At 40.1% G+C, this 68,743-nt stretch overlaps 2 protein-coding genes, 1 long non-coding RNA gene and 1 pseudogene across 6 annotated transcripts; 1 reads left to right on the forward strand and 3 right to left on the reverse strand.

Annotated features, from left to right (window-relative positions):
* LOC107881359 (disease resistance protein RGA2-like) overlaps positions 1-883 on the reverse strand; it is a 1,820-nt pseudogene extending 937 nt beyond the window's left edge.
* A 6,334-nt stretch (positions 884-7,217) lies between these two features.
* Positions 7,218-12,583, reverse strand: LOC148916483 (uncharacterized). Its single transcript, XR_016128233.1, has 2 exons — positions 12,541-12,583; positions 7,218-7,542 (listed from the first exon to the last, which is right to left on the reverse strand). It is a non-coding gene; the product is annotated as an uncharacterized LOC148916483 (long non-coding RNA).
* A 14,592-nt stretch (positions 12,584-27,175) lies between these two features.
* LOC103335853 (putative F-box/FBD/LRR-repeat protein At1g78760) lies at positions 27,176-29,669 on the forward strand. 4 transcript variants are annotated; one of them, XM_089053784.1, is made up of 4 exons: positions 27,176-27,322; positions 27,406-28,471; positions 28,831-29,013; positions 29,156-29,669. In XM_089053784.1, exons 2-4 carry the CDS (start codon positions 27,419-27,421, stop codon positions 29,441-29,443), a joined length of 1,524 nt encoding a protein of 507 aa, XP_088909910.1. In that variant the 5' UTR covers positions 27,176-27,322; positions 27,406-27,418; the 3' UTR covers positions 29,444-29,669. The 4 variants fall into 4 exon arrangements, with proteins under 4 accessions (XP_088909910.1, XP_088909911.1, XP_008237110.2 ...); XM_089053785.1 differs by having other exon boundaries at positions 27,184-27,322; positions 27,417-28,471; XM_008238888.2 differs by lacking the exon at positions 27,176-27,322 and having other exon boundaries at positions 27,353-28,471.
* A 1,577-nt stretch (positions 29,670-31,246) lies between these two features.
* LOC103335818 (putative disease resistance protein RGA3) lies at positions 31,247-36,031 on the reverse strand. Its single transcript, XM_008238852.2, has 2 exons — positions 32,074-36,031; positions 31,247-31,763 (listed from the first exon to the last, which is right to left on the reverse strand). The coding sequence occupies exon 1, from the start codon at positions 35,900-35,902 to the stop codon at positions 32,117-32,119; it is 3,786 nt and encodes a 1,261-aa protein (XP_008237074.2). The 5' UTR covers positions 35,903-36,031; the 3' UTR covers positions 31,247-31,763; positions 32,074-32,116.
* Positions 36,032-68,743: the final 32,712 nt, after the last annotated feature.

Genomic DNA, 68,743 nt, shown 5'->3' on the forward strand with positions numbered 1-68,743 from the left:
TAGCAGTTTGACTAAATTCTCTTTGTCATCCTCTCTTCCATATATCTGTGACTTGATCAGAAATGAGCTAGTCTCCCTTATGGTGGATTGATGATTTATGACAGTAGGCCGTCTAAACTTAAAGAGTCCATCTTTTACAGTCTTCTCCAACACATGGAGCATCTTTCTAATCTTTTCAGCATCTGTACCTCTTCTAATTTGGGAAGGAAAATCACCATATACATGTTCTATACTCATTAAAGTTTCTCTAGAGGTATAGAAGTCAAGAAGGTCCTCAGCATCACAAGCTGCATTCTTTAGTTTTGACAACCAAAGTCTGACAGCTTTGTTGGTCAATTGTTGCTCTTCTGCATCTTCAAGAGTAGCTTGAACCAGCAGCAAACTTTTGCAGGACTGGAGATGCTAGTCTGTCGAAGATCACTTGCAAAGCCGGGGATAAAACTAGGTCAGCCATTTCAATAAACAAGGCTCAGATGAGATGAGAAAGGCTGGAAATGAAACTGGAAATGCAAATTCACTTGAAAGAAAATTGTTGCAAAGCACCAACCAGAAAGATAGAATTCCTTCTCTCTGGCCTTTAAGCTATTTTGTCGTTTTCTTCCCCAATATCTTGTTGTTTCCAAATAGGATTTTTCGCAGCTATGGTCCATCAACTATACTCGTAATTGCATTTGGGTCACTGAACTCAATTATTAGTTGCAGAGGTCACTCAACTATGTGTTTCGTTGCACCAGCAGTCCTTCCGTCAAGTCCGTTATTTTTTTTTGTTTAAAATGATGATATGGCAAGATCTATCCAATTATTGATGGGAAAATGTGACTTTTCAGTTATGATTATTTGTAGCAATGATCCCTCAACTATACTCGGAGTTACATTTTGATCACTTAACTCCAAAAAATAGTTATAAAAGTCACTCAATTAGGTGTTGTGTTGCACCATTAGTCCCTTCCGTTAGAGAGACTTGACGGTAAGGACTAACGGTGCAACGAAACACATAGTTGAGTGACCTCTACAACTAATAATTGAGTTCAGTGACCCAAATGCAATTACGGGTATAGTTGAGGGACCATAGCTGCGAAAAACCCTTCCAAATATGTTGTAAAATCCAAGGTAGGTGCTATAGTAACCTAAATTTGTCTTCTTTTTGCATGAGTTGTTAAAATTATTACAATCTGAACATGATCCCAAAAGGACTGAATAAGCCAACTACAAACAAGAAGAACAAGATAGCATACATATTTCAAAATTTGCATTTCATAAGGGCACGTCAAAACACAGATTCTTCACTTTCATGATCTGGTGCATTTTGTATCTGTCATTTTGCTACAGCTAAAATCTACAATTATATTTTTAGATTCTTTAAACCTCTGTAAAACTTTGTTTACATGGAATTATGCCTCATTGATCTATCTGATCACCCCTTGTTTCCTATGCAATCATATTGGTAAACACCAAAGCTCATGCTCCTCACCGTGAGAAATTTGTAACATCCCACATCGACCAACGGAGAGGAGGTGATGTGCCTTATATGTACATACCCGCCTCCATCTAGCACGATGCCTTTTGGGAGCTCACTGGCTTTAGAGTCATGGGAACTCCGAACTTAAGCAAGTTGGGGCTAGAGCAATCCCAAGATGGGTGACCCACTGGGAAGTTGCTCGTGAGTTCTCAGAAACAAAACTGTGAGGGCAGAGAGGGGGGCCCAAAGCGGACAATATCGTGCTGCAGAGCCGATCCCGGGATGTGACAAAATTTCTTTCTTGAACTCAATAATTTGGCAGTGTTTGGGCTAAGCCTCCAAATATGACTACACTAGTAATATAAACACACACCAATTTCTTGTTAACACTGCCGTTGGCATCACGTTAGCAACTATATCAAGCAATAATCTACAAGAACATGACTTAAACTTAATTAAAACTAACGTAAATAGAAGAAAATTTAAAATTCAGAAAGCAGACAATTGGACTGGTAATATTAATGAAAAACAGATTTTATCAAGATGATATAAGTACAAAACCAGAGGATCTCAAAGCAGCCAGTGTGCACACATAGGAATATAGAAATCTCAAATTACAATTTACAGAGGGAAATATTGAAACTTTGTGGACACTCCATCCATCTAAAAAAAAATATAAACAAAGCAAGAGGGCCACACAACACAAAACACCAAGACGGATGATGATTATTATGACAATAACACTCTTGAGGATGAAGACGAAATAAAAGTTCCGTACTGAACGGATGTTCCAGACTAAGAGTTGCCCGATGTGCTTGCCTCGCTGGATGGTCCAATATACTTATATGGGACATGGGCTATTTTCAACCAATCCTCACCACTACCTTGTTTGCACCTTTCCTCAAGCGCAGGACATTCTTGAATAGAGAGGTGCTGGAGTTTGTAAACTTTAATAGGTTTATATGCTCAGAACACATAACATACCTTGATCAGACATGGTGATAATTACTGCAGCAAGGAACTGGATTTCTTGCTCGAAGAAACCGAATTCTGCAGTAGGTTCTAGGTAGATTCACAGTAGGGTAGTTTCTCTATGCTATCCGGCTCTTGAATCTCTTCTTGATGGGGTAGAATATTATGAGAGTAATTTGCCGTTAGCATAGGGACCTCCCTTTTATAGGCATAGTTTAAGAATCCTCCTAATCATGGATTACTTAAACTCCTTTAACCAAAAGGATTAGGTATCTCAATCCATTTAAAATATGAAATCTTAAGCACTTGTATTTATCTGAAAAGTCATATATATCAAGCCTTAAAATAAATCGATCCATGTAATCCTAATTGACATTGGACTAGTTATCCTTAAGTGATTAGAAGACCATCTTTAGAGTTTGTATTAGAATGCAAATCTTACATTCTCCCACTTGGTCAAATAATCACTAAAGAACAATGTCAATCTGTAAGGCCTTTGTGGAATACAGTTCGATTTTGTTTCCTCATCAAGCCACTTGTCAACAGTGAAAATGATAATGAGTTATCAAGACTGAGCAAAGAAACTTCCATGAAGTCTTTACAACTACAATTATCAAATCCAATGTCACATAAGGCTACCATCAAGATTGAAATCATAGAACAATCACAAATGCAACCAAAATGACATAACTGCTATGATCATTCATTTAGTCCAACTTATAGGATTGTTCAAGATCCTTTCTTTTACTCTAGGTAAAAGACATCACTGTTATGAATGCAATACTTTAACAGTTAACCTTAAGCTAGCAACAAACCATTCACTGTAATTACATTCAACCAACAAAACAGTTTATGCAAAACAAATTGTTCAAACAAAGTAAGCAAAACAATTACTAAAATCAATACTTTCAACTCTTTAAATGTGTTTTTGAAAGGCTAAACGACCTCGGATGGCCAAAAACCATCATATGTCACAACAATGTAGTGAGTTTGATTCCTAGCTTCATTCCTTTTTCAAAAAGGTATGATGCACCTCAATCAGAGCTCAGACCACAAAACTGCAAATTCCCGCTACGTCCCTTTGCTCCCACTGTTTTTATGCATCAAAATCGGATAACAGTCCCATACTAGTTACATGCCTCTTGAAAACATTATTTGGTAGCCCTTTATTGAATGGATCTGCTAGATTAGACTCTGTACTTAATATGATCCATGGATATGATTCCTTCATTGATCTTTTCTTTCACTAATAAGAACTTTAGCGATAGAGGCTTCCCTCCGATTGACCTTTTGTTCCCTTTTGCAAACAATATAGCTGAGTTATTATCATTCCAAATCTGAATAGGCTTCTCAATTGTTCCCAAAACTTTCAGGCTAGTTAGAAAATTCTTCAGCCAAATAGCCTGACATATTGCTTCATAACAAGCTATGAACTCTGCCTGCATAGTTGAGGTAGTCACAATAGGCTGCTTAACACTTTTCCAAGAAATTGCAGCTCCTCCAAATAGAAAAACAAAACTTGAAGTAGACTTTAAGTCATCTATGCACCCTGCAAAATCAGCATCTACATAGCCAACCAATTCTAAGCTCTCATTCCTTTTGTAAACTATCTTAAAATCCTTTGTCCTCTGCAAGTATCTCATGATTTTCTTCCCTACTACCCAATGAGCCTGTCCTAGATTTGATTGAAACATCCCTAACACACTTAAAGGAAAGGCTAGATCGGGCCTTGTGCAGAACTTGAGCATACATCAAGCTGCCAACCAATGAAGCATAAGGCTTATCTGCCATCTCCAACTTCTCTTGATATGTTTTTGGCACTTGTTCACGACTGAACTTATCACCTTTGTTAATAGGCACATAACCCCTTGCACACTCCATCATATTGAACCTTTTGAGTATTTTCTCAATGTACCCCTTTTGTGAAAGTCCTAACAAGCCTCTTTTCCTATCTCGGCTAATTTCTATTCCAAGAACATAAGATGCCTCTCCCAAATCAGTCATTTCAAAATGCTAAGATAGGAAGACCTTAACTCATGCAACAACGTGAGATTAGTGCTTGCTAGGAGAATGTCATCCACATAGAGCACAAGTAAAACATAGTGCCTCCCACTGATCTTGACATATATGCATGAATCTAGGACATTTTCTGTGAAACCATATGTCTTAATAATTTCATCAAATCTCATGTACCACTGTCTAGAAGCTTGTTTTAAGCCATATAGCAATTTGTTCAATTTGCAGACCATGTTTTCCTATCCCCTTTGAACAAAACTCTCAGGCTGCTGCATGTAAATTTCTTCCTTCAAATATCCATTTAGGAATGCAGTTTTGACGTCCATCTAGTTAAGGTGCAAGTCAAAATGTGCGACCAACGCCATGATCACTCTGAATGAGTCTTTAGTGGATACTGGTGAGAAGGTTTCGTATAATCAATGCCCTCTTGTTGTGTGTAACCTTTTGCAACCAGCCTAGCTTTGTACCTGTCTATTGCCCCTTTCGAGTCCCTTTCAGTCTTATAAACCCATTTGCATCCTATAGGTTTACATACTTGAGGTAAAACTTTTAATTCCCATACACCATTCTTTCTCATTAACTCTAACTTAGATTTCATTGCAGCCAACCACCTTTCATTGTCTTCACACATTATAGCTTGCTTGAAATTCTCAGGATCATCCTTCCCAAGTATGTCATGCTCAGATTCTTGTAGATATACATAGAAATCCGGCAATGCAGATCTCCTTGCTCTTTTTGACCTTCTCAACTCCATATCCTGCATATTTTAGGTCTGTGCGCTTGAACGTCAATATTATTTTGCAGTAGATTCAAAATTCACGCTTGAGCCGTATGGTCCGGAATGTCGTTATTGTCTTGCACTGTGGACTCCTTCGATTGACCCTCGAATTTTTCACAAAACCCGAGACGATCTCGGAGACCCCAAAGATCACACCCATGGTTTCACTCCTAAACAGGTAACCTCCTTCTTTAAGAGGAGTAAGGGCATGAGACTTTCTGCCGAAAATTCAGCAGAATCTCCCCTGTAATTTGAACATTTCCCAAAATTTCCACCTGCATAAAACGCATTTAATAACCACAACTGGCAGCACGCACAATGTAGTAACATGCAATTCATCTAATTGGCCTCCGGCCTTCAAATATTCCCAAAAAGATCTGCCAACAAAGTCTTTAGATGAAAATTTCCTTAAACATGGCAAGAACAAGCTCAAACACACTTATAATTGCCGAAAGCAAAACTCACCACGAACTTTCCCCAATCCAACAAACGAGGTTTTAACATGCATAAATTATCATCTATAAATTATCACCATTTATTCCAGGGCCTCAGCCCATTATATCACACACTTTATTCAATAGTACACCTACACAACCCTCCCTTAGCCAACCGGGAGTATGAACAAAAATCTAAACATACCTCGATTTCAAACGAGTTTCAGGGCCAACAACAAGGTCCGCATCACACTCAACAAAACACATAATTAGAGTTTAACCCGTGGCTGCGCCTAGTTACTTCAGTCGCCTACGTACCCTTACTTAACACCGAGGGATCAAGCCACACGTAGTTCTTTCATATCAACGGTCACATCTCCGATAATATACAATTAATTAAAGCAGAACCAACAAATACATTTCAAATTTATCACCAATCAATTTCCCACTAAACACAATGAACACATTCTCAAACTCTTCCTTTACATCAAATCAACCTGCAACCATACCCTATCCAAGGCGTATGTTGCCGAACAACATCTCCCAAACCGGGGCGTAAACATTTATACATGTACAAGGTCCTCTCAAAGGACAATCTCACGATTTCAATCCCGAATCAAAAACCACATATACACATATATAACACACACCTCTCACCATCATCATGTACCAGAGGAAACAATCGAACAGGGGATCGTTTGACTAGTCCACATGGCAGAGCAATCCCTCAATTCACCATGCGTCTAGGGAACGAGCCGCCCAAGCCGGGGACTAACTCACCTAGCGTGCGACGAAGAATCAAGACCCGTACGCACGCATCACTCTGTGCTGAAACAACATACCTGCGATCACCCAAACAAGGGTCTACGGTAACACCCCGCTTAAGGTATGCCCGGGTATCAACACATTCATAGATCCATATCCATTTCCATGTATCAGTATCCAAAGGGAGGTACATGTGATGCGCACATCATGTATCTGGGGGAAACAATCCAACAGGGGATTGTTGACTAGCTCACAATTATCCGCCTCAAACGGCCATGTGGCTAGGAACGAGCTGTCCCAACCGGGACTAACTCTTAGCCAAAGACGCATAACCGATAAAATCAAAGCTTGTACGTCCGAAAACCAATCCTACACGCGCAGACTACCACCCCTCAGGGTCCACGGCAACATCTCGTCAAGGATGCCCCGTATTTCAACATATCCAAACCATATCATAATATTCCCGGCATCCCACAATTCCGGATCCGTAACCAAGAAAGCCCACACGCCCGAAACACGGCACGTGTGTGAATAGAAACCAGGGAAGGTACGTATGATGGTGGAGTTCGTAACCCTTATCACAACATTATAAAATGATATTTTCTTCCTTAATTCAATTGTGCCAAACCTCTATATCTTTTGGATATATCATAATTCTAAATCGATAAAAACACATTGAAATATTAACACTTCCTTTCCAAGGCATCGATTAAGAAGACATCCAAGGCCTGAGCAAACTCCACGGGCCTGGGCAAAATAAATCTCAAACATAAAACCCATAACCGAAGAGGTATTTAAGATAGTGCGTATAGCACTTCAAACTGACAATCTATACTCTTTTCATACCTTTATAAATACATACAAAAATATATATATTAATTTCTAATATTGTAAGCACCTCAACGACAATTCACAGGGTGGCACTTATAGTGCCCTCAAGCATCTTTATAACATACTAATATATATTTAAATATAATCCACTATTGCATCAACCTCAACCCCAAAATATAACATCCAATAAACCCCCAATTTATCACCATAAATTGATATCCTAATCCCACATAATCAATATCACTCAACAACTCCCAAGACCTGTCACTAGGGTCATTATAATCTTCCTAGGAAGGTAACACTACCTAGGAAGTCTCACGGCCAACCCAGTCTTGAGGTCAAACTACCTGCAGCCTTAAACGAGCCCCCAGTCCACGACCTTCACCTCCGATCCAACTTCCTATAGGTCCTACAAGGTCTAGGACACACGTGCTCCAAGTTTAATCCGGACGGACGGCCAGACGCTCACGATCGGACGATCGACGATTACTAAAACCCTAACCCTAGGGTTGGCTTATCCGAGATCCGGACTCCGTTACGATCCGTCGAATCCTATACGATCCTAGTACCGCCTAGATCAACATATTATAATCTCGGGACCATCCAACGGTCCAAACCTAACAAACCCGGAAAATACGCAATATGCGATATCCGTTCGGAACCCTAACGATATCCAATTGAAATCCGAGCACACCTACGCCGCCGCGACATCGAGAGGATCGCAGCGGGACAAACCGCCTCGCCACAAGGCCCATCGCGTGCTTACCTTTGCCACACGCGCCGTGACTGTGGGTGTCCAAAGCGATATCGCATCGTCAAAAATCTTAGAATCTCGTGCAAGACTCTCTACCCTAAGTAATACACCTAATTTGAGTCACTTTGTTCTTGGGCATACCCAAAACTGACCTAGGAAGTGGCCGAAATTCAATTTGAAAATCGACCGAAACCTAATTCCAAAATCGAACTACAAACTCTCAAAATTTCCAATCCTATCCAACAGCAGCTCAGATCATGAAAAATAGTCGAGAATTCATACCTCATTTGTCCGATTTGGTGGAAATGAGAGAGAACGAAGACTTGAAAATCACAAAATCATCAGAAGCAGCTGATTTCTTCAATTTCCGCCAGCACTGCAGTGATTCCTTCAATGGCTGAAATTGGTCTGATGGGAAGAGGAAGGAAGCCCTGGCCATTTTGGTACGCCTGGCACGTCGAGTTTGGTGGTCGACGAAGACGGCCGGCAAAACGTGACTCTTGTGGCCATTGCACACTGCTGGAGAAGAGAGAGAGAGAGACGACGCAGAGAGAGAGAGAGAGAGAGGAGAGGTTTCAGATTTTATTCAAAACCCATTTGAAATATTTACAATTATGCCACCAAGGTATTTTGATCGTATCTCTCCGTCACAACTCGATTCGAGCCCACTACGTGTCTACGGACTCATCTCATAGTTTACGCAATGCTCAGATCGCTGAAATTTCCAAATTCCATCCCGATCAAAAAGTCAACTCTAAACCTCACAAAATAATCTAAGGGCAAAATGGTCCTTTTATCTGAATAAATTAATATGCACCAATTTATTTAGGACCGGGTCCTTACAATCTACCCCCCTTATAAGAATTTCGTCCTCGAAATTCCAAACCTATCACTCAAAGGGTGTGGGTACTGGGCCCGCATCTACCATTCGAGTTCCCATCTCCTTATCCTTCACAACAGGTTGGCCACCAAGCTACAGCTTCATCCAAACCATCGAGGAAGAGAAGTCTCCTTCTTCCACTAAGAAAATTCTCTAATAGCTGCTGTAATGCTTACTCTTCCTCTGAAAGCTAAAAGCTTCCATTTGTGATTTGATTCTCTTCTAGCTCCCCCAAGAAGAGAAGTCCAAACTCTTTGACTTGTTGATACCTTCCTTCTTTCTTCAGAATCGATAAGTTTACGCTGTTGCCTACACGATTCCTTGAGAGGAATATCCGGAAAGGATTATTTTTACCGAATTGTAATCATCATCTTCCTTTCTCTACCATGACCCCTTTTCGATTCAAATGGAAGATTTCTACTCAAACGTGCTCATAGGAGATGAGACTCCAAAGCACTCTCTTCATCTCCACGGTAGGTTTACCAATCCATCTAGGTCTTATCCTTGGTTTTGCTCGTGGTATTCCCGCCACACACGAGCCTCCTTCCGTAAGAGGAATACGGGTATCTTAAGATCCTGAATCCAGTGATTCAATCTTCGAGAATTCACTCTCCTCAAAGAAAGGTTGAACTCTTATTATCTTCAACTTCATGCTCAAAGCACACAATCGAAAATTAGCAACATGTTCAGGCAATGGAGGATCCCCATAAGCAGATTGATCAACTTCACGTCCTCCTGCCCATAAGAACTCAACAAACTTCATCATAAAAACATCCAACTGTACCATAGGTACAAGTGTTGCCCCATAAAAACCTCCGGCTTCTATTCCCAATCTTAGAACTTACAAACAACCTCATGCTGTGGTAAAGCTCCGACTCTATTTCGCCTCGTGACCTATGTATCTTTCCTTTTCCTCTTTCTCAAATTGGTTCCATTTCGAGGGGATGGATGTAATAATTCAAGTCGCCGGTCAAACTCACATGAGCCGGACTTCCAAGAAATTTTGGAGTTCAAATTCACCGCGTGAGAGGGCAAGGAAGAAGAATCCTAATGTTTCACTCTTGCCAATCGCGGCATTCAAGCCCACACAAGTGACATTATACTTCACCCAACACCACTACTCCTCACAGCAATAGGTCACGACCCTTCTTGGTCGGACTCACAACTCCTTCACTCCCTTGTAACATGTCCATCAACTTTCTCTGACAATTTTCATCTCGACTCAGCGGATTCAATACTTTCAGCTCTTCCGTTTTCCTTCTACAGAATATTGAGATACGACAATTTGGATAGACACGTTTCTAAGAACGTGACACCCTTAAGTGTAATCCTCAATACCCTAAATCCATCCATGTCAACAAGTCCCTCCTTATAAAAACAATGACGTCCCGTGACGGAACCCATCATAATCCCACAACAGGGATGCACACTAGGTCGGGGTCCACAGAAATTGAATCTAAGCTCGATATTAAGCCGACAGACCCTTGAATTTTTCACAAAACCCGAGATTTAATCTGGAGACTCCCAAAGACATCACACCCATCTTGGTTTCACTCCTTAAGCAGGTAACCTCCTTCTTTAAGAGGAGTAAGGCATGAGACTTTTCACGCGAAAATTCGTGAATCTCCTGTAATTTGAACATTTCCCAAAATTTTTACACATAAGCGCATTTAATAACCACAGTGGCGTACGCTGTAGTAACATAATTCATCTAATTGGCCTCCGGCCTTCAAATATTCCCAAAAGATCTGCCAACAAAGTCTTTAGATGAAAATTTCCTTAAACATGGCAAGAACAAGCTCAAACACACTTATATTGCCGAAAGCAAAACTCACCACGAACTTTCCCCAATCCAACAAACGAGGTTTTAACATGCATAAATTATCATCTATAAATTATCACCATTTATTCCAGGGCCTCAGCCCATTATATCACACACTTTATTCAATAGTACACCTACACAACCCTCCCTTAGCCAACCGGGAGTATGAACAAAAATCTAAACATACCTCGATTTCAAACGAGTTTCAGGGCCAACAACAAGGTCCGCATCACACTCAACAAAACACATAATTAGAGTTTAACCTGTGGCTGCCTAGTTACTTGTTACGCGCTCAATTCGAGGATCAAGCCACACGTAGTTCTTTCATATCAACGGTCACATCTCCGATAATATACAATTAATTAAAGCAGAACCAACAAATACATTTCAAATTTATCACCAATCAATTTCCCACTAAACACAATGAACACATTCTCAAACTCTTCCTTTACATCAAATCAACTCATAACCATACCCTATCCAAGGCGTATGTTGTCGAACAACATCTCCCAAACCAGGCGTAAACATTTATACATGTACAAGGTCCTCTCAAAGGACAATCTCACGATTTCAATCCCGAATCAAAACCACATATACACATATATAACACACACCTCTCACCATCATCATGTACGGAGAAACAATCGAGCGAGGATCGTTTGACTAGTCCATGGCGAGCAATCCCTCAATTCACCATGCGTCTAGAGGGCAGCCGTCCATGGGGACTAACTCTCGGCCAGTAGTGGATGAAGAATCAAGACCGTCGCACGTAGCGATCATCACGCATGCGAACTACCAGTCAAGGTCTCACGGTAACACCAGTTAAGGTATGCGGGTATCAACACATTCATAGATCCATATCCATTTCCTATGTATCGTATCAAAGGAGGTACATGTGATCACACATCATCATGTCTTGAAACAATCAGAAGTTGTTGACTAGCTCCTGATTATCGGCCCTCAAGCGGCCATGTGGCTGGGAGCGGTGTCAAGCGGGGACTAACTCTTAGCCACCCATTGGCAGATAAAATCAAAGCATGCGTCGAAACCAATCCTACACGCGGACTACCACCCCTCGGGGTGCGGCAACATCTCGTCAAGGATGCCCGTGTTCAACATCAAACCAAATATCATAATATTCGGCATACAATTCCGGGATCGTAAACCAAAGCCCACCTGCCCGAAACCGGCGCATGTGTGAATAGAAACCAGGGAAGGTACGTATGATGGTGGAGTTCGTAACCCTTATCACAACATTATAAAATGATATTTTCTTCCTTAATTCAATTGTGCCAAACCTCTATATCTTTTGGATATATCATAATTCTAAATCAGATAAAAACACATTGAAATATTAACACTTCCTTTCCAAGGCATCATTATTAAGAAGACATCCAGGGAACAGGCAAACTCAGGGCTGGCAAAATAAATCAATCTCCAGTAAGCTAGGCAAAATAAATCTCAAACATAAAACCCATAACCGAAGAGGTATTTAAGATAGTGCGTATAGCACTTCAAACTGACAATCTATACTCTTTTCATACCTTTATAAATACATACAAAAATATATATATTAATTTCTAATATTGTAAGCACCTCAACGACAATTCACATGGTGGCACTTATAGTGCCCTCAAGCATCTTTATAACATACTAATATATATTTAAATATAATCCACTATTGCATCAACCTCAACCCCAAAATATAACATCCATAAACCTCAATTTACCATAAATTGATATCCTAATCCCACATAATCAATATCACTCAACAACTCCCAAGACCTGTCACTAGGGTCATTATAATCTTCCTAGGAAGGTAACACTACCTAGGAAGTCTCACGGTCAACCCAGGGTCAAACTACCCAGTCTGGTTAAGCAGCCCCGGGTCCACGACCTTCAATTTCCGATCCAACAGTTCCTATAGGTCCTACAAGGTCTAGGACACACGTGCTCCAAGTTTAATCCGGATCGGACGGTCAGATCGCTCACGATCGGACGATCGAACGGTTACTAAAACCCTAACCCTAGGGTTGGCTTATCCGGAGTATCCGGGACTCCGTTTTACGATCCGTCGAATCCTATACGATCCTAGTACTGCCTAGATCAACATATTATAATCTCAGGACCATCCAACGGTCCAAACCTAACAAACCCGGAAAATACGCAATATGCGATATCCGTTCGGAACCCTAACGATATCCAAATTGAAATCCGAGCACACCTACGCGCTCGTGACATCGAGAGGATCGCAGTGGGACAAAAATGCCCCTCAGCTACAGTGCCCACGCGCCGCCACACGCGCCGGCAGCTCGTGGGTGTCCAAAGCGATATCGCGTCGCGAAAAATCTTAGAATCTCGTGCAGACTCCTACCTGGTAATACAATTTGGAGTCTTTTGTTCTTGGGCATACCCCAAAAACTGACCGGAAGTGGCCGGAAATTCAATTTGAAAATCGGCCGAAACCTAATTCCAAAATCGAACTACAAACTCTCAAAATTTCCGGAATCCTATCCAACAGGCAGCTAGATCATGAAAAATAGTCGAGAATTCATACCTCATTTGTCCGATTTGGTGGAGAAATGAGAGAGAACGAAGACTTGGAAAATCTGTCAAAATCTGTCCGGAAACAGCTCGGATTTCTTCAATTTCCGGCCAGTACCGGCAGTTCCAGCGGCTGAAATTGGTCGGGATGGGAAGAGGAAGGAAGCCCGGTCATTTTGGTACCGGCCCCGTCGAGTTTGGTGGCGGACGAGAACAGACAGCCACAGCGTGTCAACCGAGTACCTACTGCGCTGCTGTCATCGCGGAGAAGAGAGAGACGCGCAGGAGAGAGAGAGAGAGAGAGGGTTTTCAGATTTTATTCAAAACCCATTTCAGAAATATTTACAATTATGCCACTGAAGGTATTTTGATCGTATCTCTCTAAATCGCAGCTCGATTCGAGCGCGTGTCTGACTTTGACATCTCGCCGTGCTCTACATAGCGATACTGTTGAAATTTCCAAATTCCATCCCGATCAAAAAGTCAACTCTAAACCTCACAAAATAATCTAAGGGCAAAATGGTCCTTTTATCTGAATAAATTAATATGCACCAATTTATTTAGGACCGGGTCCTTACAGTCAAGGTTTTCATAGTTTGTCTCAACTGCAGGTATTATAACAATGCCTTTACTTGTCTCAGATCCAGCATTGTTATCAATCTCCATTGATTCTTCATCAAAATCCAAAACTCTATCTTCTATTTCATCATATTCATTTTCCATGAAAACTGCCCTTTGAGTTTCAACAAATCTTGTAGTGTTCTTTGGACAGTAGAACCTATACCCTTTGGATCCTTCAGATAGTGATAAAAAAGCACTCTGATTCTTGAGTCTAGTTTCTTTTCCACAGGGTTGTAGAGTTTTGCCTCTGCTTATACAACCCCAAACCTAAGTGGTTTAAGCTTGGTTTCCTTTTATTCCAGATTTCGAAAGGGATTTTGTCAACGTTTTTTGTTGGAACTCTATTCAAGATATAGTTTGCAGTCTTCAAGGCTTCTCCCCACAGGAAAATAAGGAGATTGGTATAGCACATCATGCTTCTTACCATGTCTTTTAAAGTCCTATTCCTTCTCTCAGAAACTCCATTCTACTGAGGTGTACCTAGATTGGTATACTAAGCTATTATACCTTCTTCTTGGAGATATCTTGCAAAGGGACCTGGATTTCTTCCAGCTTCATCAAATTTGCCTTAATATTACATTGGTTTTGTGCAAATCTCGGCTGGTGCTCTGGTGCGAGGAATGTGAGTTAACAAGCGGCGTCCTTCTTTTGGATGCGGTGCGGTTGTGCGTGAGGGCGTGCCAACCGCAGTGAGTCGAGATGGTTATGAGGTTTGTTTAGAAGATGGTTAATTGATGCGCTGTTTTGAGTTCGACTCTAATCAAACGATTGTGGCCTAGAAGGCCGATCTCGGCCGTCACGTTCACGGCCTAAGCTACATGGCCGTTTAGTGGTGGTGTTGGTGGCGGGTTTTAGGCGGTGCTCCGGCGCGTTGCTCGTGAGAGCGACGGTCGTATGATATATGGGGTGAATGAGATGATAACGAGGATGGTGCTCAGCGCCTTGAAAATCAAGGGTCGTATGATATATTGATGAATGGATTTTCCTTACAATCTACCACTACTCCTAGGAAAGCAAATGAAGGTATTGAAAGTGCATTACAGGAAAATATAATTTGCTCCGTGGGAGGCTTTTGGTTTGGTGTTTGAACCCTTTGCATGTAGTCTTAAGCTAGGTATTTATAGAGTCCCGGAGGGACAATCGATGCTTGAAAAGATCTGCGTGGTGAAGTCTGATCGGGGTAAGTGGGTAGTCAAATCGGCATTTGGGATCGTAAAGCATGGTGGTGTGACCCCTATAAATCCCGGTAAATCTCGGCCACAGCCACTGATCGTGGTTACGCCCTCTTGGCCGTGGAACACATTTAATGCCACTGTCACGGTGGTTGGTGATCGACCTCAAGTTGTAAGCATACTTGTGAGAATGTTTGCTTCTAACTCGATTTCCATCACCAAATCCCTCGATTCAAATCCTTCCCCTCTCCTCTTGCATTAAATGCTTCTTGCGACTAGTGGGTTTCTGCGATAGTCGAGGCATTACTTCATTAAATGGGGTGTGGGACCGAGGCCACGTGGTGATTTAACCACGTATTGTTTGTGCCTAATAAATCATGGTCATGAAGCGGCCAAGAGGATCTCTCTCGGCCTAGCACCTCTTGATAAATGAAGCGGCCACGTTTCGTTAGGCATTTAGCTTTCCTAAAAACAAAAAAAGATGCAAATGAATCCTCTCGGCCTCGCAACCGAGGTATTATAGGCGGGCCAAGAAGGCGTAAAGGACACGGCCAAGATCACTGTGGTTAAATCACCACGTGGCCTCGAGGTCCCACACCCCATTTAATGAAATAATGCCTCGACTATCGCGGCAAGCCCACTAGTCGCAAGCATTTAATGCATGAGGAGAGGAAGTGCTAAATCGAGGATTTGTAATGGAAATCAGTGGTTAGGCGCCAATATTCTTACAAGTAATCTTACAACTTGAGGTCGGATCACCAACCACCGATTAGGGCATTAAATGCGTTCCCCACGACCAGGCGAGAACCCACGATCGAGGCAAAGGTGGTGAGATTTACCAAGATCTATGGGGGTCATACCACCATGCTTCACAATCCCAAATGCCGATTTGACTACCCACTTGCCCCGATCAGACTCCACCATGCGATCTTTTTGGCTTGATTGTCCCTCCAGGACTCCTATAAATACTAAGCTCAAGACTACATTCAAGGGGTTCAAACACCAAACCAAAGCCTCCCACGGAGCAAATTATATTTTCCTGTCATGCACTTTCAATACCTTTATTTGCTTTCCTAGGAGTAGTGGTAGATTGTAAGGAAAATCCATTCATTAATATATCATACAACCCTTGGTTTTCAAGGCGTCGAAGCACCATCTCTGTTATCATCTCATTCACCCCATATATCATAATGACCGTCGCTCTTTGAACGCGAGCGCACCGCCTAAAACCCGCCACCAACACCACCACTAAGCGACCTTGTAGCTCGCAAAGCCGTGAACCTAACGGCGAGATCGAGTTCCTCTCTGCCACAATCGTTTGATTAGGAGTCGAACTCAAAACAGCGCATCATTTAACCATCTTCTGCCCAAACCTCATCACTATCTCGATGCACGATAGGCCGTCTTTGGCGCGCCGTGCACACCACACCACATCCAAAGAAGGACGTCGCGTGTTCGCGCATCGCCGGCTGGAGCACCGGGCCGTGAGATTTCACCGCCAACAAGTATCTTCGGCCGTGTCTTTTGACCTTTCGGCCCGAGTTTCCTATAATACCGCAATGATCGAGGTGAGAGGATTTTGCCTTTGCAGCTTTTCTTTTGTTTTGTGAAGGTGAAATGCCTAGCAAGCGTGGCGTTTGAGTTCATGAGAAGGTGCTAGGGCCGAGAGGAGGTCCCTTGGTCGGTTTATGGCCGTGATTTATTAGGCACAAATATATTCTCCACCTCGGGCTAACCTTACCACTTTAATCTTAAGTTCCAACTGTTTTTCCACCTCAGCTTTATAGATTTTGAACATATCTAAGGCTTTTGATTTTTCTTTTATTAAATAGATATGTCCATATCTCGAGTGATCCTCTGTGAAGGTGATAAAATACTTGTATCCTTCATGTGTTGGATTTGGAAAAGGACCACAAATATCAGTGTGAATTAATTCCAACAATTTTCACTTCTTACTGCTCCTTTCTTCCTTAAGGTGGTTAGTTTTCCTTTTATGCATTCAACACAGTTTTCATCCAACTCATTAAAGTCAAGTGGTGCTAACACAGATTCTTTGCATAGGGTGTTCAGTCTTTCTTTTGAAATATGCCCGAGTCTTTTGTGCCAAATTTTTGCAGAGTTTGATTCTTACGTTTTGTGCTTGTAATGTTCATAACCATTTGAGGAGTCTTGCAATTTAATGAAACATATTGCCAACGAGAATTCCATTTCCAACTAACTCTTTATTATTGAAAATTGAAATACCAAATTCATCAAAACTCAAAGTGAGCTTTGATTTTACAAGCCTAGCAACTGAAATAAGGTTCCTTGTCATAGAAGGAACATATACTACATCTACCAAATCCAAAACAAAACCAGAATCTAATTGAATCCTAACTGCTCCAATGAACTCCACTTGTACTTTGACTCCATTTCCAACGAACACCTTCACCTCATCCTTGTTTGGTGGTCTCTTGGTTCTGAACCCCTGTAAAGAATTCGCAACATGTATTGAAGCACCATTGTCTAACCACCAAGTATCAGTTGAAACATCAATCAAATTTGATTCAAAACAGACCAAAACATTTTCAATCTTACCTTCATTTTTGCCTTTGTTTTTCTGATTTTCTAACCACCTCTGGTACCTTGTGCAGTTCCTTTTCATGTGTCTAAATTTTCTGCAGAAATAGCATTTCAATCCAGTTGGCTTTCCCTCTTTCATCTTGGTATTTTCCTTATCTTTCTTTTTTGCAAAATTTCCCTTCTTTTCTTTAGATTGTTTAACACGATCACAGTTTTTTGACCTCTTTCCATGATGATATTATTTTCTTCTTGAACGCTTATTGTTATGAGATCATTCAATGTCCAACTTTCCTTTTGAGCCATATAAGAACTCTTGAGAGTTTTGAATTCTTTTGGCAGTGAATTCAATGCAAAATGCACCATCATATCATCATTTATAGTCATGCTTAATCCCTTTAGCTTGTTCGCAATGTCTGCCATATTCATTATGTGAGCTCTTACACAATCTCGCCCATCATACTTCATCTCAGTCAATTTGTGCAGCAGGACACCTTTCTCTCCTTTCTCAGATTCTTTAAATTTCTGACCAATTGAAACAAGAAAATCTTTGGCACAATCTAATCTTGGAATACTTCCTCTTAAAGAAGGTGTCATGGTTTTCAGCATAATCAGTGTAGCCATCCTGTTGGCCTTTTCCCATCTTTCATATTTCCTTTTGACATCTGCAGCAGGTTCCTTAAGTGCATCCCATTTTAGAGCTATATCATAGTCCATTAGCTCTAGTGAAATTTCCAGCTCTTCTTTCTACTTTAGATAGTTTGAACTGGTCAAGATTTCGATGGAGTTGTAGCTTGTAGTATTGACTGTAATTTCAAGAAAAACATAAATACAAATCCTCAATAACTTTAATTTGACATTATTGATTTGCATCTGTAGATCAGAAATCAAACATGTTCCATGGTCTTAGAACAACAAATCAGAAGCAGTCTTGAAACAACGAATGATTCCACATCTGTGGATGGAGAAACACTCATTGTTTGCTCAGACAATCTGTTTTTCTAATCTGTTCCATTATAATCAATCCTTCTTGCACAATTCACATTTGTGGATAGAGATTTGTACAAGAGATATTGAATATAATGCAATCTTGATCAGGAACTTTGAATGAAGAATTTCCTGCATTGATTTAGTTGTTGTGGCTCACTTAATCGATTCAAGATCCTCCCCAAACTTTGATCAATCAATCTTTCAAGCCTGATTTAAGCAGAGAACTTTATGCTTAACTCATACCTTAACAATTAAGATATGCAATCAAAACTTACATGCTTATAATGATAGTATATAAAACATATTCTTTTAAGGCGAATTTTATCTTGTAATTAGGTTAAGAACATATAACCTAAGCTCTGATACCACATGTAAACTTTAATAGGTTTATATGCTCAAAACACATAACATACCTTGATCAGACATGGTGATAATTACTGCAGCAAGGAACTGGTTTCTTACTCTGGAAAGCTGGAATCTGCAATAGGTTCTTGGTGGTTCACTTTGGTTCTGGCGATTCGCGAGGGTAGTTTCTCTATGCTATCCAGCTCTTGAATCTCTTCTTGATGGGGTAGAATTATATGAGAGTAATTTGCCGTTAGCATAGAGACCTCCCTTTTATAGGCACAGTTTAAGAATCCTCCTCATCATGGATTACTTAAACTCCTTTAACCAAAAGGATTAGGTATCTCTATCCATTTAAAATAGGAAATCTTAAGCACTTGTATTTATCTGAAAAGTCATATATATCAGGCCTTAAAATAAATCGATCCATGTAATCCTAATTGACATTGGACTAGTTATCCTTAAGTGATTAGAAGACCATCTTTAGAGTTTGTATTAGAATGCAAATCTTACAGAGTTCAGTGAGAGACTTCAGACCTGATTGCAATACTCTTGAATTAAGACAATCAGATATGGTCAGAGATCTGAGCATTCTCCAACCAATCTGGCAAAGCATCTAGATTGGGGCAGCTACTAATTTCCAAGCACAACGTCCGGCTATTTTGTAACCCACATGGTAGAGAATTAAACACAGGATAGTTCGAGATAGTGAAGCTTGAAGTGAGGAGAGGTGTTGCACACCCTCTGGAAAAGAGCCAAGGTTTGGACAATACATAAACGTCAAGTGCTCGAGGAATGTAAGATGCTCAAAACTGGATGACAAGAAGCCAGATGGCTACAATTCCCAATGGACAAAGTTCAAAGGAACTTAATCTGAAATTCCCCATCTGGCATGGATAGTAGATGTGACTGTCACTAATCTCAAGTGACTCTAGCATAGGTTGGGAGTTAGTGTGTGAATATCGTTTACTAGACGTTTTGGTGCAACACATTCAATCCCAAGTTTCAAGCATGACTTGACCGGTATGAAAACTGATTTGGTAAATCATGACATAATCATGCATTCATTATAAGATTTCTAATTGGAGTTATTTTCACTCAAAGTATTTTTATCTTAATCTTATTTTTAATAGGATTAGATTTTATCTCTTGAGATTACTTTCCTAGTTGGACTCTATTTTGATTTAAGTTTTATCTTTTCCCGTTATGACTTGCACGTTGCTCATCTCCTACTTGATTGGTCAAATTAGTTTGTTTTAGGAGATATTGTTTCTCGCACAAAGATTGGTTGTTTGGCATTATCATTTAGAGTCCACACTAGATCAAAATTGATATTCATGATTGATACTATTTGTAGTCTCATGTTTGGCGTCCTTATAGGCAGTTGATATTGAATCAAAGTTATCATTCTTAATTGCATGGTAGTGTGTCTTGGTTTTGACGTGATTGACTTGAGTTCATATTGGTTCAAGCTTGACAATCACATTGGAATAGAATTGTTGGACTATTGGGTTTCTCTCTTACTAGAGAGAACTTGCTTTGAATAAATTGGGGGTCTTTATTTTCACACACACAGCTTTTGAGATATTTGTTTTGAGCATATAGAATTCTAAGAAAAGCTGATGTGCGTATATTTGAGATAAATCATCAAGTGTTCAATGTTTACTTGGTGATTTATCAAACACTTTAATCATTCATATTGCATTCATATGCATGTCGGTGACTCATACGGTTGAGGGCACCAAGACCGTGGTGGCGATTTTCCTTCGGTGAGCTTGAAGCAATCGTGGCGATGTGCGTTCAACATAAGCGATGTCGAAAATCATCCCGTGTGAAGTTGAGTTATGAAGAAGTCGGTAAACATTATCTAGAATGTGTCTAGGATAAGTGTGTGAGTACTTCTTGTAATCATCGTTCTATAGTGGATTTGTGTTGGACTGAGGAGTCCCGTGGATTTTCCCAGAGGTGGGGTTTTACCACGTAAAATAATTCCGTGTTCTTTTATTTTATGCCCAGCACGTTACAGGATTGATAAGCCATATCAATCCTGCTACCGAAGTTTATTTTATTTATTTGATTAGAATCTTAAATTGGCCTATTCACCCTCCTCTAGGCATTTTGAGTCATCCTTCAGGTATTTTCAATTGGTATCAAAGCAGGTTGCTGGACATACTCAGAAGATCTAACATACCTTAGGATGGATCGTGCCTCGGGCTCAATTGCACATCCACCATATTTCGATGGCAACAACTATGGCGCTTGGAAGGCCAAAATGAAGTCGTTTATTTGGTCCTTAGATGAACGTGTATGGAGCATAGTGGTTCATGGATTTCCTAAACCCACAAAGACGATCGGAAAAGGAGGTGAAGAAACCACAGTCCTCAAAACTAGAGAGGAGTGGACCACTGCAGAAGTCATACACAACACTAATAATCAAAAGGGGTTAAATGCTTTATTTACTGCTGTCTCTTCCGATCAATTTGAATATATATCTGCTTGTGATACTTCTAAGGAAGCTTGGGATATTTTGCAGGTTACTCATGAAGGAACAAATATTGTCAAGGGAGCCAAGCTTCAAATGCACACTTTACAGATTTGAGACACTTATGATGGATGAGAATGAAACTTTTTCTAAATTTTATGCTAAACTTTGTGTAATTGTGAATGCTTGTTCAGGTTTAGGTGAAAAAATTCCAGAAGATAGAGTTGTGAAAAAGATTTTGAGATCCTTGCCTCAACGGTTTCAACCAAAGATCACGGCTATTGAAGAGATCCGTGACTTGAACACCTTGAAAGTTCAAGAACTCATAGGGTCCATACAAACCTATGAGATGAAACATCTACCTCTTAAAAAGATCAAAAATGTTGCGTTCAAGGTTGTGAATGAAGAAGATGATGGGCATTCAAATGAAGATTGCAGTGATGAGGAATTAACGATTCTCACAAGGCGATTCATGAACTTTCTCAAGAATCAGGATCCAAAGAGTCGAGATTCAAAAGGTATAAATTCTAAAAATAGGTTTGTTAACTATACGATGGTGGATCTAAATTTCACAGGTTAAATGAGCGAAAGAATCCAAGAGAAAAGGTCAAATGTTTCGAATGTGAAGGCTATGGACACATATCTTCGGAATGTGCCAACACCTTAAAGAAACAAAAGGATGGCAAGAATAAGGCAATGCATACTACTTGGAGTGATAGTGAATCGGAATGCGAGAATGATGAAAAGACGGTTGCACTTATAACCACAGTTAGCTTGGATGAATCACGTGAGGATGATGATTGTAAAGGTATAAATATTGAGTTTATCATGAACAAATATGATGATTTGTTGGCTGCATCTCAGAAGCTCAGTAAACAAAATAGTGAGCTCGTCAAAGAAGTTGCTGTGCTGAAGCTGGAAAATTGCAGGATTGCAAACGAGTTTCAATCCCCTGATGCAGATTCAAAAGGTAAGTGCAGGTATGAACGAAAAATTGATGTTTTTGCAGAAAAAATTGACTGATTAGAATAAATTAATTGCTTCTCTAACTTCCGACAACAAAGCCCTTGAACTTGAACTTAAAAATTCAAAAGAAAGGATTGTTTCTTTAACCATTGGTGCAGAAAAAATTGACAAGATGATTAGCATGGGACGAAGAGATGGTGACAAACGAGGCTTGGGATTTGAACCAAGTAATAAGTCTTCCGCTGTGTCTAAAACAAAGTTTGTCAAATCCACTTCACCTATTGAACCTTCTGCCTCTCATGAAGTCAAGAAATTTATTCCAATTTGTCACTTTTGTGGAACTCGTTGGCACATAAGACCGAGATGCAATAAGCTTCGAAACGAATTTGTTCGTTCAAATTCTCATGGCATGGGTGGAAAAGTAAGTATCCAACATAAGATTTCAAATATTATGATAGAGGTAAACCGCTTATCCAAACTATCTTCTTTTCATTGTTTGCCGTCAACTAAGACAAAGTTAGTTTGGAGGAAAAAGGAAAATCATAATTGTATGTCTTCCTCCACTAATGTTGTGCATGAACCCGTTGCTTTAGAAAGTTTGGATCTTAAATGTATTGCTGCAAAACCCTTGGATAATCTTTTGATTTGACACTCTTAGAAAGTCTTTAGGTATATGTGCTCTAGATTAATTTGGAGTCTATTGCATGCCAAAGACTCTTTCATGTTTTATGATATTTCAATTAATTTCTGTGTTTATAAATCTGTCCAGCTCGTGCAAGGATTGTTAAGGTGTATCAATCCAGTAATCGTCAACGTATTTGTTGATCTTAGATTGGGCTCTGACATTGCACTATATTAAGAACTTACACTCTCAGCTTCACACAAAGGTTTCCATTGTCTTGGTGCATTATAAACTTCATTAAATGATCTATCCATCTATTTATTTTTATTTTGCACACCACACTCTTTTCCTTGAAGTCCTTTGAATATCTCTTATCATGCACTTGTCTCTCTTTGGATTGCCATAACACTACTGTGCGTAAGTTCTTGATCTGTTTATAAAAATAATTTTAAAATTAAAAAAAAAAAAAAAAAAGGGTGTCAACCACTCATTGCTCAGTAACCGGGCCTCTTGTCTAACCAACGTCGAGGTTCGAGTCAACAGGTTGTGATGGTTTGCTATCCTTGCTTATCTTTGGAGCCTTCATGATTTGGATCAGTATTTCCCCAGGGGTGCTTCATCACCCAGTTGCCTCCAGTCATCTGACGTAAGCACACTGATTGACCATCCGTTACATGGATCATGTCGAAAGCTAGATAAAGTGAGCCACAAAATTCGTATTAAAAAATATATATATAAATTGATCTTCTTATACTTACTATGCACTTAGTGTTTGTGCAATCTTTGGTGGGATTCGTTTTGTGTGGACATATTTTTTGTGCTTAATTGAAAAAGAGTTCATTTAACACATTTGCTCCTTGATGGTAGACTCATTTGATGCCTTTTTATCTTTCACCATGACTGTGGTATGCCTCTACTGATCTCTGTGAGTTTGTGAGTCTCGTGTGCTGTCGTGTGTTTGTCCCCGACATGCTTTGCTTCACATGCGTTCAAGACATCAAAGGGTTTGTTGCTTCTTTCATTCTTTACCCACAAACTTGGCATGTTTATGAATGGAAAATAATTATATCTTCAAGAGAACTTTGGGTCTGCATCTACAGTATGTTTTATGTCTTGATTGTTTTGAGCTTTCTGTCTTGAGTGTATTGCTTTTGTTTTTGTATGTTTTGGTTCTTAACAACTTCTCATTATTCTTTTTAGTTCTCTATTTTCCTGTCGCGTATCCCAAAAAAAAAAAAGAATTTTCTGTTTGTTTTCAAGATAAAGCCTCTTACATGCGTTATTGGTTATTCTCTATGTCTTTATATGTTGGGAATGCAATCTGATTTTTTTATTTTTTATTTTTCTTTCCCTCTTATATATGCTCCCTTATGTTCATTCTTTGCCCTTTGGATTTCCTGACAAAAAGGGGGAGAGATGACTGTGTGAAATTATGATAAAAAGGGGGAGAGGTTGTGTTGTAGAATTAAGGGGGAGTTGTGTTGTAATTTTGCTTTGAATTACATTTCTTCTCCCACATGCTTCACTGGTTTTGTTGTTTCATAATGTGCAGGGATTCAGAGCTTCGAACTTAGAGTAGGATTTCATTTGTAAAATCCCATGCAATTTCTTTTTAGTTGTAATAGGTGTTTTGTCTAGGAAATGCCAAAGGGGGAGATTGTTAGTACGAAAATTGTATTGTCATTTCCTAGACTCTAGCATAGGTTGGGAGTTAGTGTGTGAATATCGTTTACTAGATGTTTTGGTGCAACACATTCAATCCCAAGTTTCTGAAGCATGACTTGACCGGTATGAAAAACTGATTTCAGGTAAATCATGACATAATCATGCATTCATTATAAGATTTCTAATTGGAGTTATTTTCACTCAAAGTATTTTTATCTTAATCTTATTTTTAATAGGATTAGATTTTATCTCTTGAGATTACTTTCCTAGTTGGACTCTATTTTGATTTAAGTTTTATCTTTTCCCGTTATGACTTGCACGTTGCTCATCTCCTACTTGATTGGTCAAATTAGTTTGTTTTAGGAGATATTGTTTCTCGCCAAAGATTGGTTGTTTGGCATTATCATTTAGAGTCCACACTAGATAAAAATTGATATTCATGATTGATACTATTTGTAGTCTCATGTTTGGCGTCCTTATAGGCAGTTGATATTGAATCAATGTTATCATTCTTAATTGCATGGTAGTGTGTCTTGGTTTTGACGTGATTGACTTGAGTTCATATTGGATCAAGCTTGACAATCACATTGGAATAGAATTGTTGGACTATTGGGTTTCTCTCTTACTAGAGAGAACCTGCTTTGAATAAATTGGGGGTCTTTATTTTCACACACACAGCTTTTGAGATATTTGTTTTGAGCATATAGAATTCTAAGAAAAGCTGCTGTGCGTATATTTGAGATAAATCATCAAGTGTTCAATGTTTACTTGGTGATTTATCAAACACTTTAATCATTCATATTGCATTCATATGCATGTCGGTGACTCATACGGTTGAGGGCACCAAGACCGTGGTGGCGGTTTTCCTTGGTGAGCTTGAAGCAATCGTGGCCAGATGTGCGTTCAACATAAGGAGTGTCGAAGATCATCCCGTGATGAAGTTGAGTTACGAAGAAGTCGGTAAACATTATCTAGAATGTGTCTAGGATAAGTGTGTGAGTACTTCTTGTAATCATCGTTCTATAGTGGATTTGTGTTGGATCGAGGAGTCCCGTGGATTTTCCCCAGAGGTGGGGTTTTACCACGTAAAATAATTCTGTCGTGTTCTTTTATTTTATGCCCAAAGACGTTACAGGATTGATAAGCCATATCAATCCTGCTACCGAAGTTTATTTTTATTTATTTGATTAGAATCTTAAATTGGCCTATTCACCCTCTTCTAGGCATTTTGAGTCATCCTGCAGGTATTTTCACAATACATAAACGTCAAGTGCTCGAGGAATGTAAGATGCTCAAAACTGGATGACAAGAAGCCAGATGGCTACAATTCCCAATGGACAAAGTTCAAAGGGAACTTAATCCTGAAATTCCCCATCTGGCATGGATAGTAGACTGTGACAGTCACTAATCTCAAGTGACTCTAGAGTTTTGAGGTTCTTTAAACTCTGTGGCAGAGAGGACAACTCATCACACCAACGAATCGTCAATGATTTCAGAACAGTGAGGTTTCTAATCTCCCAAAAAAAATTTCCTTGAACATGAGCCATCTGCTCCCAAAAGAGAACCACCATGTGCAATGACCAAAAAGAATTAGCACAGCATGTTTACTTAACAGGAATGGAAGAAGCCGAGGTCACTCTCTCGCGTTCAAGGAGAGCCAAACGAAAACATTAGGGTAAGGATTTTTCTCACATCTTGTTTGAATAGATTAAAAAATGGTGTGGGAGCTACTAAAGAGAGGCATGGTTCAGAAATATGGGTGGAAGACTAGGAGCTAGTGTCAAAAATTGAAACAAAGGGAAATCTATTTTTTGAACCTTCTATTGGGGAGAGGCAAGATAATAAAAGAAATGAGACTAATTAGTTTAATAATTTTTTAATGTGTGAAGTTATGGAAGAAACGACACGCATGGTGTAAAGTAAGCTTTCTGAATGTAGCAGTTCACATGAAAATTTCCCAATTTTCAATGTAGCACTTCACATAGTGGTTATTTACTATAATTGTATTGAAATTAAGCTTTATGAATTTTAGCTTTCAAGGAGGAGATGATCGAAGAACAAATTTAACGGGTTAAACCGACGAAAATTAGGCATTGTTCTTAGAACAAAATGTGATGATTAAATTAATAAAATATAAACTATATTTATAAATACGGATAAATTACTATTTTACTCACTTGAATTATACTATAATTGTCAATTTTTCCCCTGAACTATTTACTTTTTTTTATATATAAATAAGAATTTAAACTATATGAAAATGACCAATTTAGGATTTGATGTCAATTTTTTGAATGTCCATCCAATTTCCGTCAATATTAAGAGTAAATTTGTAATTTTAAAGAAAATAAAAATTATATCTGATCAAATTACTAAATAATAGTAAAAAGATTTTTTTAAAACAAAATTAAAGAACCCCACCTCAACATCGATGGCGTGAAGCCAACTCCGCACCAACCCTCTCTACTCCAAATTTATATTTTATTTTTTTAAAAAACTATCAAACACCTCAGCTAGTTTTTTTTATCATGTAGAGGAGTCACAAAAAAAAATTTAATCTTTTTTCTTTCTCATTTTTCTGACAAAAAAAAATGTCAGCCTAATTTTGCCGGAGACGAAATCTGATTCAGCCAGCACCAACACCTGTAAGTGATTGTTTACATAACATGCTATTTTGCTAAATCCCTCATTTCAAGTTCGATTGATGTATGTATTTTCTTTTTGAAAGGTTTCTGTTAGTCATGGTGCGCAAGCGTAAGTTAGGGGCATCTGCAAGTTGTGGAGCTGAAGATGCTAATTGTGCTGAAAATGCAATAGACAGATTTAGCAATCTTCCAGACGAAGTTGCTCATCGGATTCTTTCCTTCCTCTCTTTCAAAGATCTCACTCGAGTGGGCGCCGTGTCGAAAAGATGCAGGCAATTTCATCTATCAGTTCCGGTCGTGAGTTTTGATTATTCAAGTTGCAAACCACGTGGAGTAACCAACCAGAAGATAGTGAAGTTGATGAGCCCTTTGGATAGGTACTTGTGTTATCGTGGTGATCATAGGATGCAAGTCTTCAGCATTAATTGGAGCTGCCTTGGATCTGAACAAGCGAGCAAGTTTTCTGATGATCATTTTCGGGTGATCACCTGGATTGTTAATGCGGTAAGGTGCAATGTTGAAGTGCTTGATCTCCGTTTGGCATGTGATTTTCTTGCGCTTCCATCTTGCGTTTTTCTTTCTAAGTCTTTGCAGTCTCTATCAGTGCATTTGACTTGGATGATTCTTGAAGCCCCGTCTGTATCCTTTTCAAGTAATCTCTGTTACTTAAAACTGGAAAAAGTTACAATAGTGGAGGAGAGGTTTTTCAAATGGATCTCACGTTCCTGCAAATTCATGAAGGAATTACAGCTTATTTGGGTTTGGATTCGAGGAATGCGAAAAATCTCTATTGAAAGTTCGTCTTTAGAATCCCTTCTTGTTTGGATCAATGATCCTAACCCTATTCATCTGAACATCTCTGGTCAGAAAATTGGAAGTATTGATATAAGCTTTAAGGATTACCACGCACTAACGAGCAGCATAGAGGTGAATATTTTTGCTCCAAATCTGAAATATTTGAAATGGGAAGGCATTTTGAACAATAGTCTGAATCTGGGGAAATTAACTGGTTTGGAAAAAGTAGAGATTTTTTTAGCGTCTCAGACAAATAAATTTGATGAAGTATTTGAGAAATTTGATAAAGTATTTGAGTTTCTTCATAGTGTACGCTGGGCGAAGGTTCTTATCATAAACGAGGAGACCATGAAGGTAAAATTGACACTATCCTCAACACCTTTATATTTTGTAGGAATTTGAAATCATTTGAAAGGTTGACATTAGCTGTTGGAATAATGCGATTTCTTATTTATGCTGCAAGTTCTGTTTAAATTCCATGTATATATTTTATTTGTCAGAGAGTGTACTAAGTTGAAAATCCTATAATATAGTTTTAATAAAATGTTTAAATTGAGAAACATTATGGTTTAATTTTTTTATCAATTGATGGTTACTTATCTAGACTCTGAGATATATAGCAGCTAGTTAAACTTTATTACTGTTTTTTTATCTCCTGGGGTGTAGCTTCATGCCTTCTTTCTATTTATGATTCTTTCTTGATAAATTTGCAGGCATTCAAGGAAGGTTCCATGTCAGCACCATTGGATAATATTCGTAAATTGGGTATTCATTGTAGTAGCTTGAAAGATGACCTTGTCCCAGCAATGGTTTCTCTTGTTAGAGGAATGACTAATTTGAACAGTCTATACATAAAGACTAGCCTTGACGGAGGGGACGCCAAATCTGTAGTAAGTGTAAGTCAATGTTGCCTGCTGATCTCCCTCTCGCACACATTTTCTTATAGTAATTTCTAGATTCAGTTACTTATAAATTATTGTAAAAGAATAAACTTATCTGGTTGTCTTTTTCAATAAATATGTATGCCTTGATTTCCAGTCTTGCTTTGGTATGGGATACTGGAAATTGCAAAACCTTGCTTTTGTTCGTCAGCTAAAGGAGGTAACCATAGAGCCTTCCACTGGGTCTAATGAAATCGAATTTGCCCGGTATATCCTGGAGCATTCTCAAAATTTGAAGAAAATGTTCCTTTTTCTTCATCATGGAGCTGAGCAATCAAAAGTAGCAGGAGGAATGGTAAGCCGTAGCAAGATGATTTCTACTGCCACAATTGTCATTCGGGGTTCAGGGATGGTAAGATGTAAAAGGAAAAAAGTTTGTTTTTAGAAAACTTTATGTATGTCCTTATTGAGGGTGTTGCTAGATCCATTTTGGAAGTCAAGAACATTTGTAATGCCACAATTCTCTCAAGTCAGAAAGCTAGCAAAGAAAAGCTGCTCTGGTTTTGTTTATAGAAGAGGTTATAGATAATGTAAGAACTTTGGCATGGGATTGTTTGGCATTTCTATTAGATTACATTGAACTCTTTTGTTTAGTGTATTTGTGTTTTTCACTATCGTTCTTGCAGCGGAATCATGGAGCCAGTGACTAAAAAAAGAGAGTTGAATTACGAGGAAGGAGAGAAAATTTTGTGTTTGGTTCACGAATGAACTCAAATGATCCACATAATTTGTTTTTAATAAAAAAAATTGTCAGCATACACCATTAATATTGGACGACATTGCTTGATCTATATGCAAGAAGAGTGTCTGTCAAATGAAAAGTATTGAAACTCCCCAGGAAACTCCCAAGCACCTTCATCAGTGAGACGGCCTTCAGTTGATGTCAAGTGATGGCTGTCGAGCAAAGAGAGCTGTTGTATGGGCAATCAAATGGCAACTATCAAGCAAAAATCTACAATACAACAATGCAATATGACTAAAACTTTATTTAAATAAAAGGCTTTTTATCACAAATAGTCCTTCACGTTTATGAAATTATCACGAATAGTCCTTGAGGTTTTTTTGTGACACTAATAGTCCTTAACGTTTTGATTTTTTATCACAAATGATCCCTGCCGTTATAAATTCCGTTAAGTGTGACGTGGAAGATAAATGGAGCCCACATGTCCAATCACATTGTGACATGTGGATAAGAAATAATTAAATAATTTTATTAATGAAAATTCCAATTGTTTTTTTTTTCTGGAACTCTTCATCCCCTTCCTTACTTCGTCTCTCTCCCCTTCTCGCCTCTTCACCCTTTGCTCAACATCTCTTCTCCTGTCCTCTTCTTCTCCCTCTGTTTTTTCTTTCCCACTGCCACCTCAAGGTCCTCAATGTAAACCAAAGTGGCCCCAACCCAAGCGAGAGAATTCAGGCGGGCCAACTAGAGGAGGCGGGCGCTTATTGGATCGATGAAGAAGCCTTATACCTTTATGTGATCTTTGGAACTCCTTTATCCAGTTGTACAGCCACAATCGCTTTAATTGATTAAATGAACTGTCGATTGCTATTCTCTCCATTTTCTGATTTTCCGTACCCAAACGGAGCATGATCTTATGCTTCTTTGTCACTGGATTTGTCGTGAATGGTGAGAAGAATTCCATAACGAGGAGCAAATTCACTTGCAGAAACTTGCTAACTTCCTTAATTTCTTTTGAGACGGTTGGGATTTGACTAAAGGGAATCTTGTCCCTAGCTTTCCTTAATTTCTTACGTGAAGTAAGGCACATTGATAACACAGAGAGGATAAATAATGCAGCTATTCCAATTACTTCCCAGACCTTCAGATTAAAGAAAGCTTCCTTGGATAACTCTGCTTTCAGATCGGAGGCCAGACCTTCAATTTACCAATTCCCCACAAAAATGAAAACTTGAAATAAATAAAAAATTTATTTAATTATTTTTTTATCCACATGTCACAATGTGACTGGACATGTGGGTTTCACTTATCTTCCATGTCACATTTAATAGAATTTATAACGGTAGGGACCATTTGTGATAAAAATCTCAAACGTTAAGGACTATTAGTGTCACAAAAAAACCTCAAGGACCATTCGTGATAATTTCATAAACGTGAAGGACCATTTGTGATAAAAAGCCTAAATAAAAAGTAAATGAATCAAAATTAAGAGAGAAGTAAACCCTCTTTTTATAATAAAAAGGAGAATTTCATTCAACTACGAAAACGTATAAGAAGGCAAAAACAATGGCCTCGTTAAAACCTTTGCCATGAAAAATCCCCACACAGAGGAAAATTTGGACAAGGAAAAGGAGTACCACAACACCTCCACAAAAAATACAGAAAAAACACCCAACCCTCACATCCCTATCTTTCCCTAAAAGAGAGTCCAACCAAGGTGGTGCCGCCCAAACGAAACTGGAGCCTTCCTTCAAGCCAAATTGAGTAAGAGCATGTGCCACACCGTTGCCCTTTCAAGTTTGATACAAAACATCCGTCATGAACATGTCGACCACCAACCGTCTTATATCTTCCATCACATTGCCAATGTTGCTCCACCAATCCATTCTGCCATTAAGCAATGAAACAGCTTCTTGGGAGGCAGTTGCAAGTATAAAACGATTAAAACCCAAAAAGCCTATCATCAATAAACCTTCCCCTGTGGCCACTATCTCCCTCCTCAAAACATCAAATCCCTGCGGCCCTGCAGCGGCAAAACCACAAAAGAAAATTCCTTTCATCAACTTACAGAGACAAGTAACACTTTTGAACTAATTATACAAGGTTGCTTTTTTATGCTTTTTTAATATTGAGAGAGTCATATATCTACAATGTTCGCATTTCGAAACAAAAGTATCAATCAACAACACCTATACGGAGTGTTGCTTTTTATTTTCAGACGAAAACACAGGAATTTAATTAATATGATATCTATACAATACCAAATCAGAGGATTCTCAAAACAGCCTCGTACATAGAAATACATAATGATAATACCAAGAGGAATGACTTACCATAATGATAATAGCTTGTTGATGGCAATGAAATAGAAGTTTCTTACTGAGAAGATCCTTGGACAGAAGAGCTTCCAGATGTGCTCGCTTCGCCAGACCGCTTTACCTCAAGCAGTCCAATGTACTTATGCGGGACATGGGCTATTTTCGACCAATCCTCACCGCTACCTTGTCTGCATCTTTCCTCAAGCTCTGGACATTCTTGAATAGAGAGGGTCTGGAGTTTAGTGAGAAGATTGAAACCCGATGGCAATAGTTTTATATTAGGACAATCATATATGATCAAAGATCTAAGACAATCAAGATCCTTAAACCATTCTGGCAAATAGGTTAGATTGGGGCAGCTTCTAATTTCCAAGCATTGCAGAGTCTTGAAATTTTGCAACCCTTCTGGCAAAGAATCAAACCAAGGACAGTTCAAAACCATCAAACTTCGAAGGGAGGAGAGGTGTTGCACACCTGCTGGAAAAGAACCAAGTTTTGGACAGTCCATGATGGTCAAGTCCTCAAGCAATGTGAGCTGTTCCAAACTCGACGACAGAGAAGTAAGCTCACTGCAGTTTTCAATGGACAAAGTTCGAAGTGAAGCCAAACCTGCAATTCCACCATCTGGCAGGGATATTAGATGGTTACAATTACTAATCTCCAGTGACTCTAGAAATTTGACGTTCTTTAAACTTTGTGGCAGAGAGGACAATTCTTCACACCAACGAATGGTCAATGATTTCAGAGAACTAAGGTTTTGCATCTCCAAAGGCATTGAATGAAGCTTGGGGCAAGACAAAATCTTCAAGGAAGACAGACTAGCTGATGCAAAAAGCCCTTCTGGGAGAGACACTAGGTCTGGAATTTTGTCAAGAATAAGAACAGATAGCAAACTTAAATCTGCTACGGGCACCATCGTAGGATTACAATTCCGCAGCTCCAAATGTTGAAGGGACTGAGGTAACGGTATATGTCCTAACTTGGGGCAACTCTTTACAGTTAATTTCTTCAATCTAGGGAATGCATTTCCAACATTTGCACTTGACCACTCTTCCAAGTTTGCAAAATCACTTATTGATAGTTCTTCGAGTGATGGAAACCATATGTCTTTACAGTCACCATAGAACTCTGTACCAATGCTCTTCACGCCATGCATTCCTTGCAGAGAAAGTGTCTTAAGTAGCGGAAAATTCCCAAGGGCTGGAAGATGTTCACAACTTCTACAGTTGGTGAAATCAGCAGCGACAAGTTTTGGGAGAGCCCAATTAGGAAATTTGATTCCTGGATACCCATTTATAACTAGCTTTTTCAGATTTTCGTGTGGTTGCAGACCTCTAATAACTTCTTCAGATTGTCGTGCTATATGTGATCCTGAGACACCTACTTCAGGTTGGGCATTATGTAGTTTTGGGAATGAATCTCTAAATTGCGGAATAAGACCCCAATATAATCCCAATGACTCAAGATTTTCATTCTTTCGCAGTTCTGCTGATTTCATTAAAGAGAAAAAGAATTGACTTTCCAAGTGAGCAATATTCAACTCCCTACAAAGATTCTCCAAGTGAGCAATATTCAACTCCCCATAAAGATTTAAACCTTCCAACTGAATCTTCCCCAACTTCGGCACAACAAAAAGTGGCAATGTCTGAAGACGACGTAAAAATTCAATATTCGGAGGCATACCAATCAAACGCACACATCCACTTAAGTTAAGATGTCTTAATCTTGATCCCAAATGAGGCAAAGATTGAAGATTATGGCAACCAATTAGGTTTAGGGTCTCCAAAGAAAACATATGATGTGAGCTTCTAGGTAACTGGGTGATATGCGTGTAAGACAAGTCAAGATATCTCAAACATATCAAGTCACCCATGGAATTCAGCAGATCAACAAGATCACAGTTGTTGAGATCTAGCACCCGCAAGTATTGAAAACTTGAATAAATTTTATATCCGTTCTCTAACCTGCCAGAATCTCCGATCAATAAAAGAGTTCGCAAATGTTCTGCTTCATATAGAGTTTCTGGAATTGTAATTCTTGCAGCATATCTATAAACAACAGATGCGTGGCGAATCTCTGCTGGTGACCAATTTTGTGGACGACCCTGTTCAAGTACCACATATTCTTTTCCTGCAACATATCGTGCAAGATCATGTATTATATCATTCATCTTGTATCCAATTGTTTCTCCACCTTCATGTAGCCGTACTTCTTGCAAGAAAGATATCCACAACAATTCGGAAAAGTATTCGTCACCAATGTCTTCAGGTCGCTTGCTTCCCTCTTCTGGAATGAAGTCTTCTGCCATCCATAGATGAATTAACTTCTGCTTCTTGAACTCATAATTTTTGGGAAATAATGAGCAGAATGCAAAGCATTGTTTGACATGTGACGGTAGGTGATGATAACTGAGCATCAGTGCAGGCAAAAATTTATGTTTGCTTACATCTAATTCCCAAAGTTGACAATCTCGCATAAATGACCACTGGTTTTCTTCTCTTTTCAAACGCATTGAACTTCCCAAACTTTTTGCTGCGAGAGGCACACCTCCACATTTTTTGACAATCTGCTTTCCAATCCGCGAAAGAGTTGGATACTTCTCTTCTTCTCCTCGTCCAAATGCCCGGTGCTTGAACAAAGACCAGCAATCGTCATCCTTCAAACCGTTCAAAAAAAATGGTGAATTTGGGAAATCCATCATGAATGGAATTTTTTGACTGCGGGTAGTGACAATGATTTTGCATCCATCAAGACCCCCACTAAACAAAGGTCTTAGTTTGTCCCAATCATCCTGGTCTTCAGTCCAAATATCATCTAACACAATCAGATATCTTTTCTTCTGCAGCAATTGTGAAAGCCGAGACTGAAGTAGTTCAATCTCCGACAAGTTGCATTCAACTCCTATTGCACTCTCAATGGCTGCCTTCATAATCTTCTTGACATTGAATTCCTCAGAAACAAAAATCCAGATTCTAGAGTCGAAGTGTTGGAGTACCCTCTCGTCGTTATATGCCAACTGAGTAAGAGTGGTCTTGCCAATTCCTCCAATACCAATTATTGGAATACAGGTTGCATATCCATCCTCGGAAGTTTCAGAAGATAGTAACAGTTTGACTAACTTCTCTTTGTCATCATCTCTTCCATATATCTTTGAGTCGACCACACGAGAGACAGTGTCCCTTTTGATATATCGTCGATCTACTATACTAGGCTCTCTAAAATTAAATTCAAAGAGCCCGTCATGTACCGTCATTTCTAGCTTGCGGAGTGCCTCTCTAATTCTTTCAGCATCATAGCCTTTTGTAACATAAGAACTGATACTAGTGAAATCTGTACGAGCACTCCTCAAAGAACTGATGAAATCTCTATGAGCACTCCTCAACGAGCCTTCTATATTTTCTTGAGCGATAAACGAGTCCAGAAGGTCCTCAGCAACAGAAGCAGCATTCTTGAGATTTGACAACCAAAGCCTGACAGATTTGTTGATTAATTGTTGCTCCTCTGCATCTTGAAGAATAGCTTGAACCTTCTTTAAGGCAAGTTGTAGCTTGTGGCGGTTGTCCTTGACACCCCACATATCAGAAAGCTTTTGTAGGGTTGGGGATGCCAATCTGTCAAAGATCACTTGCAAAGCAGGGGATAAAACTATGCTTGCTGCTGCTTCCATTTCTAGCAGCAACAACAGCAAAACAAAACAGGCTGAGATGATGAGAATAGTTGGATCTGGATCTAGAAATGGAATGGATCTGAAGAGAATTACAATTTGGTTAATAGTTTGCTTCATGGTGGAGAATCTCGAGACAGATATTTGTTTCTTTCTTTTCATCTTTTTCTCTTTGCTCATTATTTCCACCCACCTACATTTTTTTTATTTTGTTAATACTTTAGAAGTTAATTTGACTCACTTTTCCCCTAAACTTCTGTCAACAGTCAAGTAAATCAACTCTTACATATTAGGGTTTAGGGTTTACCATAGCTCACATGGCGCATGTATAGGTGTATAGACATTTTAGTCATTTCCGGGCGTCGCACTGATGCCGCCTTGCATAAAAATCCACCAAGCCTTCAAAGATAATATGTCTTTCTTTAGAGATTTTGGTCTTGTTTTCGTTATATATGTTTTTCTGGTATTGTTTTGGTAGATATCTTGTTTTAGCCCAATATTGGACGACATTGATTGTAGGTGATAATATATTTGGTAGGGGAATACTAGCAACCTTCTCTCTAACTTTCTCCTTTGGACCTTCTTCTTTCTTTGCTTGACATGTGTCATTCTCCTTACACTTAAAACAATGTCATTAATATATTATTCAAGTTAACTTTTGTTTTCCAAGTTTACCTTTATTAAATGTATTCAATTTATCCAAAAACATTTCACAACTTTCTTACCTTCTTATTTAAAGTGGAGAAGGTTGCTAGCATTTCTCTATTTGGTAAGCACGCCCTCACCTCATCTTCTTTAAACCTCTGTAAAGTTGGTTGTCTTTTTCTTTTCAAAAAGTGGAGATATAGTAAAGGAGATATATAAGAATCTCTCCATTTCAGATTAATAATTCTTCAGTAAGAAAAGAACATTGTGTTCTTGTTCTGTTTTTTTGTCAAAAACATTGAATTTCCGTTTTCATGAAGCAAAACAACAACGGCTTGAATTACAAGGAAGGAGAGAATGAAAGTGGAAAAAGGATGAAAAGAAAAGAAAAAGTGATCCATAGCATCTCCAAGGGAGTATGCAAATGAAATAGGCAAAATTGATCCGATCTGACTTAGAATGGAGTATAATTTAGTTTTTCTATACTTTATATTAATATTTTATATACAAATTTATAAATAAACCCAATCCTAGACATGTATTTATAAAAAAACCCAAGCACTATTTAAACATATAAACACACCCAAAATCAACCCCAAAGTCAACTTTTTGGGTGTGTTTATAAATAGGTTTTGAGTGTGTGTAATGATGAGTTTTGGGTGTGTTTATAAAGTGTTTTGGGTGTTGGGTTTTTTTATAATTTCAACCTCCATTTTGGGTGTTTTAGTGAAACTCCCTATTTTATATGTGTAAATGAGTAATTTTAGTTTTATATGCACTAAGAATACACTTAAAACTAATTTTTTATATAGTTATAAATATTAAAATTTGATATAAAAAGTAGATAAATACAATAAAAGAACGAGGCTACTAATGAAATTTTGATTTTTTGTACATCTCAAAATAAATCATATAATAATCCGATCCGATCCAAATCAGTGACTACTAGGAAAAACCCAAGCACCTTCATCACAAAGGTCAAGGCCACTAGAAGGAGAAATACAACTTCCTTCCACTACTACGTTTCACCATTTGCGCGACGAAAGATTGCGCGACGAAGAATAATTCGTCGCGCAAAACATACTGGCGCGACGAAAGAAAATATTCGTCGCAAGAATCCATGAAAATTTGCGCAACCAAATTTTTCATCGCACGAAATGTCTTTGCGTGACTAAAAAATCGCTGCCGCGCAAAGAGTTAAAAAGAGCGGAAATTTTTTGGCGCGAAACATTTGCGGACGAGAAATATCGTCACTTAAGACAACCTTGCGCGACGGTACAGCGATTAAATCGGGCAAAACGGACGAACCCGTGGGTCCCGTTATTTAGCGGTAAAGCTTGTGCGATTAAATTCTTCGTCGCAAAGACAAGCGTGACGGAAGATGTTTCGTCGCGTAAGAGGGCGAGAGATATTTTATTTTTGGCACCAAAATTACAGGTTGGGATTTTTTTTTGCGCGACGTACATACTATTCGTCGCTTAAAGTTCCAAGTTTGCGCGACGAATATCTTGTTTTGGGCAACGGAATTTTGTTTTTGCGCGACGGAAAATACCAGTCGCGCAAAAAGTTAGATGTCGGCAGGTGATTGCGCTGACGAAAAAAGGGTTTGCACGACGGACTATTTGGTTTTTTGACGGAAGTTTGCGCGAAAATTATGTATTCGTCGAGCAAAGTCCTTCTTCTTCATATTAGAATTCTGCCATTGCAGAGGCAGAATGCAAAAACAAAGCATTTTGCCTCTGCCTCTCTCTCAACCTCTCTGCCGCTGCTGGGACTTCAATACATTAATTGGGTAAATATTTTTCGTCATTAGTTTAAAAGTATTAATTTAAGTTCGTACTAAGGTTTTTTATTTTGTTTTCGTTAGGGATATTTGTAATTAGCGATTGGTGGAGAACGATTGAGAAGGTATTTTATTCTTTTTATATATTAATAATGTTAATTTGTTATGTTTAAAATTTTCTTGGGAAGTTATATTTATATTATGTTGTTAAATTGTGTGTAACGTAGCACAATCTGTTGTGATGTACGAAGTTAATTGAAATTAACTTCGTGCTTTTATTTTTATGTTTAGTAACACTTAGTTTCCCGTTCGAGATTAGTTGGATTTCGTGCATGGATGCGTAATGCATGACTGCGGCCCAATTAATTCTTGAATTGTCCCATTATTTGGACAGTTTGGTAATGCATAGTGTTGTCACGTAATCTATGGCTACAGGATTAGGTTTCGATTGTGGATATTTCGATGTCATCTTGGTACGTTCTTCGGGTGGTACGTAGGTATTTATACCTATGGCCACCTCAAGAACTGTAGCGAGATGTTGGCGAAATTCATCCACATCGAAATCTAATTTCATGTAGTCGTAGGTTACGTGGCAGGAGTATGCATTCCCGAATGGGATAGGACCCTTACCGGAGGCATAAGGTGACATTATAACTTCGTATGAAGTTGTTGTGATTGTTGTGTTGTGATTCTGGTTTCAGAAATTATGGACAAAAGGTGGATACAGAACCCGAACAGATGCGCAGACAAATACTTGGATGGAATCGAGGATTTTATTGAGTTTGCACGTAGACACAACCCGGGTGCAACTAGAATCCGTTGTCCTTGTAGGAGGTGCAACAACACGTTATGGGAGACAATTGAAAATGTTGGATTTCATTTAGTAAGGAATGGAATGATTGAGACATATAGCATTTGGAACCATCACGGGGAACAATTAAAGCATGCTTCGTCTTCAAATGCCACAAGAGTGGACAATGTTCAACCTATTGTGGATGCTAATGATCAAGTCATGGATATGATACATGATGTTTTTCCATTTGCATCGACCAACATGACAGGACCCGTCCGAATTTCCCGAACTGGCGAACCTCATGCGAGACCCGGCATCACCCCATGCCGGGTTCACTCCTTAAATCTACGTCCTCATTTGCCATAGAGGATTAAGGGCACGAGACTTTCTGCGAAATTTCGGCAGAGTCTCCCCTATAAATTGAACATTCCCCAAAATTTCCACCTGCAAAGAACGCATTTTATAACCCAACTGGCAGCATGCACAATATAAGCTCATGCAATTTACATAAATGGCCTCCGGCCTTCAAATGATTCTAGCAAGACTGCCCACAAAGTTCTTAAAATAACTTAATGCATCAAACATGCATATAACAACTTCAAAATCTACTCACGCGCACCTTCACTCACTTAGTCCCCAGGACAAGCCTCAATTCAACCAAGTTTTGGGACCAACAACGAGGTCCAAACCAATCCCAATACGACCACCTAAGTGGGGTCTCATATGTGGCTGCACCTAGTAACTTCAGGCTGCCTACGTACCCTACTAAGGGATCAAGCCACACGTAGCTCTTTCATATCTATCCTGACTCCTAATATCAATAAACCATTACAGCCACACAAATACATACATTCTAATATTTATCCACCACAACACACCAAACACAATCACAATATCACCCCTCATACGACGGGACGTGCAGGCCTCGTGTAGGGCTAACTGCGCCGGCTAATCCAAGACGCGTGCGACCTCACCCCAGGCCCGCTACATTCTCACCAGCCCTCACACAATCACATCTCCTCATACGTCCGGACGCACCCGGCCACGTGTAGAATCCGCAATCAACATGCCGGCTAATCCAAAGACGCGTGCGACCTCACCTGGGCCCGCTACATTCTCACCACCCTCACACAACCATATCTCCCCTCATACGGGACGCACCCGCCACGTGGTCCGCCAACACGCCGGCTAATCCAAAGACGCGTGCGACCTCACCATCGGGCCTGGCTACATTCTCACCAGCCACACAATCACATCTCCTCATACGGGGGACGCACCCGCCACGATGGGAGTGCCAACACGCCGCTAATCCAAAGGCGCGTGCGACCTCAGCACCGGCTACATTCTCACCAGCCCTCACACAACCATATCTCCTCATACGTCGGGACGCACCGACCCGCGTATGGGGTGCAATCACGCCGGCTAATCCAAAGGCGCGTGCGACCTCACCACCGGGCACGCTACATTCTCACCACCCTCACACAATCACATCTCCTCATACGTCCGGGACGCACCCGCCACGTGTGGTCAATCAACTCGCCGGCTAATCCAAAGACGCGTGCGACCACACCTGGGCCCGCTGCATTCTCACCACCCTCACACAACCATATCTCCTCATACGTCCGGGCGCACCGCCACGTATGGGGTCCGCCATCAACTGCCGGCTAATCCAAAGACGCGTCGACCTCCTGCGGGCCGGCTACATTCTCACCAGCCCTCACACAATCACATCTCCCTCATCGTCGGGGCCGCACCGCCACGTATGGGTCATCAACACGCCGCTAATCCAAAGGCGCGTGCGACCTCACACCGGGCACGCTACATTCTCACCACCCTCAACATGATCACAATATGGGAAGTGCGTAGTAATCGTAAGCTAACATTCAATCGCTTTAATTACCTTTAAACATCCACACAATTAATTATATAAAATATAATTTCTAAACTTATATAAACCTCTACAAATAAAGCATACCGTAAACTCCCCCATTTAATTTCACTAAATTATATCTTAAGCTCACGGTCTCCGTTTCACTCAACAACACTCGAGACCTGTCACTAGGGTCATTCTAGCCCTCCTGGGATGGTAGAACTACAAGGAAAGTCTAGCGGTCAACCCAGGGTCAAACTACCCAAACTTGGTCAAACGGGCCCGCGGGGCCCACGACCTCCAAATTCGATCCGAAAGTTCCTGTAGGTTCTACTGGCTCTAGGACACACGTCCTGCAAGTTTGGTCCAGGATCGGACGGTCGGATCCCTCACGATCGCACGATCGGACGGTCGCAAAACCCTAACCCTAGGGTTGGCATTTTGAGTATCCGGGACTCCATTTTACGATCCGTCGAATCCTACACGAACCTGGTAATACCTAGATCAACATATAATAATTTCAGGACCATCCAGCGGTCCAAACCTAGCGAACCGGAAAATACGCAATATGCGATATCCGCTTGAACCCTAACGGTATCCAAATGAGATCCGAGCACACCTACGCTCGTGACATCGAGAGGATCACAATGGGACAGGAATGCCCTCAGAGTGCCGCACGCGCCGCCACACGCGGCGTGTGGTGTCTAGCGATATCGCATCGCGGAAAACCTCCAAATCGTGAGCCAAGACTCCTACCCTAGGTAATACACCTAATTTGGAGTCACTTTTGTTCTTGGACGTACCCCAAAACTGATCGGAAGTGGCCGGAATCGCGATCGCAAAACCGGCCAATTTCAACTCGTAGATCGAGCTACCTAGCCTCAAAATTTATGAAATCCTACCCAACCATCAGCTAGAGCATGCAGAAGGGATGAATTTCCATACCTTGATTGCCAAAAATGGCGGCGGACGACGGAGAACGGCCGGCAGTTTCGGCGAACCGCGGTTTTCTTGATTTTCGCGAAATCCCGCCAGGCGAGACCGGTGGGGTAGGAAGAGGACGGCGGTCATTTTGGTACCGTCACGACTTTGGTGGTCGGACGAGAGCGGCCGGCCAAAGCGTGGCGGCCTCCATTGCGGTCGCGAACCAGCGGAGGGAGAAGGAGAGACGCGCGGGAGAGAGAGAGCAGACGGGGCATTTCCGTCTTTTAACCAAAAATCCAATTTCCAAATATTTACGATTATGCCACTGAGCTTCTTCTGACCATATCTCTCTCGTTACAACTCCGATTCGAGCCCACTACGTGTCTACGGACTCATCTCACCGTGCTCTTCATAGCAACGGTACAACCGAATTTCAAATTCCTTTCGGGTAAGAAAATGACTAAAATACCCTATCCCACGGGTAATTTCTCAATTCCATTTAAATTAATTAAACATGGGATAAATTTGGGGTCGGGGTGTTACATACTACCCCCCTTATAAAAATTTCGTCCTCGAAATTTCATACTGTCATTCCAAAGGTGTGAGTACTGGGCCCGCATCTACTACTCAGGTTCCATGCTTCATCCTCCACAACCAGGTTGGCAGCCAAGCCATTAGCTCTATCCAAACAAGCAGAGGAAGAGAAGTCTCTTTCTTCCACTAGGAACATCCTTTAATAGCTGCTGTAATGCTTAATCTTCCTCTGAAAGCTAAACGCTTCCATTTGTGATTTGATTCTCTTCCATCTCTCCCATGAAGAGAATCCATACTCTTTGACTTGTTAATATCTTCCTTCTTTCTTTAGAATCGATAAGCAATCGCCAACACGATTCTTTGAGAGGGATGTCAGAAAGGATCATTTTTACCGAATTGTAATCATCATCTTCCTTCCTCTACCCTGATCCCTTTCTGATTCCGATGGAAGATTTCTGCTCAAACGTGCTCACATGGGTGAGACCCCAAAGCATTCTCTTCATCACCACGGTAGGTTCACCCAATCCATCTAGGTCTCATCCGTGGATTTGACTGGAGTATTCCCACCACACACGAGCCTCCTTCTATAAAAGGAATACGGCTATCTAACTCTTTTTCCACACTTGTGGTTTCGATTATACTAAAGCCGTTCTTCGGATCATGAATCTAGTGATTCAATCTTCGAGAATTCACTCCTCAAAGAAAGGTTGAGCTCTTAATATCTTCGACTTCGTGCTCACTGCACACAATCGAGAATTAGCAACATGTTCAGGCAATGAAGGATCTCTAGAAACGAGTTTATCAACTCCATGCCCTCCTGCCCATAAGAACTCAACAACCTCTGTCTGTGGTAAAGCTCTAGCTCTACTTCTGCCTCAACGGCCTTTGTACCTTTCTTCTTTCTCTTTCCCCTATTGGTTCCCTTTCCAGAGGGGTAGACAGAAATAATCCAAGTCGCTGGTCAAACTCCCAATGACCGGACTTCCAAGAAATTTTGGAATTCAAATTCTCTGCGTGAGAGAGCAAGGAAAAAGAACCTTGAGGTTCCACTCCTGTCAATTGCGACATTCAAGCCCACGCGAGTGAGATGATACTCCACCCAACACTACTACTTCTCACTTTAATATGTCACGACCCTCCTTGGTCGGACTCACAACTCCTTCACTCCCTTGTAACTCGTCTATCACCTTTCTCTGACGATTTCATCTCGTCTCAGCGGATTCAATACTTCCAACCCTTCCATTTTCCTTGTACATAGGATATTGAGATGTGACAATTTGGATAGACACGTTTCTAGGAACGTGACACCCTTCAGCGTACTCATCAATATCCTAAATCCATCCATATCCAACAGTCCTCCGCGTCGAACGATGACGCCCCGTGACGGAACCCATCACGATCCCACAACTTAAGGATGCACACACAGGTGCAGGGGTCCACAAGAAGTTGAACCCAAGCTCGATACCAAGCCGGCAGGACCCGTCCGAATTTCCCAGAACTCGGGCGAACCTCGCGGAGACCCCGCATCACCCCATGCCGGTTCACTCCTTAAATCTACGTCCTCATTTGCCATAGAGGATTAAGGGCACGAGACTTTCTGCGAAATTTCAGAGTCTCCCTATAAATTGAACATTCCCCAAAATTTCCACCTGCAAAGAACGCATTTTATAACTCCAACCGGCAGCATGCACAATATAAGCTCATGCAATTTACATAAATGGCCTCCGGCCTTCAAATGATTCTAGCAAGACTGCCCACAAAGTTCTTAAAATAACTTAATGCATCAAACATGCATATAACAACTTCAAAATCTACTCACGCGCACCTTCACTCACTTAGTCCCCAGGACAAGCCTCAATTCAACCAAGTTTTGGGACCAACAACGAGGTCCAAACCAATCCCAATACGACCACCTAAGTGGGGTCTAATATGTGGCTGCACCTAGTAACTTCAGGCTGCCTACGTACCCTACTAAGGGATCAAGCCACACGTAGCTCTTTCATATCTATCCTGACTCCTAATATCAATAAACCATTACAGCCATACAAATACATACATTCTAATATTTATCCACCACAACACACCAAACACAATCACAATATCACCCCTCATACGACGGGACGTACCGCCTCGTATGGGGCAACACGCTTTCGCTAATCCAAAGGCGGCGTCGACCACCAGGCACGGCTACATTCTCACCAGCCCTCACACAATCACATCTCCTCATACGTCCGGACGCACCGCCACGTATGGGGTCCGCAATCAACACGCCGGCTAATCCAAAGACGCGTGCGACCACACCGGGCACGCTACATTCTCACCACCTCACACAACCATATCTCCCCTCATACGTCGGGCGCACCCGGCCACGATGGGGAGTCCGCAACACGCCGGCTAATCCAAAGGCGCGTGCGACCACACTGGGCTCGCTACATTCTCACCAGCCTCACACAACCATATCTCCTCATCGTGGGACGCACCCGCCACGTATGGTGCAACACGCCGCTAATCCAAAGACGCGTGCGACCTCCTGGGGCGGCTACATTCTCACCACACACAATCACATCTCCTCATGCGTCCGGACGCACCGGCCACGTATGGGGTCCGCAACAACACGCTGCTAATCCAAAGACGCGTGCGACCTCACCGCCCAGGCACTCGCTACATTCTCACCACCCTCAACATGATCACAATATGGGGTGCGTGGGAGTAGTGCGTATAGCACTGTAAGCTAACATTCAATCGCTTTAATTACCTTTAAACATCCACACAATTAATTATATAAGATATAATTTCTAAACTTATATAAACCTCCACAAATAAAGCATACCGTAAACTCCCCCATTTAATTTCACTAAATTATATCTTAAGCTCACGGTCTCCGTTTCACTCAACAACACTCGAGACCTGTCACTAGGGTCATTCTAGCCCTCCTGGGATGGTAGAACTACAAGGAAAGTCTAGCGGTCAACCCAGGGTCAAACTACCCAAACTTGGTCAAACGGGCCCGCGGGGCCCACGACCTCCAAATTCCGATCCAAAGTTCCTATAGGTTCTACAGGGCTCTAGGACACACGTCCTGCAAGTTTGGTCCAGATCGGACGGTCGGATCCTCACGATCGCACGATTGGACGGTCGCTAAAACCCTAACCCTAGGGTTGGCATTTTCGAGTATCCGGGACTCCATTTACGATCCGTCGAATCCTACACGAGCCTGGTAATACCTAGATCAACATATAATAATTTGGACCATCCAACGGTCCAAACCTAGCAAACCCGGAAAATACGCAATATGCGATATCCGCTTCGAACCCTAACGGTATCCAAAATGAGATCCGAGCACACCTACGCGCTCGTGACATCGAGAGGATCACAATGGGACAGGAATGCCCTCACCATAAAGGCCGCAGCGCCGCCACCGCAGCGGGCAGCGTGGGTGTCTAAAGCGATATCGCATCGCCGAAAACCTCCAAATCGTGAGCCAAGACTCCTACCCTAGGTAATACACCTAATTTGGAGTCACTTTTGTTCTTGGACGTACCCCAAAAACTGACGGAAGTGGCCGAATCGCGATCGCAAAACCGGCCGAATTTCAACTCGTAGATCGAGCTACCTAGCCTCAAAATTTATGAAATCCTACCCAACCATCAGCTAGAGCATGCAGAAGGGATGAATTTCCATACCTTGATTGCCAAAAATGGCGGCGGACGACGGAGAACGAAGCCGGCGGTTTCGAAACCGGCGGTTTCGATTTTCGGCGAAATCCCTGGCGGCGAGACCATTGGGGTAGGAAGAGGACGGCCCGGTCATTTTGGTACCCCACGACTTTGGTGGCGGGCGAGCACGGCCGGCCAAAGCGTGGCGGCCTCCATTGCGGTCGCGAACCAGTGGAGGAGAAGGAGAGACGCGGGAGAGAGAGAGACGGAGGCATTTCCGTCTTTTAACCAAAAATCCAATTTCCAAATATTTACGATTATGCCACTGAGCTTCTTCTGACTATATCTCTCTCATAACTCGATTCGAGCCCACTACGTGTCTACGGACTTATCTCACCGTGCTCTACGCAACGGTACAACCGAATTTCCAAATTCCTTTCGGGTAAGAAAATGACTAAAATACCCCTATCCCACGGGTAATTTCTCAATTCCATTTAAATTAATTAAACATGGGATAAATTTGGGGTCGGGGTGTTACAAACATGAATCTAGAAGAGCAAGATGATGTGCCTACACCAATAGACAGTGCGGAGTTTGAACAATATGAAAAATTGTTAAAAAATGCCAACCAAGAGTTATACCCGGGGTGCGAGAGCTTTTCCGTTCTCACGGCCATTGTGGAGCTAATGCACGGAAAAATAAAGTATCGTATGTCGAACCTGTGTTTCGATTACTTTTTGGGGTTTTCAAGAGAATGCTTCCGACGGACAATTGTTTGCCGAAAGACCATAAACAGGCGCAGAAGGTGTTGAATGGTCTTGGATTGGGTTATGAAAAAATCCATGCTAGCAAAAACAATTGCATGTTATTCTACAAAGAGCATGAATCGTTGGATACATGTCCTATATGCAATGAGTCAAGGTTCAAGATGACATCTCGAATAGGACGACTAAGATCCCACAAAAGTTATGGCGTTATTTGCCCTCAAACCTAGGTTGCAGCGATTGTATATATCGACGACACCGCCACGTATATGAGATGACATAAGGAAAACGGTATACGATGATGTGATGCGCATCCGCAGATGGGGAGGCATGGAAAGAGTTCGATCGAACGCTCTCGAGTTTGCTTCTTGATCCCGAAATGTTAGATTGGGACTTGCCATTGACGGATTCAATCCGTATGGGGTTTTAAACCAACACCACAGACTTGGCCGATTTTCGTATTCCCATATAATTTGCCGCCTTGGAAATGCATGAAAAAGAATACATGATGATGACTGCTTTTGATAATCGAGGATCCTGGGAGGTCAATCGATGTTTACTTAAGGTGTTGGTTGATGAGCTGAAGGATTTATGGACAAATGGTGTTTACACATATGATAAATCAACCGAAGATGTTCACTTATGGCGGACAGCAGTTATGTGGACTGTGAATGATTTCCCAGCATATGCAATGGTTTCTGGGTGGAGCACAAAAGGTTATATAGCATGTCCTGTATGCAAGGAAGATGTAACTTCTGGTTGGCATGCTAGAAAAGTTTGTTACCTTGGTCATCGGAGATGGTTGCCATGGGACCATGAGTGGAGGGAAAAAGGTAAAGAGTTCGACGAGAACACAGAGCGTTGCCTTAGACCCAGAGAATGATCCGGTGATGAGATATTGGACCAGCTTAACCGGTTGGATTTTGCTCCATTCGAGAAAATGCTTAGTCGATTGCACTTCTACACATATGAACTGGACGCACAAGCCTATGTTTTTTGAGCTCCCATATTGGTCTAAACTAAAATTGAGGCACAATCTAGATGTGATGCATGTTGAGAAAAATGTATTCAACACATTGGTGGGCACGATTCTAGATATCGAGGAAGACAAAGGACACGATCAAAGCTCGTCCTTGATTTGGAAAGAATGGGCATACGTAAGGGGTTTATGGATGAATAGGGACAATGATAAAGCTAGAAGGGATCTTGCATTCTTTTCTATGAAACCAATGATAAGAAAGAGTTTCTAAAGTTTGTATCACTGAAAGTTTCGATGGGTATGTTTAATATCGACGCTGTGTGAATGTTGACGGGGGTAAATTTATCTGATTTAAGAGCCATGATCGCCATGTGTTTATGCAACGCCTACTTCCCGCTGGTATTCGACACCTATTGCCGGAAGATGTAGTGAAGCCAATCATTTTGTTGTCCAGATTTTTTTCCCAACTCGATGGCAAAAACTTTGCGAAAAACGGACATGTTTCAGTTGCGCCATGACATTGTCCAAGTCCTATGCAAGTTTGAGATGATATTTCCTCCAGCTTTCTTCACAAGTATGATGCACGTGATGGTTCACTTGCCAAAAGAGGCATTGCTTGTCTGGTCCCAACTATCGCTGGATGTATCCAATAGAAAGGTATATAACTTTATCGCTTGTGTATGCATCATTATCACATGCTTGCTAATTTGTATCATATCGCTTTATTTTGGCAGCTTCTGAGAGCTGAAAAAAGTGTACGCAATAGCATGGCCCAAGGATCAATCGAGAGGCTTGGGTTCAATATGAGTCGCTACTTTCTGCAGAATGTATTTAAAAGATGTGGAGACGGTTTTCAATCGTCCTCAGTGCATTGGTTCGTACTAAACAATTGTGATGTGATCATGGGATACTTATATGAGCATGAAGAGATGATGAAGCGAGAACATCCATCACATTTGGTTGCCTAGAAACAACGTGAATTGTTTCCACAATGGTTTTTGGATTCTGTAAGTTATCAGTGTTTGTTATTTGAGAAATATAAATTGTAGTTTTTAATTTTGTCAGACTAACATATGAATGGTTTTGTATAATATTAGGTGAATAAGTTGAAATCATCGAATTCCCCAACTTACAGTGATGAGTTATATAACTTATTCGCCCGATTCGCTACTGAATTGTTCTCGTTGTAATGTCAACGGTGTCAAATTTTTGGACGAAGCACGAGATGACAAGTTGTGCACGCAAAACAGCGGTGTCCATGTCCTGGTGGAGGCGAAAGTACGGACATTGATTTCTATGGCAAACTCACAACTGTCGGGCAATTGCTTTACAAAGATCGATACCAAGTGATCATGTTTAAGTGTCGATGGTTTGACACCAACCCAAATAGGCCGGGAAGTGTTAAAATCGATCATGGCTTACTATCTGTGAACATGAACAGAACTTGGTATGATGACGACCCTTATATTTTGGCAAACATGGCAACACAAATTGTGTATCTAGATGACCCTAAAGCCGGAAGCGGTTGGAACGTTGTTCAAAAGATGGATCATAGGAACGTGTATGCTATACTGCAGAACTAGACCTAACTGACAACGGTCGACAATGTGGCTAACCAACGTTTAGAATCTTCAATGGAAAATGATGCGGAAACACTTCGAGATACTAATGTTATACAAGAGCCATTTCAAATACAAGGAGTGTCTTCAATCGAAATATCGATTCACTCAATTACAATTGACCTCAGTGATCTTATGCGATTCGATGTTGCAGTTGGCCCAAGCAACGACGATGATGTAGTTATAGAGGAGGCGGAGGAGGAGGAGGAGGAAGAGGATTGGGAGACCGAAAGTGATGATAGCGACGATAACGAAAGTTATTATAGTTCAGATGATGAATGATGAATTTTTTTGTAATTTTATTATGTTAGTGGACATATTTGTGTAATGCAAATGTTTTCATATATGTACTTGTTATATCCAAACATTATATATGTGCAGAAATGAAACATTATTAAAATAAATGTAGTTATAAACCATTGGTAAATAAATATATCCAAGTAATTTTAATAATAAAGTTTAAATTTATTTTGACAAAAAACTTTTAAAAAATGAAAACCATATAACCGAAAAAATGAATACAAAGAAAATAAGATTATCAACAATCCTTCAATTCTCAAATCAAAAGAAAATAGAATAAATCATACTTTCATACAATTAATTATATGTAATGATGAATAATTCAGCTTAATAATATGTGAATGAAAATAACCTTGCGCGACGGAAAATGTACACGTCGCGCATACTCTAAATTTTGAGCGACAAATAATTCACGCAAGAGAACTTTTGCGCGATTTAACAAAAAGACCTCACTGCAAAACATATATATATTTTTATATATATACACACGATATATTTGAAATTGACGATCAAGTAATTCACTGTATTCACATAGGGTTAAATAGTAGCTGTAAAAATCATCAAAATCAAAGTCAAAATAACCAAGTAAATCATGACTTTTCGCTTATAATCACAAATATTTTGTCCCATTACTTGATCTCTCAATGTTTTTTTTTTCTCATTTTCGACGTAGACGATCTCGAAGTATAAACAAACATATTTGATGGCTGGATTACTGAAACTAGTTTCCTAGAATGCGTATTCCATCAAAACACAATATTCATCAAAAATGAAGAATTTATTTATACATTCATTCAGTATAACATAAGATTATGTGATGTCCTGTACTGTAAATATCTGAAATTGAAGATCGAATTACATCTCTGTATTCATATAGGGTCAAGAACCGCAAGCTGTAAAAAAATTTCAACATCGTGAGTTAAAATCACCATTGAATCGGGACAATTTGTTTAGAACCGTCGAAAAGTTTTGTCCCATTACTCAATCTCTGAATGTTCATTCATTATGATTTTTGATGTATACGATCTTGAACTATAAAAAAAGAAGATTGCCGGTTGGATCATTGAAACTAGTTCAGGAGTTCGGGTTTAGGGCTTAGGGTATAGGTTTTAGGGTTTATGGTACAAGGGTATGGGTTTGCGCGATGAAATCACCTTGAATTCGTCGCGCAAAACATTAACGACGAATGGACCTTGCATTCGTCGCAGAATGTGAGAAAGAATTTTAGCCCTTCTCCGCTCCAACACTTAGCGAAATTTTTTGGCAAAAATCTAGATTGCGCGATTTAACTCAAGTACCTTCGTCGCGCAAAAACCATGAAAGAATTTTAGCCCTTCTCCGCTCCAACACTTAGCGAAATTTTTTTTGACAAAAATCTAGATTGCGCGACGAACTCGTACCTTCGTCGCAAGAAACCATGAAAGAATTTTTGCCCTTCACGCTCCAACACTTAGCAAAATTTTTTGGCAAAAATCTAGATTGCGCGATGAACTCAAGTACCTTCATCGCAAGAACCATGAAAGAATTTTAGCCCTTCTCCGCTCCAACACTTAGCGAAATTTTTTTTGACAAAAATCTAGATTGTGCGACGAACTCGGTACCTTCACGCACAAGAAACCATGAAAGAATTTTAGCCCTTCTCCGCTCCAACACTTAGCGAAATTTTTTGGGCAAAAATCTAGATTATGGGATTAACTTAAGTACCTTTGTCGCAATATCATTTCATTTATCTTCCCCGCGCAAAATCAAATCCCAAAATTTGGGCGGTCGGACAAACTTGCGCAACCGACACTAATTGTTTCATCGCAAGGTGATATTTTCAGAACTTTGCGCGACGAAAGTATGTTTTTACGTCGCGCAAAGGTGATATTTTCAGTAACCTTGCGCGACAGAAAGTCGCTTATGCGTCGCGCAAAGTTATTTTAATGAATTTTGCGCGACGGATTGGTTATTCGTCGCAAAGTCGAAAAGTTTTAAAATTGCGATCTTCTCCTTCTTCCCGCCAAACTCGAACCCTAAAACCTCCCTCTCTCTCGCCAGACTCAGCCCCTACTCCGCCCCACCTGAAGACTCGCCGCCACAAGCGCCGAACCTCGAGCTTCTCCGCCGCCATCCATCCCGCCGTGATTTCTTCTCGCTTAGGCGAATCTTCGCCGCTGTTCTCTCTCCTTCGGGCACCAAATCCGACAATTGAGGTATGCTTTCTGGACTATTTTTAATGCTTTAGCTGATGGTTGGGTAGGATTTGATTGATTGTGTGCATATGGTAGTGAATTTGAAACCCTAGGCTTTGGCCGGTTTTGAAATTGAAATTCCAGCCACTTCCGGCCGTTTTTTGGGGTAGGTCCGAGAACAAAAGTGCCTCCAATTGATGTTTTGAACCTAGGGTAGGAACCTTGGCCCTTAATTTTTAGGATTTCCGGTGATTGTTATCGCTTTGGGCACCCACGCCGCCACTGCAAGGCGTGGTGGCGCCGGGTACTTGTGAATAGGGCATTGGGTCCCAGCAAACATTTCGCTGTCACGAGCGCGCAGGTGTGCTCGGATTGAATTTGGTTATCGCTCGAGTCTCGAACGGTTCGAACCTATTGTGCATTTTCGAGTTTGATATGTTCGGACCGTTGGATCGAGCTGAAACTCACGTATGTGGTACCATGTATTTATAGGATCGTTTAGGATTCGACGGATCGTGGATCGGAGTCCCGGATACTCCGAAATCGCAAACCCTAGGTCAAACTACGATTTTAATTAATTAGTTCAATTTTTTAATGACATTGTATGTGCTAAATTTGATTAATGAAGGTGCAGATGTCGACTTGATTAGACATCGAGGGCGTGACGTACTACACCGAAGTTCGAAGCTCCCTGGCCACGCCGGTGTCGGTATCAGATTACCGCTCGCCTCCAAAGACTAATGGAGCAGACCACGCGCTAGCTGCTCCTCGGGGATCCCAAGCGCCGTGCATCATCTTCTTCGGTGGTGCAGCTCTAGCGCTTAGGCGGCGACACCGCCCGCTACCACCACCGACACCACATCGATCGACGGTGATCGGTGCCTTGTGGGCACCTCGGTATATATACCCTTCCACTTTCGCGGTTTTTAAAATTTTTTAATTGGGAATTTTATGGTTCAATTTGTTATTTATTTAACAGATTATTGGCATCCCTTTTGCAGCCAAGAGGAACATCCGAGGGCCGTGTCCGGTGAAGACGGCGAAGGTCACCCCGGTGACCAACACCATATCAAGATCGGATATGACGAGCACCATCGGGTGCACCGATGGTGGACTTGCATAGTTCCTTGGCTCACGACATTGGCCACATACTGCACTTCGACCCATTGTCTGATGCAATGGAAGTCTTGGAAAGTCATGCCCGAGATTAAGATGCAAGTTCGCGGCCGCTTGTCGGTATGTTTCCTATCTTTAATTATTTTCTTTCAAACTTTATATATTTCTATTACTTAATGTATGTAATGAATTTATTGCATTTAACTACCACTTAGAGGACCTCAACGAGGAGACCTTGGCGTACGTCAACACTTCTTCGGTGAGAGGTACAAGCAAAGGGAAGAGCGACTTGCACCTCCATTTTCAGGCGCTTGATGATCCGCAAGTCGCTTCTTCAGTGAGGGCTGTCTGAAGGAGCTTGAGGGGCGGGAGGATAGTTGGGCGTGGCTCTGCGCTCATTTTCAGGCGCCCGATTATGTGGTATTTTTTTAATAATATTTGTTTAATTATTACATATTTCTTATTAATGTTTATTTTATTTTTTATATCTCATTATTATTTAATTTATTTATATTTCAACTATTACGTTTTATTTTTTGTATAACAGAATAAAGCCCAAGTGAATAAGGGCAATAGGAAGAAGAAGACTTTCTCCACTCATTCCTGGCCTGTGCCCTTCTCATAGATCGACGTCTTTGGTGACGTTTATGTTCGACCTGGGAATGAGTTGGCCGAGTCCCTTCATGTAAGTATTATTTAATTTTAATTCTTATGTTACGCTTTCAATTTATATGCATTTTTGAATTTATATTTTATGTAATGTTAAACAGACGACGATGGTGGAGAGGAGCCATTGGTTCTTCAAGAGTCCGCCTCCCAACTTCCTCAGAGACTGATCGAATCAGGTGGATCCTCCGCATGATGCCGGATTTCGATTTTGACGACGCTGGATCGGACTCTCGGGAGGAGGCGGAACATATTGTAGGGGATGGGAATGCCCGACAAAGGGAACCTCGACCACGCGGTCATCGCCGCAGCAAACAACAGGATCGCTTTGACATCGCTGGTTGCCGAGCTTGAGAGTCGATGTCGGTGATTCGCTCCCTCGCGCACCGCATTCCAATCCCGAATTTTAGTGCGTCGACCTCCGAGCCCGTCCACCCCGAGCATCCCTAGCACACCACGGCCCCTACAGACGTCCATACCTCCGAGCCGCATGTGGCAGATGACCAAGTACATTTTGGAACATTATTTGATTAGTTTTTTTATTTTTATAATTACTTTTACAATATTTCTCTTGTATACATTTCTTTTATTTTATATAATAAATGTTTTCTTTGCGATTAATCTTTTTATTGTAATTTCATTTTAATTATAAATGAAAATTAAATTAAAATATATTTGTAAACGGGTTTATTTAAAAGCGCAAAATCATTTAAATAAACCCGCTGACAAATATATTTTAATCATGCCAATTTAAGAATTTCAAGTAAGCAAACGTATGCGCGACGAATTGTTTCGCCGCGTAAATTCCAGGCGCGCGATTTGTATTATCTCGCCGCACGAATTTGTGCGCGCGACTTTGTCGTGCAAAGACTACGTACGCCGACGAATATTATTTCGTGGCGCAAAGTTCATGTATTCCGTCGCTTATTGTTTTGCGACGACCAGTTTTTCACCACGCAAATATTTTTGCTACATGTATATTGTGGTCGCTCCAAATGTTTTTTTAACGGTTAATACGCCGCATCGCTTTGCGCGACGATTTAATGATATTTATTCGTCGCGCAAATCCTTTCTTCACGAACTTTGCGCACACGGACTGTGCGCGCGATTTAAACTTCGTCACGCATAATTATGCGATTAAACATTTTAGCGCGACGTAAGATCCTTCGTCGCGCAAAGCCTAAAATGTAGTAGTGTTCTTACACTTTTGAGCAGAAACCAAGCACCTTCATCAGTGACTACTAGGAAAAACCCCAGCACCTTCATCACAAAGGTCAGGGCCACTAGAAGGAGCAATACAACTTCCTTCTTACACTTTTTGAGCAGGAAACCAAGCACCTTCATCAGTGACTAATAGGAAAAACCCAAGTGCATTCATCACAAAGGACAGGGCCACTAGAAGGAGCAATACAACTTCCTTCTTACACTTTTTGAGCAGGAAACCAAGCACCTTCATCAGTGACTACTAGGAAAAACCCAAGCACCTTCATCACAAAGGTCAGAGCCACTAGAAGGAGAAATACAACTTCCTTCTTCTTACACTTTTTGAGCAGGAAACCAAGCATTTTCATCATTGACTATTAGGAAAAACCGAAGCACCTTCATCACAAAGGTCAGGGCCACTAGAAGGAGCAATACAACTTCCTTCTTACACTTTTTGAGCAGGAAACCAAGCGCCTTCATCACAAAGGTTAGGGCCACTAGAAGGAGTACAACTTCCTTCTTACACTTTTTGAGCAGGAAACCAAGCACCTTCTTCAGTGACTACTAGGAAAAACCCAAGCACCTTCATCAGTGACTACTAGGAAAACCCACCTTTATGTTTGTTTTTTTTATATAAGAATTATTGGAAATTTCTAAGTGGGGTTTTTGTTTCTAGCCCTAATACAATTACAGTAATGCTTTTATTTTAATTTTCAGACATCTTTAAGTTTTATTCCGAGTTACTAGGGCTTTACTAGTGTCAGATTTAGTTATGATTTCGGAGACTGTGACTTGTTGGAAAATTGATATTAATTAATATTAATATTTTTTATTTGAATGGAAATTAGTAAGAGTCTATTGGACCATGGTGTCCTTTGCTGATTTCTGAAAAGGTATCAATGCATTTTATCCAAGGGATGCATTGGTTGACTTTCCAGATTGGGACACACCCCTTTGGAAAGGACTCTTTAGCATCTATAAATACGTAGTCTTTCTTGTAGTAGAAAAAAAAAATTTCTTTCAGTCTTTGTATACGACTTCTATACAGAGTCATCATATAGTCACTTATAGTCTATAAGAGAGTGTCCTGCATAATCTTGTTCAAAGGGTCCTCGTGAATTGTAGCGTTTTTTTCATAAGGATTGCAGTCGTTGTATTTTGTAATCCATATCATGTGATTATATCCGATCCGAATTCGACCCGTTTACAGGTCTAGAGCTCACATTTGTCATGCTTTTGCTTCAACCACGTCTGCCTCAAAGATTTAAGAACCATCTTTCTGGTACCCCCCACATGATTTTCTTGCCCTTCTTTTAATGTAAACAGTTTGATGTATAGACGAACAAAGAAAGCTTGAAACAAAAAACACAAAAGGAAAAAACAAAAAAGAGAGAGAGGGTAATCATAAAAACTAAGGGCTATGTATATATATATATATCACCTTACCACCAAATGTCTATTTACACTCTCTTACTATGCAGATGCCTCTTTCCCATATACGGATTAAATTCATTAATTCGTATGGCACTAATAAATTGACAAATAATCATTTTAGATACTTACATTACTGTACATGTATCCGTCTGTATATTTAATACTATCAATGTCCTGCCTGGTTCAGATTGGGTAGAGAGTTCAAGACGGAATGATATGGAACTGAACAAGATGATAAGTTCAATTTTGTTGATGAGACTGTTGAAGATGACGAGGCACCATCTATGGTAGCTGGTAGGTTGAATGTCAAGATCTTTCATTTCTGCTTTCTATACGTTGACAAGCACAAAGGTCAGGGCCACTAGAAGGAGCAATACAGCTTCCTTCCCCTTTTTGAGCAGGAAACCATGCACCTTCATCAGTGACTACAAGGAAAAACCCAAGTACCTTCATCAGTGACTATTAGGAAAACCCAAGCACCTTCATATATATTTTTGTAAAGAATTATTGAAACTTCTATGTGGCGTTTTCGTTTCTAGCCCTGACACAATTACAGAAATCGTTAAGTTTTATTGCGAGTTACTAGGGCTTACTAGTGTCGGATTTCGTATAGTTTCAGAGACTATGACTTATATAATTTATGGTTGATTAATGTTTAAAATCGTTCTTTGAGAGCTAGTTTAGCTCTGGGGTTTTGGTCCCTGCCCTAAATCCTAAGCTATGAGTGAAAATTTTTGAAAAAAATAACGAGTGACAAACTATGTAATAGTCTAGGGCTAAACAACTTGAAAATAAACCCTAGGGCCTGGAAATAAGTACAGAAATGCTGATGGACCCTCTCTTTGAAAAGCTTTAATCCAAGGACGACACTTTTCCACCGACCCCCACCTTCTCTCTTCACGAGAGGAAGAATGCTTTTCTACGTACCTACTTTTCTTGTTTGGTTTATGGTGGGGAATCTGGAGATAGATATTTGTTTCTCTCTTTTCATCTTTTTCTCTTTGCTCATTATTTCCACCCTCTTTTGTTAATTTTAGGGTCTGGCAAGAAGTACAGAAATGCTGATGGCAACTAAATTATTTGAATGCATCCGGTGTATTTACTCAATTTCCCTATGCTTTTCACCTTACTTTTCTTGAGCTCAACCCTCTCCTTTTCTTTTCCTATATTTTTCTCATTCATTGGTTTTCTTCGTCTTTACTTAATCCCCCTCAAAGCCAGTAAATATGTGGTTCACACTCAAAGTCAAGGTCTTTCATTTCGTACATCTTTACTTTTGTCATCCAAATCACTATTCTCTTTGTAAAGCTTTAATCCAAGGACGACACTTTTCCACCGACCGACCCCACTTCACGAGATGAAGACTGCTTTTCTACATACTTTTCTCGTTTGGTTTATGGTGGAGAATCTGGAGATGGATTTTTTTTTCTCTCTTTCCATCTTTTTCTCTTTGCTCATTATTTCCACATTTCATCAAGGCTTAATTATCCTATATATATGCCTTTACTTTGGCTTAATTATCCTCATCACACTGATGCCACCGTGCATACAAATCCTACGAATCCTTAAAAGAAAATATGTTTTTCTTTAGTTGCATCTGTTAGAGGTTTTGGTCTTGATTTGGTTATATATGTTTTTCTTGTATTGTTTTGGTGGATATCTTGTTTTAGCCCAATATTGGACGACATTGATTGTACGTGTTCAAGAACATGATTGATATATGCAACAGTGTTTCTGTCAGACGACAAGTACTGTCTAGGAAACCCCCAAGCACCTTCATCAGTCACTAGGAAAAACCCAAACACCTTCATCTTTTTGAAAAACCCAAGTTCCTACTCTTTTGCCTCTTTCATTCATTTGTAAAATAGGGGACCCAAAATCTGTCGTATTGGATGATTGCATTATGGCCCAAGGAACTCAAAAGCCTATTCCAAAACTGAAAATTTTCAAATTTTGTATGTTTCTTTTTTGTACAAAGCAGTATTTTAGGGGAGTACAAAATCGAATACACATTCAGTATATTTATTTATACTTTCTCAACATTTAAATTTTGTTAAGTTTCTTTTGAGTTTATAGTTGTGTGTTTGACCTGTTAAATTGGTTTACTTTGGTTATTTTTTTTCTTTTCAAAGAGTAGAGATATAGTAAAAGCGATATATAAGAATCTCTCTGATAATCTGATGCATAACGGATATGGATTGATATGTGCAATTTGACAGTCCATATGTAACACCCCGACTCAAAATTTATCCCATGTTTTAATTTATTTAAGTGGAATTGAGAATTTACCCGTGGGATAGGTATTTTAGTCATTTTCTTATCCGAAGGAAGTTGGGAATTCCGGTTGTACCCATTGCAGAGCGCTGAGATGAGTTCGTAGACGCGTAGAGGGCTTGAATCGAGTTGTAACGAGAGATAACGATCAAATGAAGCTCAGCGGCATAATCATAAATATTTTGAAATGGTTTTAGGTTAAAAGACTAATCGCCCCTCTCTCTCTCTCTCTCTCTCCTCTCGCTGCTCTCTCCTCTCTCTCTCTCTCTCCCCAACTCCGATTCTCTCTCTCGATTCACGGCCGCCCGCCATGGCACGTGAGACCGTCACGCTCAACCGGCCGACTCCTTACCACGCCGCACCCAAATCCTCTCACGGCCGAAACCTCAATCCCGGCCCATGGTTACGGGCTTTGAAACGGGTTTTCCCGTTGCGCCGCGCCCCCGCCGCCTAAATTTGGTGAAGCAGATGGTTCCTCATCTATTTTCCGAGATCTAGTCACTGTGTTGTAGGATTGATTGATTTCTTGTCTAGGATTCCGATTTTAGAACCTAGGTTTTGGCCGGATTTCGGTTGAAATTCGGCCACTTGCCGTCCGTTGACGCCGTGAGTTGAATAAGTTGCTCCACTCGGGCGAGTAGTAGCCCAGTGTAAATGGAAGTGGCCTCGATTTGGAAGTTTTCCGGGATGAGTATCGCTCAGACACCTACGCGCTTACCGCAAGGTGCGCGGAGTGCGGCAGTGAGAAAGGGCATTTTGTCCCAATGTGATCCTCTCTGTCACGAGCGTAGGTGTGCTCGGATTTCATTTTGGATACCGCAGAGTTCCGAACTGATATCGCATATCGCTCATTTTGGGTTCGCTAGGTTTGGACCGTTGGATGGTCTTGAAGTTATACTATGTTGATCTAGGTATTACCAGGATAGTGTAGGATTCGACGGATCGTAAAATGGAGTCCCGGATACTCTAGAAATGCCAACCCTAGGGTTAGGGTTTTAGTGACCGTCCGATCGTGGCGATCGTGAGCGATCCGACCGTCCGATCTGGACCAAACTTGCAGGACGTGTGTTCTAGACCTTGTAGAACCTATAGGAACTTTAGGATCATAATTTGGAGGTCGTGGGCCCCGCGGGCCTGTTTGACCAAGTTTGGGTAGTTTGACCGCCGCTGACCGCTAGACTTTTGTTGTAGTTCTACCATCCCAGGAGGGTTAGAATGACCTTAGTGACAGGTCTTGAGCGTTGTTGAGTTAAATGGTTTATACGTGAATTTAGGATATTATTATATGATTTAAATTGTGGAATTATCAGATGCTATGCCAGGGTTGAGGTTTGTATAGGAGCAGAAATTATATATTATATATTTAATTGTGTGGATGTATAAAGGTAAATAAAGTGATCGAATGTTAGTTTACAGTGCTATACGCACTACCCACGTACTTCCATATTGTGATTATGTTGAGGCCAAAGTGAACAGATGATGGTGGTGAGAATGTAGTCGTGCCCACAGGAGGTCGCACGCGCCTTTGGATTAGCCGGCGTGTTGACACTCTATATGTGGTGGGCGCAGTCCCCGGGATGAGGGGAGATATGATTGTGTGAGGGCTCGTGAGAATGTAGTCAGCCCAGCAGGGTCGCACGCGTCCTTGGATTAGCTCGCGTGGTTGATGCACCTATACGTGCACGGCCGGCCTCGACGTAAGAGGGAGATATGATTGTGTGAGGGCTAGTGAGAATGTAGCCAAGCCCACAGAGAGGTCGCACCTGCCTTTGGATTAGCGGCGTGTTGACAGACCCGTGACGTGGCGGCGCCCCGGACGATGAGGCGAGATATTGATTGTGTGAGGCTGGTGAGAATGTAGCCAGCCCTGTGGAGAGGTCGCACGCGGCCTTTGGATTAGCTCGTGTTGAGGTGAGCCCGCCACGCTGGCGAAGGCGCGTGGCGATGAAGGAGATATGATTGTGTGAGGGCTAGTGAGAATGTGCAGCGAGGCCTAGCAGGAGGTCGCACGCCGCCTTTGGATTAGCCGGCGTGTTGATGCACCCCATACGTATCGGGTGCGTCTCGACGTATGAGGGGAGATATGATTGTGTTTGGTGTGTTGTGATGGATAAATCCTAGAATGTATGAAATTGTATGGCGGTAATGGTTTATTTGATATTAGGAGCCAGGATAGATATGTTGCGTCTACCCAAGTGCAAGTAGTCACACGTAGTAATAATCTTGGAAGTCCAAGTATCGTATCTCAAGGAGCAGGTAGGCAACATATTTGCACACAAAGAAATAATTAAACGTACCACAATAAAAGTGACAAGCAAAATGGAAAAGTAATTTGATTTGATTGTTGTGGAAAATTGAGTTTAAAAATGTAATATCAATAATGGAAATGCTGAGGCATCAAGGTTCAATTCTTTAAACAAAATATGTTTCATGCTCTTTAATCCAAATTGAAAATACCTGCAGGATGACTCAAAATGCCTAGAGGAGGGTGAATAGGCCAATTTAAGATTCTAATCAAATAAATAAAAATAAACTTCGGTAGCAGGATTGATATGGCTTATCAATCCTGTAACGTGCTGGGCATAAAATAAAAGAACACGCAGAGAATTATTTTACGTGGTAAAACCCCACCTCTGGGAAAATCACAGGGACTCCTCAGTCCAACACAAATCCACTATAGAACGATGATTACAAGAAGTACTCACACACTTATCCTAGACACATTCTAGATAATGTTTACCGACTTCTTCGTAACTCAACTTCTGTCACGGGATGATCTTCGACACTCCTTATGTTGAACGCACATCGCCACGATTGCTTCAAGCTCACCGGAGGAAAACCGCCACCACGGTCTTGGTGCCCTCAACCGTATGAGTCACCGACATGCATATGAATGCAATATGAATGATTAAAGTGTTTGATAAATCACCAAGTAAACATTGAACACTTGATGATTTATCTCAAATATGCGCACAGCAGCTTTTCTTAGAATTCTATATGCTGAAAACAAATATCTCAAAAAGCTACGAAATAAAAGAATGGCACATAATCTTTTATACAAGACTTGTTCTCTCTCATGGGAGAAACCCAATAGGTCACGAAAAAAAAACTCCAACTAGGAATCCTATAATGAATGCATGATTATGTCATGATTTACCTGAAGTCAAGTTTCTCATATCGGTCAAGTCATGCCTCGATGTATGGGGTTGAATGAGTTGTGCCAAAACATCCAGATAAACAAGTCTAGGAAATGACAATACAAATTTCGTACTAACAATCTCCCCCTTTGGCATTTCCTAGACAAAACACCTATTACAACTCAAAAGAAATTATATGGGATTTAACAAATGAATTCTTATTCTAAGCTTGAAGCCCTGAATCCCTGCACATTATGAAACAACAAAACCAGTGAAGCATGTGGGAGAAGAAATGTAATTCAAAGCAGAATTACAACACAACTCCCCCTTAATTCCATAACACAATCTCTCCCCCTTAATTCCACAACACAATCTCTCCCCTTTTTGTCAGGAAATCCAAAGGGCAAAGAATGAACATAAGGGAGCATATATAAGAGGGAAAGAAAAAGAAAAAAATAAAATAAAGAACTAAAAATAGAGAACTAAAAAGAGAACTAAAAAGAATAATGAGAAGTAGTTAAGAACCAAAACATATAATAGAGAACTATAGAGAACTAAAAAGAATAATGAGAAGTAGTTAAGAACCAAAAGAATAATGAGAAGTAGTTAAGAACCAAAACATATAACAACAAAAGCAATACACTCAAGACAGAAAGCTCAAAACAATCAAGACATAAAACATACTGTAGATGCAGACCCAAAGTTCTCTTGAAGATATAATTATTTTCCATTCATAAACATGCCAAGTTTGTGAGTAAAGAATGAAAGAAGCAACAAACCCTTTGTTGTCTTGAACGCATGTGAAGCAAAGCATGTCAGGGACAAACACACGACAGCACACGAAGACTCACAAACTCACAGAGAACAGTAGAGGCATACCACAGTCATGGTGAAAGATAAAAAGGCATCAAATGAGTCTACCATCAAGGAGCAAATGTGTTAAATGAACTCTTTTTCAATTAAGCACAAAAATATGTCCACACAAGACGAATCCCACCAAAGATTGCACAAACACTAAGTGCATAGTAAGTATAAGAAGATCAATTTATATATATATTTTTTAATACGAATTTAGTGGCTCACTTTATCTAGCTTTCGACATGATCCATGTAACGGATGGTCAATCAGTGTGCTTACGTCAGATGACTGGAGGCAACTGGGTGATGAAGCACCCCTGGGGAAATACTGATCCGAATCATGAAGGCTCCAAAGATAAGCAAGGATAGCAAACCATCACAACCTGTTGACTCGAACCTCGACGCTGGTTAGACAAGAGGCCCGGTTACATCGAGCAATGAGTGGTTGACACCTTTTTCTTTTTTTTTCTTTTTTTTTTAATTATTATTATTATTATTTTTTTTATAAACAAATCAAGAACTTACGCACAGTAGTGTTATGGCAATCCAAAGAGAGACAAGTGCATGATAAGAGATATTCAAAGGACTTCAAGGAAAAGAGTGTGGTGTGCAAAATAAAAATAAATAGATGGATAGATCATTTAATGCAGTTTATAATGCACCAAGACAATGGAAACCTTTGTGTGAAGCTGAGAGTGTAAGTTCTTAATATAGTGCAATGTCAGAGCCTAATCTAAGATCAACAAATATTGTTCGAGCAGTTACAGGATTGATACACCTTAACAATCCTTGCAATGAGCTGGACAGATTTATAAACACAGAAATTAATTGAAAATCATAAAACATGAAAGAGGCTTTGGCATGCAATAAACTCCAAATTAATCTAGAGCATTATATACCTAAAGACTTTTCTAAGAGTGTCAAATCAAGATTATCCAAGGGTTTTGCAGCAATACATTTAAGATCCAAACTTTCTAAAGCAACGGGTTCATGCACAACATTAGTGGAGGAAGACATACAATTATGATTTTCCTTTTCCTCCAAACTAACTTTGTCTTAGTTGACGGCAAACAATGAAAAGAAGATAGTTTGGATAAGCGGTTTACCTCTTTCATAAGATTTGAAATCTTATGTTGGATACTTACTTTCCACCCATGCCATGAGAATTTGAACGAACAAATCTGTTTGAAGCTTATTGCATCTCGGTCTTATGTGCCCACGAGTTCCACAAAAGTGACAAATTGGAATAAATTTCTTGACTTCATGAGAGGCGTAAGGTTCAATAGGTGAAGTGGATTTGACAAACTTTGTTTAAACACAGTGAAGACTTATTACTTGGTTCAAATCCTAAGCCTGCTTGTCACCATCTCTTCGTCCCATGCTAATCATCTTGTCAATTTTTTCTGCACCAATGGTTAAAGAAACAATCCTTTCTTTTGAATTTTTAAGTTCAAGTTCAAGGGCTTTGTTGTCGGGTTAGAGAAGCAATTAATTTATTATGATCAGTCAATTTTTCTGCAAAACATCAATTTTTCGTTCATACCACTTACCTTTTCGAATCTGCATCAGGATTGAAACTCGTTTGCAATCCTCGCAATTTTCCAGCTTCAAGACAAAGAACTTCTTTGACGAGCTCACTATTTTGTTTATTGAGCTTCGAGATGCAGCCAACAAATCATCATATTTGTTCATGATAAACTCAATATTTATACCTTTACAATCATCATCCTCACGTGATTCATCCAAGCTAATGTGGTTATAAGTGCAACTGCCTTTTCATCATTCTCGGATTCCGATTCACTATCACTCCAAGTAGTATGCATTGCCTTATTCTTGCCATCCTTTTGTTTCTTTAAGGTGTTGGCACATCCAAGATATGTGTCCATAGCCTTCACATTCAAACATTTGACCTTTTCTCTGGATTCTTTCTGCTCATTTAACTCACAAATTTAGATCCACCATCAAGATAGTTAATAAACCTATTTTTAGAATTTATACCTTTGAATCTCGACTTGATCCTGATTCTGAGAAAGTTCATGAATCGCCTTGTGAGAATTGTTAATTCTCATCACTGCAATCTTCATTTGAATGCTCATCATCTTCTTCATTCACAACCTTGAACGCAACATTTTTGCTCTTTTAAGAGGTAGATGTTTCATCTCATAGGTTTGTATGGACCTCTATGAGTTCTTGAACTTTCAAGGTGTTCAAGTCACTGATCTCTTCAATAGCCGTGATCTTTGGTTGAAACCGCTGAGGCAAGGATCTCAAAATCTTTTCACAACTCTATCTTCTGGAATTTTTTCACCTAAACCTGGAACAAGCATCTACAATTACACAAAGTTTAGCATAAAATTCAGAAAAGTTTCATTCTCATCCATCATAAGTGTCTCAAACTCAGAAGTGTGCATTTGAAGCTTGGCTCCTTGATGATGATTCTGCCTTCATGAGTAACCTGCAAATATCCCAAGCTTCCTTGAAGTATCACAAGCACATATATATTCAAATTGATCTAAGAGACAGCAGTAAATAAAGCATTTAACCCTTTGATTATTAGTGCTGTGTGTGACTTCTGCAGATGGTCCACTCCTCTCTAGTTTTGAGGACTGTGGTTTCTTCATCTCCTTTCCGATCGCTTTGTGGGTTTAGGAAATCCATGAACCACTGTGCTCCATACACGTTCATCTAAGGACCAAAGAAACGACTTCATTTTGGCCTTCCAAGCGCCATAGTTGTTGCCATCGAAATATGGTGGATGTGCAATTGAGCCCGAGGCACGATCCATCCTAAGGTATGTTAGATCTTCTTGAGTATGTCCAGCAACCTGCTCTGATGCCAATTGAAAATACCTGCAGGATGACTCAAAATGCCTAGAGGAGGGTGAATAGGCCAATTTAAGATTCTAATCAAATAAATAAAAATAAACTTCGGTAGCAGGATTGATATGGCTTATCAATCCTGTAACGTGCTGGGCATAAAATAAAAGAACACGCAGAGAATTATTTTACGTGGTAAACCCCACCTGGGAAAATCCACGGACTCCTCAGTCCAACACAAATCCACTATAGAACGATGATTACAAGAAGTACTCACACACTTATCCTAGACACATTCTAGATAATGTTTACCGACTTCTTCGTAACTCAACTTCACACGGGATGATCTTCGACACTCCTTATGTTGAACGCAACATCGCCACGATTGCTTCAAGCTCACCGGAGGAAAACCGCCACCACGGTCTTGGTGCCCTCAACCGTATGAGTCACCGACATGCATATGAATGCAATATGAATGATTAAAGTGTTTGATAAATCACCAAGTAAACATTGAACACTTGATGATTTATCTCAAATATGCGCACAGCAGACTTTTCTTAGAATTCTATATGCTGAAAACAAATATCTCAAAAAGCTACGAAATAAAAGAATGGCACATAATCTTTTATACAAGACTTGTTCTCTCTCATGGGAGAAACCCAATAGGTCACGAATCATCAACTTCCTATTGCACCACAACCTATCATCAATAGGAGATTTGATTCACCTTGGACTCAAAGTAATGACGCCTCTCTTTAAACCAAATTGACTAAGAGGTAAGCAACAAGCAAAGTCACAATAGGAAAAGATAATATTTTAACTTCAATTAAAATAGAGTTGAACTAGGAAAGTAATCTCAAGAGATAAAATCTAATCCTATTAAAAATAAGATTAAGATAAAAATACTTTGAGTGAAAAAAAAAACTCCAACTAGGAATCCTATAATGAATGCATGATTATGTCATGATTTACCTGAAGTCAAGTTTCTCATATCGGTCAAGTCATGCCTCGGATGTATGGGGTTGAATGAGTTGTGCCAAAACATCCAGTAAACAAGTCTAGGAAATGACAATACAAATTTCGTACTAACACAAATTATAACTCGACTAAAATCATCATTGAGAACTTTAACCGGAAGATAAAGAAATTAAAACCAATTTAATTTTTCAATGTAATCTTTTATTAATGATTGTTCAGAAAATGGAGTTGCTTAATATCTACTCTTTTAATTTAAAAGCATGCCAAGTCAGTTCTTAACAATGAGAAAAATATAATTGAACTCATGAAAAGATAATAGCACTTAACATCAATCAAAATAAAAGGATATGAAAATATTGAACAACAAAAATAAAAGAATTTAGCAATTCATACCGTATATTGGATTAAAGAACAATTCACAAACTTACTCAAAGAACATTCCCTTTAGCCTTAGCTAGAGTTCTAGCAACTCATTACAAAAGAAAACATAAAATAAATGGATAAAGAAATCTGTCGTAGGGGTGTCCTTGCCAAATAAGTTGATGGGTGATTTATAGTAGTCAATGAGGTGAGTGGGAAGTTAATACATTCATGGTAGGTGATGAAGGGTCTAATTGAGTGATTAATTGGATTAAACATGTGTTGATGGTGAAGAGTTAGTGGAAAAGAAATAACGGTGAGGTAAGTGGGCGTTAAATGGCTGACATAAAATAGGCTCTTTAGCTTCAACGGTTTTGTCTTCTCTTCTCCCTCTTTACTTCTCTTTATAATCACAATAATCCCACAATCAATTCTTCAATTAAATCTGCCAGCAATTCTCTTCACACCTAGCTTGAACTTGGACAAATGTATGTCTTCATCTTTTGGCTTTCCAACTTCCTACGGAAGATAAATTCACCTAATAAGTTCACCAAATTAATATAGAAAATTCATAAATCCAGTTGGTGAGAATAAAATGTAACAACAAGTGAAATTATATTCATTAAGCCAAAATTATATCATAAAGTCTCCAAAATAATAGTAAAAAGATGTAATTTGAGACTCTCATCACAACCCCCAACCAGCTTATTGCTAGTCCCTAGCTATTCAAGTGACTAAAAGAAACTCAAATTTAAGTAAAAATGACAACAACAAAAAATAATAATAAAAAAAAAACAAAAAAACAAAAAAACAAAAAAATAAACCACTTTCGCGGGATACGATTGCATTTAGCGTATGCAACAAGCCTTTAAACCCTTAGGTTACCCCTAAAGGACGAGTTGTAGTCTCGTGAGGGTTTCCAGGGATGATACCCACAAACATCAAGTATGAGGCTAGCACAATTATTCAGAAACATGAAATAAAATAAAATTTGGAAAATAATTTCAACATCTGTCACCAACAAAAAGGACAAAGCACAAAGTCCAAATTTTCAATTCATGAACAACGTTAAAAGAGAGAACACTTATTTAACATTTCAAGTTAATCCCACCTCGAAGTCCCAAATCATTTATAATTAGCTAGCAAAATTTTCACATGTTTCCTTTGGTGTAAAGTGAACTAACACAATTGAGTGGCATTAGCTAAATTCCAATCACACCACCCTTTTGATCTCAAGAGTTGTTGAACTCCCTTGCGAGAAACAAACCAAGGTTTTTATTTTTATTTTTATTTATTTTTAATATACTATTTTTTCTTTATGTGGGCTGTGCAATGCTTAGCTCCATTAAGCTTTCTAATTAACCCATATAGCGAGTGTTAGGCTAGCGACTCTCAAACCAAAAAGGCTTTAAGGCACTAGGTGTAGAGACACCCCTAAGAGCTTACTAACTCGAGTTAAAAAGGCTACGAAACTAAACTAGCCACACAAAATTATTCACACCCAGAACTTCACCGTTTGACGCAAACACTCACTGCTGATTAGGCAAGAGGCCCGGTTACTAAGTAGAAGCTTGAGTAGAACACTATTATTTCATGAACCTTTTTTTTTTTATAAATAAAAACCAAGATGAGTCAAAAGCAAGGTCGTCCAAGTTTACCAAAGACAAAAGATTAAGCACAATTGGTTTTTAACTTTATACCCCACAAAAGGTGTTAGTGTGCTTGTGTAAATTGTCAAAGTATAACTCATGAATCATCCACTAACTAGAAATAAATGAAAAAGACACAGAAGTGGGATAATTATCATATAATTCATATGTTCTCAATCTTAAAATCATTCATGAATATCAAATAAATCTAAGTGCAATGTAATCTTGTCATAGACAAACTGTGAAAAACAAACAACATAGTGCACTAACCTCATAAACATTTTTTTTCTTCACACTTTCAGTTTTTTAATATTTTCTTTTTAACAATTTAAATAAATGAAAAATAAACAAAAACAAAATACAAAAACAAAACCAAACCAAAAACAAAAACAAAAACAAAAATGAAAGGAAAACTAACATGTTGCAACAAGAAAATAATACAATAAACACATCTTCTCCACCCCCAACCAAAGATTGACATTGTCCTCAA

Source organism: Prunus mume, linkage group LG6 (assembly GCF_029339155.1).
Source record: "Prunus mume cultivar Tortuosa linkage group LG6, ASM2933915v1, whole genome shotgun sequence".
NCBI classification, from domain to species: Eukaryota; Viridiplantae; Streptophyta; class Magnoliopsida; order Rosales; family Rosaceae; genus Prunus; species Prunus mume.

Coding starts and splice junctions, on each gene's coding strand:
- LOC103335853 (XM_008238888.2), top strand. CDS start 27,386: ATGTATTTTCTTTTTGAAAGGTTTCTGTTAGTCATGGTGCGCAAGCGT. Junction 28,472..28,830: donor TAAACGAGGAGACCATGAAG/GTAAAATTGACA, acceptor ATAAATTTGCAG/GCATTCAAGGAAGGTTCCAT. Junction 29,014..29,155: donor ACGCCAAATCTGTAGTAAGT/GTAAGTCAATGT, acceptor CTTGATTTCCAG/TCTTGCTTTGGTATGGGATA.
- LOC103335818 (XM_008238852.2), bottom strand. CDS start 35,902: ATGAGCAAAGAGAAAAAGATGAAAAGAAAGAAACAAATATCTGTCTCG.